A 72,089-nucleotide genomic window follows, 5' to 3' on the forward strand; every position below is an offset into this window, starting at 1 on the left:
GTTTCTTTATGTTTGTGATTAATTGATTTATACATTTGGGTGCTGTCACATTTGGCGCATAAATGTTTACAATTGTTAGGTCTTCTTGGTCTATAGACCCCTTGATTATGATATTATGCCCTTCTGCATCTCTTGATACAGTCTTTATTTTAAAGTCTAGTTTGTCTGATATAAGTATGGTTACTCTGGCTTTCTTTTGTTGACCATTAGCATGATAGACGCTTCGCCATCCCTTTATTTTCAATCTGTAGGTGTCTTTAGGTCTAAAGTGGGTTTCTTGTAAACAGCATATAGATGGGTCTTGTTTTCTTATCCATTCTGTTAGCCTATGTCTTTTGATTGGAGCATTGAATCCATAGACGTTTAGAGTACTGAAAGATATGAATTTATTGCCATTATGATGCTTGTAGAGTTGGAGTTTCAAGTGGGTTCTCTGGTCCTTTCTAATCTTTTGTTGCATTTGGTATTTATTTATTTATATATATATGTATATATATTTTCATCTTTTCTCCCCTCAGAGAGTCCCCCTTAAAATTTCTTGCAGGGCTGGTTTAGTGGTCACAGACTCCTTTGATTTTTTTTGGGAAACTTTTTATCTTTCCTTCTATTTTGAATGACAGCCTTGCTGGATAAAGAATTCTTAGCTGCATATTTTTCTGATTCAGCACACTGATATCCTGCCACTCCTTTCTGGCCTGCCAAGTTTCTGTGAATAGGTCTGCTGTAAACCTGATCTGTCTTCCCTGTCGGTTAGGGACTTTTTTTCCCTTGCTGCTTTCATGATTCTCTCCTTGCCTGACTATTTTGTGAATTTGACTATGATATGCCTTGTTGATGGTCGGTTTTTGTTGAATCTAATGGGAGTCCTTTGTGCTTCCTGGATTTTGATATCTGTGTCTTTCCCTAGGTTAGGAAAGTTTTCTGCTATGATTTGCTTGTATAACCCTTCTACCCCTATTTCTCTCTCTTTCTCCTCTGGGACCCCTATGATTCTGATGTTGTTCCTTCTCAATGAGTCACTGATTTCTCTAATTTTTAAATCCTGCTCTGTTGCCTTAATCTCCCTCTTTTTTTCTGCTTCGTTATTCTCTATAAATTTGTCCTCTCTATCGCTGATTCTCTGTTCTGCCTCATCCATCCTTGCCGCTGCTGCATCCACCTGTGATTGCAGCTCAGTTATAGCATTTTTAATTTCATTCTGGCTATTTTGTACTTCTTTTATCTCTGCAGAAAGGGATTCTAATCTATTTTCTACTCCAGCTAGTATTCTTATTATGGTGATTCTAAATTCTGGTTCAGACATCTTGCTTCTGTCTGTGTTGGTTAAATCCCTGGCTGTCATTTCTTCATGCTCTTCCTTTTGGGGTGAATTCCTTCATTTTGTCATTTTGAAGGGAGAAAAGGAATTAATGAGGTAGAAAAATTGAAATTACAAAAATTAAAATTAAAAAAATATTAAAATTAAAAATTAAAAACACACCCACACAAAAATCGAATAGATGTTGCTAGATCCTAGGTGTCTTTTGGTCTGGGTGTAGAAAGTGGTTTGACAGATTAGAGAAACAAATAAACAAACCAAAAAAAAAAAAAGGGGGGGGGAGGGAGAAAAAAAAGGAAATCGTTTGAGAATTTGAAAAAATGTATACACTAAAGTAGACTATAATACACAAAAGTAGAGAATATAGTAGAAAAAAATTATAGAAAAATATTTTTACTAAAATTAAAAAGAAATATGAGTTTTTTTGTGTTCTGTATTTAAGGAAAAAGAAAAGAAATGAAAAAGAGAAAAAAAGAAAAAAGAAAAGACAAAAAAATAAATCGTTTGAAAATTTGAAAGAGTGAATATCCTGTAGTAGACTGAAATAAAATGATGGGAGTATGATAGAATTTGAAAAAATTTACATAAAAGCAAAAAATATAGTAATAAAAATTAAAAATATTTTTAAAACCAATTGAAAGTAAAAATGAAGTTTTTCTCTTTCTGCATTCAAGAAAAAGAAATCTAAAAGAGAAAAAAATAAAAAGAAAGAAAAAAAGGAAATTGTTTTAAAATTTGAAAAGGTGAGTACACTGAAGTAGACTAAAATAAAAATGATGGAAGTAAAGTAGAATTTGAAAAAACACCAAAGTAAAAAATATAGTAATAAAAATTAAAGACAGATATTTTAAGTAAAAATTGAAAATAAAAATGAGTTTTTTCTCTTTCTGTATTCAAGAAAAAGGAAAGAATTATTAAAGAGAAAAAGGAAAAAGAGAGAGAGAAAAAAAATGAATAGATTAACCTGCTAACAGATTGAAAGAGGACTGAAATTGCTTCTTTTTCCCCTAGAGGTCAGTCCATGTAGCTCTTTATAGTCCATAAATTAAGCCGGCCGTGAGGTTCGTGTTCTTGGAAGAGCGAAGTTGGCCCAGTTGGGCAGGGCTCGGTGTCACAGCTCCACTCTCCACTAGGTGGCGGTGCTAGCCTACTGGGGTGGATTGTTGCAGTGCTGGTCAGTGCGCATACACATGCGCCGGGAGCGGTGAAAAATGTAGCCACCCAGCCACCCAGTCTGTTCTCCTGGATCAGCAATCGCACGCTGGTCCTCTGTCTTCAGCTCTCCTCTACTCCCTGCTTTTCCACTCTCCGTAACCAGGCCCCAGGCAGTACCTCTCTCCCAAGTTTTCTCAGATGTGGCTGTTTTACGCGGCTCCTTACTCCCGAAGGACTGCGGCTTTGCCGCGCTCTGCCCCTCTGCTGGAAGGTCTCACTGAGCAATGGCCGAATGTCAGCTGCACCCAGAAATGCCCCCTGGACCCTGCTGTTGCCGGTGCCCTGAGACTACGGCCAGGTGCCAGCCTGCCCCCAAAAAAGATCGCAAGACAGTATAGCCTCAGCGTTTCAGGGACCATGGAAAATCACAACACATCTGGCACCAGGCTTCACCCTCAACAACCTTGCCCCAGCACCAGCGAATGTGGCCGCCTTCCGGGGTCTGCTGGGACCAGGTGGCTTCAACAGTCTTTACCAAATGTCCTTCCGGCAGTGGAAATGCTTTTCCCCGTGTGGCCTGAGAACGTCCCGGACCCCACTCTGCTCCTGGGGATTCACCCTTCCCAGCAGAGCACCGCCAGGTATGGAGCTGGGGAGTTGCAGTCTTTGCACTCCCCTTGTTTACAGTCTTAATGGAATTTAAACCCTCTCCTTTCTCCTTTCTCCCTTTTTAGTTTAGTCCCTGCAGCTATTTCCAATTTTCCACTTTCTCTCCAGCTGCTTTTGGGGAGGGGTGCTTTTCCCATATGCTACCACCCTCCCCAGTCTCTGTTGTCTCTCTGCCCTCAAAAGTAGTTCCCTCCCTTTCGTGGCTTCTTGCTCCCCAAGTTCAGCTCTCTGTGCCATGTACCTGCTGATTCTGTGGTTCAGGTTGTGCAGATTTTCTAGGTGTGTAGGATGGTTTTCAGGATGGTTTTCAGTTTTCTAAGTGTGTAGGATGGTTTAGTGTTGGTCTGGCTGTATTTCATGGACGTGAGACACACAAAAAGCTTCCATGCTGTTCCGCCATCTTGGCTCCTCCCCCCAAGAAGTACAATTCTTAATGTGGAAGTAGCATGATTTCTACATAAAAAATCCCCCAAATTTATAAAAAGCTACTATGACTAAACACTAAATTAAGTGGTATCAGATATGCAAAGCAATATACAAAAGTAAACTAATTTTATTTTAATAAAACAATAAGAATTGAAAATTTAAAATATAATATCATTTAAAAATTAAAAAAAATAAAAATAAAATAAGGATTTGCCTAACAAAATCATTGAAAAGTTTATATGCCATAAATTACAAAACATTGCTGAATAAAAATAAAGATAATTTAAATAGAAACACTGTTGATTGACTAGAAGTCTCAGTAATGTTAGGATGCATATATGTATATTGTCTCCAAATTGTTTTGTAGATTCAACAAAATCTATTAAATTTCCAAGCTTTTTATCTTTCTTTCTTTTTCTTTTTCTTTTTGTTTTCTTTTGGATGATTCTAGTAGATGCTGATTCTAAAGTATATATTCAAGGAGTGCTTCTAACTACTTCTGGCATGGTGCTGACTGATTCAAATTAATTTTTGTTTAAATAAACTCTTAAGGGTGCCTGGGTTTCTCAGACGGTTAAGCTTCCAACTTTTGATTTCAGCTCAGGTCATGATCTCAGGGTTTGTGGGATCAAGCCCCCTGCCAAGCTCCATGCTGAGAGCAGGGAACTTGCTGGAGATTCTCTCTCTCCCTCCCTTTCTTCCTCTCCTCCCTTTTCTCTCTCTCTGAAAATAAATAAAATATTAAACTTAAAAAAATAAACTCTGAAAATGTTTAATATGCCTCTATCATTTAGCATTTGGTGTCAGAGAAGGAGCCAAAGGATACCCCCAAAGCCCTCAGAAGCAGCCAGATGTAGGTATCCATTGAAACCCTTGAGATCACTGCTTTCTCACTACCTTATCTCATGGATAAGTTCCTCTCGACCCTGGATCTTAGCTCTGCAGCTTTTGAATATTGAGGCTTATGTGAGCACTTCTTTTTCAGTATTGGGTTGGGAAACTGGAGTCGAACTGGATCCAACTTTAAAACCAGGCCAGGTCTGGGGTTAGACTTGGTCTGACTTAGAAACCAGACTATGTCTGGGTCAGAATGTATCTCACTTAATCTGGATTGGGTCAAATGTGATACCTCAGGTGAATAAAATTTTGTTTTAAGGTTGAACAAATAAGATAACCTTGTCAAAGATAATCTTGAATTACAGTGGCCACAGTGGAGAAATTTTAACCTAGATAAACTTATCCATTTATGAGGTGTTCTGAACAAAAAGGGGCCTCAGCCAGGCATTCACTATAAAAGGAAGAAGAAAAATTTTTTTTTCCTCTTGTATAGTTTCTGGTGACCAGTATGTGACCCACTGGTGTACTTCACTGACTCTAGAGTCTGCAGACTGCATCTGAGGAAAATTGGCAGTAGAGAGCAAAGGGTTAGAATTCCTACCAAAGTCGACTCTCCCAGATCTCTATCTGTGGTGTTTGGTCAAGAGAGAAAGAAAGGTAGTTTCATTCTATTCCTTCTTTACCAAATTTAGATTGGCAGGAAAATCTCTCAGTATTTATCCCTACTCTCCAGTAAGCCTTGGAATCATATCCTGCCATTAAAAAGAACTCATTCAAGATCTTGGAACTACACACCAGCTAGCTATCTAAAATTAAAATCACTATGGAGGTTAATCTCCAGAAGCAGACAGCATCTGGTAGTGGACAGTTCTCACAGGATCACAGATCAAGATCTTCATTTCTAATATGAAACTTTTATTCCTTTTGCCTGTTCCCTACTTGCTTTTCTCTCTATTTCTCTCTCTGTCTCTGTCTCTCTCTGTCTCTCTTTCTGTTAATGCACAGGAAGACAGTGCTTCTTAACTCTGGCAATTATTGCTGAATCTACTAGTGAGACCATAACTGCGCAACAAAAGTCCCTAGATTTCTTTGCTAAGGTGGTCTTACATAATAGAATTGCTTTAGATTACTTATTGGCTGAAGAAAGACTCTGTGCCATAACAAATTCTTCATGCTATACCTGGATCAACACCTCTAAAATTTAAGCAAATATAAGAAATTGACCAAAAAAGTCACTTGACTAAAACAGATTGCTGTCCCTTCGGATACATTCTTTGATTTATTTGCTACCAACTGGTTTGGTTCATAAAGGCTTTGGCTAAGGAATATACTTCAGTCCCTTAATGTTATCCTCCTAGTAGTTATCATTGTACTCTCCTTGGGTGCTATGTTCTCTTAGAGGTCTTAAATTCATGTTCATAGCCACTAGCAGTGCATCTAATGGTCTTACTCTGCTAAGAAAAACAGAAACAAATGGAAAAGAAGAGGAACGACAAAAACAATTCTTCCAGGGATCTAACAACATAAAGGATGAATTTCACAACATGCTAAGAACAACTTATATCTGATGGTGACTAAAGAGTAGTGTTAATACAAAATTTTTTATCAGTCTCTCATATATGAGAGGATAATCAAAATTAAAGAATCCTTAACTTAAACTAGGAGGCCATTAGATGTGTTGTGACTCTAATGCTGAAGCAGCCTAGGTAAACAAACCAAACACTTGGAAACAGCCAATCACAAGCAGCCAACTAGGCTTTATGCTTTAGTCAATCAATAATTGCCTTACCTCACATTTTTGATATAAAAGTCTCTCCCTGAGGGCACCATCTGACTTTGGCTTAGCTCATGATCTCACAGTTCATGATTTCGAGCCCCCCTTTTCAGGCCCTGTGCTGACAGCTCAGAGCCTGGAGCCTACTTTGGATTCTGTGTCTCCTTCTCTCTCTGTTCCTCCCCTGCTAGCACTCTGTCAATCTCTCTCTCTCTAAAATAAATAAAGATTAGGAAAAAAAATTTTTTTTAAGTCTCTCCCTGAGCTTTTGTTGGTGGAGTGTACCTAAGCACCTCTGATTTGAAACACAGCTCAATTTGAATAGCTTTTTGTTCAAATAAACTCTTAAAATTAAAAATAAATAAAATAAAAATTATATTCAAACACAAAGATGTAGACATCAAAATCATTTTTAAATTTTTAAAATAATAGCAAATGTGGTGTACTCAGGCACCCTGTTTTAGTTAACTATGTAGTTACACTATCAAATAGTGTTATACTGGTTAATGCTTAGACATAGATCAGTGGAACAGAAGGATCAGAAATAGAGTTATACATAGCGAATCACTTGATTTTTATACAAAAGTTATAATATAATTCAGTTAAGATAGGATAATCTTTCAACAAATTATGATATACAAATTATACATTCAAGTGTAAAAAAAGTAAGTCTTAACACATGCCTTGCATTAAATACAAAAAATTAACTTGAACTGGATAATGCATTATAAATATAAAACCTAATACTATAAAACTTCTGGAAAAAATTAGGAGAACAATCTGATTCCTTGGTTAAGTAAGGTTGTCTTATGAGGCATACATCAAAGAAAAAACATATATATGTGTTTGTATTTATAATGATAAATATGTATATACACACAGACATATAATGATGAAGGTATATCAAAGGGACAGAGGAGGCAACTGAAAAAGTCCAATTTTTGAGCAAAATATAATTAAGAAATATTGGGTTATAAGCAGTAGTATAAAGTAAATATTTATGAGTTCATGCTGATATAATTAGGGAGAAGAGACAGATGTTACTGTGCGGAAGAATTCCAAATAATTTGTGTAGATACTCTGTCCCTCAGGGAGCATTCTTATTGTGCACCTAAGGGCTTCCTTCCAAAGAGTATAATATGGAAACAGAAAACGAGTAAGTTTATAGTACAGAAACCTGACAAACACTACCTTAACCAGGTGATCATCCTTCATATTAACAGTTAGAGGTCATGTTGATAGTATATATTCTTGATATGATATGATTAAAATGACATTTCATCTCTGTGGTCTTTCTTCCCCAAACCCATAAAACTAGTCTAAACAGAAGAAAAATATCAAAGAAATCGTTTTAGAGGGACGATCCACAAAATAGTTGAGTGAATAGGACTTCTCAAACTTTCAAGGCCATTAAAAGCAAGGAAAATCTCAGAATATGTCACAGCCACGCGGGGGCTAAGGAAACATGATAGTTACATCAGAAATGTCAGAATATAAGCATTAGTTTTTGAAATTCCACCTGTTGACCAACTTTCAGCCTGTCCTCACACAGCAGTCTTCTCATTTTCTATTTTGGTGATTAGCTGTTTTAAACATAAAAATGAAGGCATATGTCACTGCAAAAATTGCAATGGACAAATTAAACAGGCAAGGAAAGCTTTATTCAACATTATTGCAATAATACAATAGAGGAAAAGGAGCAGAACTCAGTCTGAACTTAACTTCACTTATGGGGATAAAAGTTTTTTTTTTTTTCTTTTTCTATTTTAAGTCCCTGGGTAAATGGGATATCATAGGCCATCTCAGTTTACTCAGTTGACGTTATTCCAAAGAAAAAATAAACTCTCATTTTTCCTGACAGAAGGTAATTTTGTAGTCTGAACTTGGCTCCACTTGGGGGGATAAAAGTTTTGTTTTTTGTTCCTTTTTTTTTTTTTTTTTTTTTTTTTTTTTTAAGTGCCAGGGTAAGGGGGATACCATAGGCCGTCTCAGTTTACTTAGTTGACTTTATCCAAAGAAAAAGTAAACTCTCTCATTTCTTCCTGACAGGAGGTAATTTTACATCTTGAGCAAGGTTAGACTCTTAACCTCCCAGGGAAGCTAAGAAAGTGGTGCTATCTTCCTTGATGATAGCATTTTAAAGAGCTGGTTCACATGACTTCGCAGAAGATAGTCATGGGTTGTAAGACTGGCAGGAGGTCTTAAAAATATTTACATCTTGGGGCACCTAGGTGGCTCAGTCAGTTAAATGTCCAACTTCGGCTCAGGCCATGATCTCACAGTTCATGAGTTCGAGCCCCTCATCAGGCTCTCTGCCTACAGCAGGGAGCCTGCTTGGGATTCTCTCTCTCCCTCTCTCTCTCTGCCCCTGACCCATTCATGCTCTTTCTCTCTCCCTTTCTCTCTCTCTCTCTCTCTCTCTCTCTCTCCCTCTCCAAAATAAATAAACATTTGAAAAAATAATAAAAATATTTACATCTCAAAGGGGCAGTTTACAATTATAACTTTTCTAAAGTAAATTCTCCAATAAAAGAGGTCAGGGGCTAAAGTCAGAGGAAGGCTGTCTAAAGTTTGTCAAACTGAAAAGAACACTAAAGATGTAATAGTCATATATATTTTCTCACTTTAAAAATAAAATGAGTACATTGTCAGAGCACTTCATATTTATCTAGATGTTTATGAATAACATGATTGAATCAAAATTTATCTCTTGATCCCACTGTTTAATAAAATTTATTTTTATACTAACATGAATATACAAAAAATATGACTATTTCTATATGTATCCATAAATGTATATCTATATGTGTGATTATACACATTAAATATAAATATAAAAATAAATAAGTAAATAAATATGTATACATATATAGCTTATATGTATAATATTTGTAAGTATATTAAAATAAAATGACCTTCTACTGCTATCTCCAACTCTAATCCATTAGCATTTGGACATTACAGCCTTCTCTCCTTACTTACCTGTCGCCTCCCATTTAGACAGTGAAAAACATGGCTCCCACTCTCTCCCTCCAGTTTACTTAATTGTTCAATTGCAGTGTGTATGTATAGTGTTACTATAATTGTTCACCCATACCCTTGTGGGGAAAAATCTTTATTAACTAGAGTAGAGGGTTAATTTATAGTGCAATATTATGTAGAATACTTTTACCACTGTAAAATATCTCCTGTGCCTCAATCATTCAGTGTCCCCCTACTTCTCTTGTCTTACTTTGCTAGAACTGCCACGACAAAATACTACAGACTGGGTGGCTTTAAAAATGGCGATTTATTTTCTCATGGTTCCGGAGGTTTGAGGTCCAGGATGAAAGCACCAACACAGTTAGTTTTCTTTGAGGCCATTCTCCTTGGCTTTCAGATAGCTGTTCTCTTGCTACCTCTTTACATGGCCTGCTCTCCAAGTGTTCACACTCCAGGTGTCTCTTTGTGTGTCCTAATCTCCTCTTATTTTATAAGGGTACCAATCAAATTGGATTAGAGTCCACTCCAAAAGCTTCTTTTAACTTACCTTTGTAAGAAGGCCTTAAAATATGGTTTCATCCTGAGATACTATGAGTTTAGAACTTCAACATGAATTTTGAGAAACAGAGTTTCAGCCTAAACATCTTCTAAACCCATGGTAATCCATAACATTTTTATCTTTGCTCTAGTTTTGCCTTTTCTAGTATGTCCTGTAACTGGTATCATATATACATAGTGTAGCCTTTGCAAACTGTTTTCTTTCGCTTAGCACTGTGAATTTAAGATTCATGCTTGTCTTCTAATGGTTTAAAACTAATTTATTTGTATTGTTGAAGACTATTTAATTGTAAGAATGTACCTCAGTTTGTTAATGTATTCACCTATTCAAGGACATCTTGGTGCCTTCTGGTTTTTGATGAGTAGGAATGAAAATTCTATAGGTTTTTTTGTTTGTTTGTTTCATTTTGTTTGGTTTTGTTTTGTATGCACATATTGTAAATCAGTTGGGTAAATACCTAGAAGTGTGATTGCTTGGTGTGATCTTCCTTTCCAATCTGTATACCTTAATGAAATTTGTCATGCTCCATGCACAAGAACAACTGCTTAATTTTATAGTCAGGGTATCTGTATAGAGTACATCTTGTTACAAACTTTGTAGGTGATGTGTTACTTTGTAACTAGTAAACAACACATGATTTTTCTCTTAACAGTGAGGAGAACCATCTGTACACCCTGATGCATTTTGTTAAACATTATCTTATGATTCAGAAATTATTTTAAAGTGAATTTGTAACATCTTTCTGTATTTTTTATGTTCAGAACACAATTTTTATTTATGTTTTATTTGATCAGAAAAGCAGTGCCCTTTAAAAACTAAAATTTAAATAAAGAAAAAAGTTTAATATAGTTTCTGGAAGGACATTACCATGCTCCTGCATTCTAGATCCATTGTTTTCATTCCAGGACACTGCTCTTCTAGTACGGCTACCCTTTCCTACTCCACCTGGTTTGATACTCTAATTTCCACATTTCATGAATTAACCTTTCATAATCAACTTCCACATTTTATTTGTAAAAATGTTTCTAATGTTTATTCATTTTTGAGAGAGAAAGAGCACAAGCAAGGGAGGGGCAGAGCGATAGGGAAATGGAGAATTCCAAAGCTGGCTCCATGCTGTCAGCACAAAGCCCCACTTGGGGCTGGACTCACAAACCATGAGATGTTGCCCTAAGGCAATGTTGGATGTTCATCCCACTGAGCCACCCAGACACCTCATAACTTCCACATTTTAATTAAGCGTCTCCTCAAGTGACATTCCTAAGGGGGCCCAACGATTGTCTAAAAATGTCTTTACTTAGATTTTACATGTTACTAATAGTGTGGTAGAACAGAAGATTTTAAATTCAAAACAATATCTGAATTTTAAGGTATTACTTATTGCTGTTTTATGAGTAGCATTATGAGAAAAGAAACATTATGAGAAGCTCAAGGCTAGTATCATGTTTGTTATTTTTTAGGTTACCTCTTTTTCTCCATTGAACATCTCTTTATGCTTGTTGATACAAAATTTCACCAAGATATGTAGTACTGTGAGTGTTTCTCTACATGTGCTTTTAAAAAATTCATTCTGTTGGGAATTTGAACTGTTCAATCTGAGAAAGAAATCACATCAAAACAATAAAGCAGTGTTTATTGTTTTTTATTTTAAGATTTCCAGGTAGATTTGGCTAACTTACCCAACCATATCTGTTGTATAAGTGGACCTTTGTTCCTTACAGCAAAAGATGTATATTCTATTTCTGTTAGCTCTTTTATAAATTCCCAAAGTCTGTGAGTAAAACTTTCCTACCTGTCAAATATTCACATCTAACACTAGCCTTAGAAACAAAAAAGTTAAACCCCAAGAATACCCCATCTTTAACTATCCACTGCTCCCATTAAATATAATTATCATTTAAAAACTGTATTCAAGAAAAAAATACTGTTCAATATTTTTCATTATTTTCTCATCTTTAGGACTTTTAGGACAAAGATACATTACTCCTGAATGATTAATGTGTTAAAGATTTTAAAGTATGTGTTATATTTTTTAATGTTCATTTATTTTTGAGAGAGAGAGTGAGCAAACTGGGGAGGGACAGAGAGATGGGGGGGGCGGGGACAGAGGATCTGAAGCAGGCTCTGTGCTGACAGCAGAGAGCCCAATGTAGGGCTCAAAATCACAAACCCTGAGATCATGACTTGAGCGAAGTTGGATGCTTAACTGCTTAACTGAGCCACCCAGGCACCCCAAAGTGTGTGTTACTTTATACATATATGCATAAAGTAAATATATATATGTATACATATGTATATATATATGTATACATATATGTATATATGCGTATATATGTATATATATACATATACGCATATATATGTATACATATATATATATATGTATACATATATACACAATTTCTTTCTTTATTTTGAGAGAGCACAAGCAAGGGAGGGGCAGAGAGAGAGAGAAAGAATCCTAAGCAGGCTTCATGCTGTCAGCTTGGAGCCCAATGTGGGGTTCGAACTCACAAACCATGAGATCATAACCTGAGCCAAAACCAACAGTCAGACGCTCAACTGACTGAGCCACCCAGGCACCCCTGTGTATTATGGTATTATTTTTAATAGCAGTGTCAGTCTGTATTATTCACATTATACCTAGAACCCTAACTTATGACTAGTATTGGCTTTGTGTTTTTGTGAAATTACTCTCATTATTTAATAAATTATTTGAAGGATGCAACCATTAGTTTTAATGTTTTTAGAGATTTTTATTTGTGAATAGATTTTTAATAAAGTTGATGATGAGAATGAGAGTTGTTAGTGAAATTGCACTTATTTATTATTATATTGCCAGAATCACATCTTTCATGACCTAACATATAGCCATTAATAATGTGAACAGCATGGCATATAACACATATGTTTATGTGTTTATAAGGAGTTTAAACCTAAATATGGAGTTTAAAAACCTAAATATGTTTTCAACACATTTTGTAATAATAATGATTAAATACTGGTAAGTGCATTAGTAGAAATCTCATTATATTTATTAAAGCACATTGGTTCTATCATTTAAATTATAGCTGGAAATCACTTTGAGGTAGTGTGTTTATTTTATCTCTTTATTTGACCATTTCCCTATCCAATCCCCATCATCGCTCTCCATTTATCTAGCACTATTAATCTGTTTTTCATTGGTACAAGGAGGTTATGTGGGAGGGCAAGAAACAGAAATTGCCTCTATGACATCTTAATTAACATTTTCAGATTCTACTTGTGATAGAAGAGACAAGTAAGAAAGCAGAAATGATAAATTGGCTTTCAAAAATCTGGAAAGAAAAGACTAACTTAAAAGAGGTTTCTACTGAGGGGCCCCTGGTGGCTCAGTTGGTTAAACGTCCAACTTTAGCTCAGGTCACGATCTCAAGGTTCATAGTTTAAGCCCCACATTGGGCTCTCTGCTGTCAGCATGGAACCTGCCTTGGATCCTCTGTTCCCATCTCTCTCTGCTCCTCCCTTGCTTGCTTTCTCTCTCAAAAATAAATACACGTTAAAAATTTTTTTTAAAAGAGGTTTCTACTAGACGGTACCTTCATGTACTATTGGTGGGAATGGAAATTAGTGAAGACGCTGTGGAAAACAGTATGGAGGTCCCTCGAAAAATTAAAAATATAAATGCCATATGATCCAGGTATTCACTACTGGGTATTTCCTCAAATAAAACAAAAACATGAATTCAAAAAGATACATGCAGAGGAGCCTGGGTGGCTCAGTGGTTAAGCATCTGACTTCAGCTCAGGTCATGATCTCATGGTTTGTGAGTTCTAGCTCTGTGTGGGGTTCTGTGCTGGCAGTGCAGAGCCTGCTTTGGATTCTCTCTCTCCCTCTCTCTCTCTGCCCCTCCCCTGCTCACACTTGCTGTCTCTCTCAAAAATAAATAAGTAAACTAAAAAAAAAAAAAAAAAAAGACATATGCACCCCTATGTTTACTGAAGCATTATTTATAATAACCAAGATATGGAAGCAACCCAAGTGTCCACTGATAGATGAATGAATAAAGAAGATGTGATATATGCATATAATGAAATGTGTACACCATAGCAAAGATATATAGAGCTACAGAAAAGGACAAGATCTTGCCATTTGCAATAATGTTGATGAACCTAGGGGATATTATGCTAAGTGAAATAAGCCAGACTGAGAAAGACAATTACCATATGTTTTTACTTATATGTGCAATCTAAAAAAATGAATAAATCAATGTACAAATTTAAAGCAGAAACAGACTTATAAATGCAGAAAACAAACTGATGGCTGCCAGAAGACAGGGTTGGGGGAGACTGGGCAAAATGGGTTAAGGGGAGTAGGAGGCTTCCAGTTATAAACTGAATATGTCACAGACATAAAAGGTACAGTGCAGAGAATATAGGCAATGGTATTGTAACAGAGTTGTATGGTGACAGATGGTAGCTATACTTGTGGTGAGCATAGCATAATGTATAATATCTAATGGCAATTTGAAATATGATGTAACATTGTGTGTCAGTTACACATCAATCAAAAAAATTAAAGAAGAGGTTTCTACTGGCTAGGGAAAAAGAGTCATCTGGGACACAGAGCAGTGGGGACTATGTGTATTTTACAAGGCAGCACCCATCTGAGATGACAAGGCCCTAAGAGGAGAATGGTAAAATTATTCAACAGGGTAGGCTTTAGCCTTTCTAAGCTTGAGGAAAAAATCCAGTGTTTCAAGAATGTTCTTAAACCAGTGGAGATTTGCCAATCCTGAAGAGGACAGAAATAATTGAAGATACAGATGACTAAAGATAAAGGAACACTTTCCATCCTACCAACCCGTACCTACTTTTTAACTATACACTGTTTTCACAGAAAAACTTTGCCTGGGAGACAGATTAATAGGAGAAAATTAAGTTTAATCGGCCCACATATGGGGAAATCAGATAGACATTCCAATGACAATGAGGCGATAGGAAGTTTATTTGTCTTTGAATACTAATTGCAAAGCATGAGAGAACTGCATGTTTCAAGTTACTCATACCATTATTTGTATAATTTATTTTATAAAAGCTAACACTAGCAGCATCCTATGGCAAAAATGCAAAATTCAAGTACTTCTGTTCACTTAAATTTAGTAAAAAGATCATATACAGTGTTTGGGCTCAGAAGACCACATCTCAAATCTTACCTCTGTTGCTATTAACATCAGTGCCTTATATAAATCCTTTATAATCTCAGAACCAGTTTCTCTACTCTTAAAAATTATAATAATTCCAAAGTCTCTCACTTGTGTTGAGAATAAAGTGACTTAGTGCATAATTTATCAACTTCATTAGGTTATCATAAGTAGTCATGAAGCTATATAATTGTAGAGAATTTCAATAATGAAAGACCTATTGGTATGAGAGAAAGTTTCCTTTAAAATCATTAGGGGAGGGGCGCCTGGGTGGCGCAGTCGGTTAAGCGTCCGACTTCAGCCAGGTCACGATCTCGCGGTCCGTGAGTTCGAGCCCCGCGTCAGGCTCTGGGCTGATGGCTCGGAGCCTGGAGCCTGTTTCCGATTCTGTGTCTCCCTCTCTCTCTGCCCCTCCCCCGTTCATGCTCTGTCTCTCTCTGTCCCAAAATAAATAAAAAACGTTGAAAAAAAAAAATTTAAAATCATTAGGGGAAAAAAACCCACTATATTCATAGACATAAATGATTTATGAAGAAATACTTAATTACTAATAGAGTACATGCTTTTTAAATGAAAATATTTTCAGTATTTACTTAAATATGATTCCAAAATTATCAGAATTTTATGTTTTATTGATATAATGAGTCATATAATATGTAAAGTGTGAAAGTTCAATAAAGTTTCAAAAAATCTCTCTACTTTCATGAAAAATATAAGAAGCTCAGCTAGTTGCATTATCAGAATCAGTGTAGTACTGGACACATTTTACACCCATTGTTAAATTCATTAAATCATAATGTTGTATATATTATAATCGAAAACCTCAAAATTTTAAAAAATCATAAAATCACAAGTGATGTTGTTAAGAAACTACATTTGGATCAAAATTTTTGGTGGATGACTATAACTTTAGGTTATTTCATAAAACAACATGTAAATATATTTGACATAATAACTTGATCAAACAAAATTTTATAACTAGTTGAGCTGTGATTTTAAAATAGTTATTGTGAGCTACATACCACACTGTATTATATTGTATAAGAAGTATATATGAAGAAAACAGTTTTCTTGAGTCATCAGTGCTATTTGTCTCTGAAACAGGAACTTTTTCCTCTTAATTCAGCACTCAGCAGTACTGTGAACATATTGATCTGTAATCAACTGCTGACACAGTTATTTGGCTTAAGCCATATATTTACTGAACTGCAAACACAGCATTATGACAGGCATATATAAAACAGTTTTCTAGTACACACAAAAACTCATTGCAAACACTTTATCTAAGTGACAATTTTATCTGCAGTTTTCTTTCTTCAATTTGTTCAGTAAAGGGTGTATATGTTAGTCACCATAAAAATAACATGTTGTTATAAATCATTTCCCAGAACAAAATTAATTTTATATTTCCTCATTTGTAATAAGGATCTTAATAAATTTTAAAAGCCCATGAATAGCACATATTCAATATAGCTTGACTGTAGAGGATTAGCATTTTGAGTATTAATTTATCAGCAATATATAAAAATAGTGGGGCAATTTTTCATATATCAGGGATTTAAAAAATTTAATTAATATTGTAAAAATTATTATAGATAAAATACTTTATAGTGCATTTGATATATGAAGTCACCATTCTTCAATATTTTAGCATACCACTAGGCTAATATAATGAAAAATTATTAAATGTAAAATGTTAACAGTTTTAAGGAATTATACGCTCTGTACACAGTGTTTTACTTTGTATCATTGCTATTTTCTAAAGTTTATACCTAGAGCTGCAAAGCATATTTCTGTCTTGTGCCAAAACCATGCTTGGTGCTTAAGAGTTTAAAAAAGTAAAGAGAATATTTATATATATAGTACATGATGACTTTTATGATATATATAAATATATACTATATATATATTGGTGTAAAGAAGACAAATTTTCAAAGGTTCTTTGGCCTTTGGCTGGTGTGCACAGTAAGCCAAACAACGACACTGGTTTTTGTGGCAGAGAAAAGGGTTTTATTTCAAGGCACCAAGCAAGGAAAAGGGAGAAGTTTTCTCAAATTCCTATCTCTGTTGGGTTGGGTTTATTTAAGGGTAGAGGGACAGGATGTGAAATATGCTGATAGGCTATCGAGATAAGGGGAGATGGCACTCTTTCTGGGCATGCACATTCAGGAATCATGCCACTTCATGGGAGGCATGTCCAAAAAATGTCAGAAGTAGCATGACAAAAGAGGAAAATCTCTGAGTGTATCCTCACCGAGGTTACTTTCCTTCACTCCTGGTCCCTTCTGCTCAACTGCAAGAATTCTTTCTTCCTGGTTTATTCATTTTTAATTGGTCTTATTGGTTCTGGGCCAACTTTGTGCAAAACAGGCCAATCTTTGTGCAAAAGGCCTATAAATCAATCAGGTGAACAGAGTTTTCTTAGGGCAGGATGATCAAGCATTTGTTGACTTAAATGCATTGGTTTCAGACATACTTGTATTTTCTTTTTCTTGATGCTCATGGAAGGCCTCCCAAAGGAAGAGCTGTAGGCTTTGGGTTTTACTTTGAATTCCATGTGTACAATGCAGAGAAGTACACGCCATTGTTGGGGAGGAAGATCTTCCTCTGCCTTATGGTCCTTTTAGAATCAAATTGCTGGGAGACAGATTAATAGGAGAAAATTAAGTTTAATCGGCCCACATATGGGGAATTCAGATAGACATTCCAATGACAATGAGGCAATAGGAAGTTTATTAGAGCTAAGGAGATAGGTAGGGGCCTGAGGATACAAAGGAAAGAAAGCCCATTAAGAAAGAAGGTGAAAGGAGATGTTTGGAAAAACAAGGTTGTCCCATGATGCAGGTAAGTTCCTGGATAAAAGGGAGGATGGGTTAATAACTCTCTTCCTGTCATAGGCTCTCCTTTTCAATGTAAATTTAGGCAGATGATGGGTAGGCCTAAATCTTTTTCTGCATGTGTTGAGGTTTAATTACTTTTAACTCTAAATAATCTTTATATCAAAGTGGCCCATCTTGGGGCAGCCTGCCCTGGGCCCCTGCACCATAAAGCAGGAAATGAATATTTGAGATTACTGAAATAAATGACATAATATTTTTAGCATTTCCTGGTCCTGACCATATTTTCTGCTATCTATGTTTGCAACTCAAACAAATGCATTATTATGAAATGGCCCATAGCTCAAAATTTTAAATGACATATCCAAGATAGTATTTTAAAGAGTGCTTCTTTCAGGAATGACAGTAAGTGCTGCTTAATTTTTGGAATGTGATACATGAGAAATATCAAAAGAAAATTATTCCAGAAGAAAACACTCCCAATGCTAGATAATTACGTATTTTAAAAAAAAAAAAAAATTCTGACAGAAAAGAAAGTATTCCTGACCAGTTTGCAGAAAAATATGGGAACTTCTTGGAAACCAAAACCAAAATGAATTACAGGTTTAGAGATGTGAGTATGATGAAGGAGCATAAGGCAAGCTGAGGGAAAAGTACAGGCTAACAGCACCCCACCCCTGGGTGGGATATGCTTTCCTTGGACACTCCTGGCTGCCCAAGAACAAAGGAAAAAAAAAAAAAATGGTTGACCGATAGAGATCACAGTCATGCAGGACAGGAGTCTCTTTCAGTTTATGGATAACTTAGTAAACTTCAAGAAAAAGGCAATCTTATCCATAGCCTAATCTCCAGAAACCTATAGACTCCATTTCCTGGAGTCCTAATATTGTTGCAGGATTTTTTACCACAATACCTGGGATTCATTGTCTTGCTGGTTTGAAGAATGAAGAGGTGGGCACAAAATGAGCAGCAGGCAAAAGTTTATTACAGCATGAGTTTAGAAAATAAAAATAGTAGGAAAGCTCTCTTTACAGAGAAGGGACATTCGAAAGTGAATGCCCAAGGACTATAGACAAGGGTGCTTGTTTTATAAGGTTCTGATTGCCCCCCCCATCCTTTCCCCCTTGTTCCTTCTCAGGTTCTACCCTTATTGGATGGACAACTTTAGGTGCTGGGTTGTCCATTCCTGATTGGCTCGTTTCCATCGTATGAGGGTGATCTATGACCAAATCATTCCTTGTAGATCATAGGTTTTATGGCCTACTTATTTTTAATCAGGTCTTTGGTCAAATTCCCGAGGGAAACCTGAAGGGGAGTAGGTGGTGTCTGTTACATTCTTAAGAGGGACCTTACGCTTGAGGAGGTTTGCTGTAGTCAGACATTCCCAGCATTGTTCCAAAATATGTGTCCTTCCCCATCCAGGAGCCTCAGGTCCTATCCTTTCCCTCTCTGCCTATTTTATCCTATCTTTCCCTATTATAATATCACCCTCATCAAGATGTAAGTAGGGGTATAAGTGCTTGCTATGGTAGTGTGGGAAACAGAGGCAAATGAAAAATTAAATTCTGTTACTGCCTACAGCCCACTGACAAGTCTTTGAAACAGGTAAAGTGACCTTCTTCTAGGAGCTCAGCTGCCTCAATGATGACACTTTGCTAGGGGCGAAAGAGAATCTTGGCTTAACAACCTGACCCTCACGCTGCCCTCCCCCACCCCTGGATCCTGTGAGTCTCCTTAAACATGTAAAAATTCTTTTGCAAACCTCCTTTGTCTTTAACCCCCAAGTATATGTTGGCGATCATACTCCAAGCTTATGGCCCCTGATATATATCTGAAGGGTCTCATGACTGAGGTTTTACTAAACAGTAATAAATGACATTTTCCTAACAACAGCTAGACCCTCAAGGTCCTGGAAACCTTGCTTCCAAAATTCCTTAGAGACTTACACTTGTCCCTAGCCCCCTCCCAACCTGAAGGTATATAACCAGCCACTCTTTACAACCTCAGTGCAGCTCTTTCTGCTTACAGGTCCTGTCCCCATGCTTTAATAAAATCGTTTTTTATCAAAAAGACATCTTCAAGAATTCTTTCCTGGTCATTGTTTCCAAACCACCATCTCCCCAAAACCCCATCAAGTGGACACTGAAACTGGAGTATTTACATATCTCTGCTGCCCTTGAAACTGCATTTTATGCCCAGCACAGGTGGTGTATGAGGTGTTGCAGGGGGATCACGTGAAGCCTAGCACTCAAGTAAATGACACATAATCCAACAATTCTAGGGGTGAACACATCCCATGGATAAATTAGGAAAACAAAACACTCCACAAAAGGACCATAATTACCTTGTTTCTAAGTGGAAGTAGTGAGGAGAGAAAATAAAAATTTCCCTACAAATTCATAATTACAAACTTATATTCACCTGAGTGAACCTAAAATTACTTTAGTGACCTACGTTTCAAAATGAAGGTTCTAGTTTAAATGGATTCAATTTATAAATACTTAATGTCATTTGTGACAGTAAACACAAATAATTTTTTGAGATGCAATATATTTCCAGATATCTTTAAGCAGTACCAAGTGATGCATTACATAATGAAAAATAAATTTAAAAGTTAATTTAAAAGTCACCATGTCCAAAAATCAGAAGTAATATAGGTCATAGATATATAAGCATAGGGCAAGATCAGACTGCTAAGGAATAAAGATAATGGAACAATTTTGATACTGCATATAAAATTCAAATGTGCAATATGTTCAAAAAGTAAAAGTGCACATCAAAAATATGATGATGATGTAGCCTACAATTAAACAAAAAGATAAGGCAGAACTTTAAGGGTCAAATAAATTTCTAAAAAGTAAAAATATGAGAAAGAATTTCAAATAAATTTTTAGAAATTAAAAATATAAGATTACACAATAAATACATGGTTTTAGCTGGAGATTGACCAGAATTGGAAATTAAATTAATAAAACTGACATTACAACTGAAAGAATTAAACATGATGTTTATATAAAAAATTAATATAAAGAAGCTAAATATAATGATGCAAATTGTAAAAAAATAAAATAAAAAATGAAACCATTAAACAGAGAGAGAGAAGCCCAGAGGATTTTAAACATCTAATTGGATTCTGAGGAATTACATAGATACTTGGGAAGAGATGGTATTCAAAAATACGAGGGTGTGTATATTCCAGAATGGATAAAAATCACGTATCAAGAAGTCTAAATAATTTTAAGCAAGTTTAAACTAAAGAAAACCTATTTCTAAACCTGCTAATAGATATTTGAAAAATGATATAGTTAAATCAGCTTTAATTTAATTTAGGGATGCAGTACTGCAAGTGTAGACAATTTAATGAAAATATATCTGAAAGGGGGATATTTAAAGGAAAGCTTCACACAATTATTGCCTGACCCTTATCAAAATGTATTATTGAAATGTATGGCATGTCTGAATGGAGAAGTCTTTCTTGAACCAGACAGCTGAGAAAGGGGAAATAATGCAAATCTATTCTTCATCCTTTTTAATATGGCATGCAGAATGGGAACCTTTAGAATTGCCTAAACCCATTCAAGTAGTTAATTTAAAACAACATAGGACACTACTTGGGGTAGGGAGGGAATGGCAATCAGGAAATTTCAGCTAATTAATTAGCCAGAACTAATTACAGGAAATGTCTGTTAAGTACACCACACTAAATGGAGCCTCTGGGAAAAGTCTGTTACTGACATTTACCATTTATTGTTGGAATTTGATGCAGTTTCAAGACATGTGCCATTTGAAAGGGATTTGTTGGCTTGTTATTGGCTTTTCATTGAAATATCTTCTATTACAGAAGAATACACATATTGTAAGCTGAAATAACCCTCATGTCTTAGGTTATAACAAATTCTATTCCCACACGAATGGAAATGCAAATTTCCCTCACTAGGTGGAAACAATGTATTCAAGAATACACAGCATTGGTGACCACTGGAGTATCAGGCAGTACATGAATTGGTGGTTGCTCTGCCTTTTGGCTGGGTCAACATAAGATCCCCTTCAGGAGTAACCTAATCTCATAGCCAAAGGGACCACTTACCATGAACAGTTACTAGAAGATGCCAAGCACCTTGGTTTACAGAAGGTAGATCAAATGTGGTTAATTGGTACTTGGTCGTAAAACCAATGCCTTGCAAATAGTTGACAGTTGCTTTTTGAATGGAAAGGGAAAAAAAAAAAACATAGATTCACACAACGGGTATAACAAAGATTGGTGTTTCTTGACGCATTAAGAATTGGATAACAACAATGTAATGTAGGTTTTTAGTGATTCTTGGGCAGTAGCTAGTAGGTTGATAAAATGTCAAGTGTTTTGTAATGATAAACTTTATGGAACTGGAAAGAGAAAATCAAATGTAAGTAAAAAATATCAAATAATCATGTTGATGGCCATTAAAATTTAGAAGGAGATAGAAACCAAGCAGATGCTTTATTTTCACTGTTTGGAAATTGTCCCATGGGGACATAAGATAAGTGATCCTACAAACATTCGATAAATGCATGTATCTTGTAATTTTTGTCAGAAGTTCACAATATAACTAACAATTGCTTTATTTACTAACAAGATCATTAGGGATTAAACGCATCTACAGATTGCCTAGTAAAAGATCTTGGTCAGACCACAGCTGTCAGGAAATTCATGTAGAAATCCATTTCAGTATAACAAGGCAGTATAAACAGTACATATGGCAATGCCCACAAGAGACTTAAGGTCCATTTTTAACTGAGTTTATTTATTTATTTTTAATGTTTATTTATTTTTGAGAGAGAGAGCATGAGCAGGGAAGGGAGACACAGAATCTGAAGATTCTGAGAAAGAGGGAGACACAGAATCCAAAGCAGGCTCCAGGCTCTGAGCTGTCAGCACAGAGTCCGACACAGGGCTCGAAATCACAAACTGCGAGATCATGACTTGAGCCAACGTTGGACACTTACCCAACTGAGCCACCCAGGCACCCCTTAACTGAATTTAATTTATTCCCCAATCCAAGACAATGTGGGTTATGAGCAAAGTTTCCTCTTGTCTGGAAAGCCAGAAGATACTAACGCAACTCAAACTAATGTATTTGCAATGATTTTAGTCCAGTTCATGATTGGTAACTGCTATTTGGTGTGTATTTCTGTTGTGATTTAAGAGATTAATTTGATTGATTTAATAAAACATAATATTCATTGGTGATCAGATGAACTGGGAGATTGAATTTAAATCCCCACAGCCTATTCTTCTAACGGAAGCTATCAGCCAAACAAGCAAGTAAAGTCAGTTAACAATCATTTAATTGTATATTGAATCAGCTTTTCATAAAGTTCAAATTTTTATGGTGGAAGGAAGTTTAAAAAAGCAGTCATCTTGGGGCAGAGTTGTGAAACCACTTGTGCTTATACATTTATTTGATAAACTTAAATGTATCTTGAAAGCAATATCTGCACCCCGTTGGAAGATAGTAATCGGTATGCATCCTATTACCTATTTTGTTTTATAAGTAGTGTGCAGGGGCCACGACAAGCTGCCTCAAGATGGGCCACTTTGCTATAAAGATTACTTTGAGTTAAAAGTAATTAAAGCCCAGCAGATACAGACAGGGCTCTCTGCCTACCTATCTACCTAAATTTACATTGGAAAGGAGAGCCTATAATAGAAAGAGAGCTATGATCAGAGAATCTTTTACTTAAGGAACATACCTGCATAATAGGGCAATCTTGTTTTTCCAAACATCTCCTTTCACTTTCTTGCTAATAAGCTTTCTCCCCTTTGTGTCCTCAGGCATCTACTCCTCTCCTTAGGTCATATAAACTTGCCGTTGCCTCATTGTCTTTGAAATCTTCTGTCTATGTGGATTCCCCATGGTACACTTACTAAATTTGATTTTCTCATATTAATCTGTCGCATGGAAATTTGATTCTAAGTCCAGCTATAAGGACCGTAAATCAGAGGAAGGTCTTCCTCCCCAACAAGTGTAAAGGATGCAGAAAAAACAGTAATAAACAATTTAGAAACAGAATCAGCAAGATGGACTCTGAAGGGCAGACTTAATTTACAAGTTGACTGGACAGTGTTTCTGCTCATCAAAGACTGCTACTGAGTCTTGGTCAAGATAAGGACCAATTGGTTTACTAATGGTACATTATGAGGTATACAAAATTCAAAACTCCCCTGGCAGTACCCAGGGCAAAGTTTGCTTACTGATAGAGTATAGATTATATTTAGTATAACTGATGAGTATGAACTATATTGTGAAATAAGACAGGCAAATAAAAGAGAAATAATTGATTAATAGGTACATAAAAATGCATAGCTGTGATTATTTCAGCTTTCTATATTGTCAAAAGTCCACAATGATACTTTGTATATTTTCCAATAATGATTTCACATCCAACCTGTCCACCTCATTTCACCAGTATACTGACATTCTTCACTGGTTTAGTATTCACTAGGACATGAGTAAATGTTTATGGTATATTTTCATTAATTTGTCTTGAAAATAATGTGTGAACCAGCTCCCTTGATCACAAACCTCTTTTGTTTTACTACGTCTTTACTTAACTGCTTCTGCTCAATTTGTTAATTTGTATTATTCACATACATCAATTATTGGTATGTAGGCCCATAATTCTCTTGTGTGGGGATATATTCTTTTATTTAATCAATTTGATCTCTTTTCCCTTTACACTACATTCCTTACAATTATTTTCTTATAGATTTCCTATCTGACTTGTATTTTATGCATGCTCAAATGTCTATAGGTAGGAAGGCTTTGATTTATTTACATTTCTCATTCAGTTCTTGTTTCAGGGTGACTTCTATTCTTTTACATCATTCCAGGTTATGTTATTATATGATTTTAGATATTTAGTAATGTCATTCGTTTCATCAATATTTTACCAAATATTAAAATTTCTATTTTTCACATTTCCTATAAAAATTATTTTCTAAAAATACAGGTATATCTTAGACCGAGTAACTTGTAGAGTGAGTTCATGATAGGCATCATAATATGAAAAAAGCAGACTATAATAATTAAATATTTTATTTATATCATATAGAATGAATGTTTTCTCTTTGATGTATTGTTCTTTCGTTTATAGAGTTGATCTAAACTTTATTTTTGAAGGATCTCTAATTGATAACAGATATAAGCCTGATATTAATCTAAATAGATCAAAGAAATAAAAATCTATCATTGGGGGATGGATTTGGGAAATTCAACATAGGCCATTTACTACCAACGGTTAAAGAGATGAATTTGGAAAAATATTCAGTCTTCTTTCCCTCCCTTCTTCCCTTCTTCCTTCTGTACTTCCATCCCTTCCTACTGTAAGGCTTAAATTGTAGTGTAGGGCTAACCTGTAGCCTTGAGAAATAACAGCTTTGTTTCGACACTGTAGGTTAAGAGATAACAGTCTTGTCCTATCAATCAAGGGAACAAAAGTTCAAGGAAAATCAACTGGATTAGTGTTTGATTGGATTGGGGCAAGGGCATGTCTGAACTGTTTCCACCCCCATCTGGGAACTATTTCTTTGTTCTATTCCCAGGTGATGATAAGACCATGTGGTCGGCTCTAAAAACTCTGTACCCGGCTGTTCTGTTCGAGGCTGCACTCTGATCGGTTGGCCTTGCCTCTCATTGCAATAAACTTTGTTGTGACTGTCACTGATGCCCATAGCATTCTGTTTCAGGAGTTGTGTGGATGCAACACTACTTCTTTCCTTTCTTCTTCCTATTTTAAAATTCAAGCTACATAAATTATTCGGGAATATAATCCTTATGTAAATACTGGAAATCTTTTCTTTCCTGTGCATCCTGTGTGCACAAGATCTCTGTATGAAAAAGTGTATATAGGCATATGGCCACCTACCTTGTTCCAAGTAGCCTGCATTTCCGGGACTATCTCCTAAATGTATGCAGTAAAAAGAGATATGGCCAAAAATTATATATCACTGAAAAAAATATTGAGGTGTAACTTCATATATCACTGAAAAAAATATAGGAGGTAGAAGTACAGTATGTGCGTGTGTCCTAGTGGTTATCATTACCTACCGGTGCATATCTCACTTGGGCATAGGTTTTTTCCTCAGAGATTCAATGAAAATTTTGGCTCTCATTTTTGTTTTGTTTTAAAAATAGATTTCAGGGGCGCCTGGGTGGCTCAGTCGGTTAAGCGTCCGACTTCAGCTCAGGTCATGATCTCACGGTCTGTGAGTTCGAGCCCCGTGTCAGGCTCTGTGCTGACAGCTCAGAGCCTGGAGCCTGCTTCCAATTCTGTGTCTCCCTCTCTCTCTGACCCTCCCCCATTCACACGCTCTCTGTCTCAAAAATAAACTTTAAAAAATAAATAAATAAATAAATAAATAAATAAATAATAAAAATAGATTTCAATAAAAAAAAAAAAAAAAAAAAAAAAACCCAAACCTAAAACAGCACCACTTATTCAATTCATAGTTTTAAGAGTGGATGATGGACTGGGATGAACTGAGTAATTCTGCATTATCTTGGCCAGGAGAAGCTGAACTTGGCTGAGCTCACTCCTGGGTCATCATGGGGTGAAGGGTTGGCTTGTCTATGATGGTTCTGCTAAGATAGTTCATCTCTACTTATTGTGGTACCTCATCCTTTCAGAAGGTTATCTTTTTTTGTTGTTGTTTAGATGGTAGACTAGCCAGATTCTAAGAGGAGAGCAAAGGCACGGAAGGCCTCTTATAGCCCAAGCTCGGCTAAGTAAAATGTTGCTTCTACTGTGCTTTACTAGCCAAATAAACTCACAATGCCATCCCAGATTTCAGATATGAGGAATTAAACTTATCCTGTTAAGGCAAAAATTACATGAGAATGGTTGCATGTAAAAGAGGAATTTAGGGTTATTTTAAAAATAGGTCAGGGGCGCCTGGGTGGCGCAGTCGGTTAAGCGTCCGACTTCAGCCAGGTCACGATCTTGCGGTCCGGTCCGTGAGTTCGAGCCCCGCGTCAGGCTCTGGGCTGATGGCTCGGAGCCTGGAGCCTGTTTCCAATTCTGTGTCTCCCTCTCTCTCTGCCCCTCCCCCGTTCATGCTCTGTCTCTCTCTGTCCCAAAAATAAATAAAAAACGTTGAAAAAAAAATTTTTTTAAAAATAAAAAAAAAAAAATAGGTCATATCATATCTTATTCTGTTTTAACTAACCAATTATTTTCTCAGGCATGTCAAGTATACCAGACTGAATTTAAAAAGAATTAGTATTTAAATCAATGTTTAAATTTTGAAAAAAAAAATTGTTTCTTATGAAATTGAGTCTTTATACCAAAAAGTTATGTTAAAATTATTCATGTGTTCCTGATAACAATGTATCCTAATTATAAGGAAAGTAAATCAGTAATATTTTAATCTAAATCTGTTATAGTGGTCGACATAATTATGCAATTGTTTTTAATTTAATGTTTGTAGATGGTTTCTGAGTCTTAGTAAAACTCTTGAGAGAGATAAAAATTTTCGTGTGTGCGTATGCATTTTTAGAGAAGATGGGTCTATGGCCAAATTCTCTCTTGTTTTTAAAATTTTTTAATGTTTATTTATTTTTGAGAGAGAGAGAGAGAGAGCACAAACAAGGGAAGGGCAGAGAGAGAGAAGGAGACCCAGAATCTGAAGCAGGCTCCAGGCTCTGAGCTATCAGCACAGAGCCCGATGTGGGGCTTGAACTCATGAACTATGAGATCATGACCTGAGGTGAAGACAGATGCTTAACCACCTGGGCCACCCAGGAGCCCCAATAGTCAATCAAATTTTTAAGCATTTCCTACACAGAGTACACAAGTATTGTAGGAAATATTTTTACTCCTTGAGAAAATATATTTTTATCTCAATATCAGTTGATTCATAATTTATATGTAGTTTTTAGCTTTTACCACAATTTTGGTTCCCTTACCTTTAATTGATCATTCCTTGTTTGTAGTTACTAATACCTTACTTACTGAATAATAAAAATTATGTATGTCTAAGAAAGGTATTATGATAGTAGCAGACTATATTATGACTAGTAGAATGTCTACTTTAAAAGGCATCATATTCTTGGCTTTCTGTCTGATGACAGATACAGGGTTTCTCCTAAACTAAAAGATTGATCAAGATTTGCATCGCATTAGAGCCTTTAAAATTGTAAAGAATCAAAGCCTGATGACAGATGGCATACCTGCTGAGGAGTTCAAGGGCGCTGATGAGATGATACTGAGGTGACAGTAGAGTCTTTTTGCTCTACATATGTAATAGCTGATATGAAGAGATTTCAGAACTGCTTTTGGCATCATTATCTTTGTGATAAAAAGGTGAATATTCTGACTGCATCTGTGGTTATCTGCCACTTATCTTAGAAACCAAGAAAGGGAAAACAACGGAATGAATTTCATGTATAATCCCTAAATTTAGATTCTAACCGTATTTAAAATGATAATTTAGCGTAGTTTCAGACTCAATCAAACCCATGTGAAAACTTTAATGAATAAAATCATGTGAATATAGAAAACAAGACATATATTATGAATAGTCTCATAGTGAATCATTTTTAAAGCAATAATGAAGAAGTTACACTCTATGTACTACCTGCCTTTTTAAATATTTTCAAAAAATGTACAGAATATTGGGAATATATGGAAACATATGAAGGAATCTTGGACAAAGTTGAATGCATTAAGTTTATTGCACTTAAATGTGTACCGAAATACACATATCCAGTATAATTTTATTTTTAAAAATACATGTAAGTTCCAGAGATATGTTAAAGCTGTCTCATACTACTGAGTGTGAAAGACCATTGTTAAATATTTGGAAATTCTGTGAGCTATTTGATTTTGTGTTGGTTGTTTACAATTGGCTTTGGTAGGGGTATTTTATTTTTAGCATAAAAAATAGCAATGACACAAATCAAGATTTTGTTTTGTTTTGTTTTGTTTCCTCCAGAGAAGATTATTAAACATTTACCAACTTATTGCTGCTTCTAAATAAATCTTAGTAATATACCAAATGCCTTTGAAAATTTTCTTTCTCTATTATTCCTCTATTTCTTCTAATTTTTGAAGTGTTTTTAATTAAAAAATTTATAATCATACTAAAAAGCATACTTTTAACGAATATGAAACCAATATAACAAATACACAAATTAAACTATATTTTTAATACCAGGTAAAAATATGTGGAAATATACTATAATAACTTTAAATCTTTTTAAATCATTTTTTTCCTAATGCTTCTATAACAGAAATGCTAGAGATCCAAATGACTAGTGACCAGCTTTAAGTAGAAAAGCAAATATTAGAAAAATTGATCATGTGCTTAAAATAAGAAAGGCACTGTTTATCATATTTAAAGTGGAGAAAAATAACATCACATATCTGAAACATATCACTGGTGAGAAGTATCTAATTTCTATAAATATTCATGTGCTCTGTGGTCTATAACAGATAACTTCATTATTGCTAGTCACACTGATGTAAAAAATGCTTTCAGGTATACTTTTACCATTTACTCTGCAAGCTCAAGACAGTGTCATGACACAGAAGTAAAGGGAGTAGGAGTAGATTTTTACAATAAAACTAAGGTTCTCAGTAGTACTTAATAGATAGCAAGGAAAACAAGATTTTTCATCACAACGAATGGATTCTCATATGATATTTTTTAATACATTTTTTAATTTACTTTTCTAATATTTTGTCTAAGATATTTGTCCATAGGTTTATGGTGTTGCTGACAGTGTGTGCCCTTTCCATGAAAAAAAAATCTTTTATTCATATGTAGAAAAGTTTATGAATATTTGAGATAATCAGGTTATAGGTTGTATGAAGTTTTTGCTTATAAGACATTTTGTCCTTTCTTAATTGAAATTGTTGGATTCTCAATTATATTTCCTTATGGTTATGGAAGTTTTTGTTTGATTTATTTCTGAGACAGGCTTAATGAGTTTCTTGAATTTTTCTATTTTCATCTAAATTCTAATAGTGGTTGTTTCTTAATCACTATCTTTCAAATTGCATGCATATTTAGAAATATCTTTCCTTGAGGGGTGCCTGGGTGGCTTAGTCGGTTGAGCGACCAACTTCGGCTCAGATCATGATCTTGCAGTCTGTGAGTTCAAGCTCCGTGTCGGGCTCTGTGCTGATGGCTCAGAGCCTGGAGCCTGCCTCGGATTCTGTGTCTCCCTCTCTCTGCCCCTTCCCAGCTCATGCTCTATCTCTCTCTGTCTCTCAAAAATGAATAAACGTTAAAAAACATTTTTTTTAAAAGAAATATCTTTCCTTGATACCTCAGGTGCCTTACCATGTTGCTAAATGCAATTTAATAGAACATAAGGAATGTCAGTAATACATAAAAGGCAAAATAATAATTATAATTTAGAAAATATTTTAATAAGAATATGTGCTCTAAATATAGGACAGGAATTCAGAGATGAAAACATTTTACTATCTTGTTCAAGGAGAAATAGAGAAACCCTGCACCCTATCCCCCTAAATCAGTAGTAATGTTCTGAACACCCGATGAATTTATTTGATAGATATTTGAGGAAGTACAATTTAATTTTCTAATGTGATATATATTTTTTTCCAGTATACTTTCATTTTGCGTGTCATCCAAACAATACCATCCCTAGTTCGTTTGCCTTTTGCTTTCATATAATTTATTTCCTGATGCTGTTTCTTTTGATTGAATATTTTTGTCTTCATATCTATATGATATATGGTCACTCTTTTAATATCATCTCAGTTTACAAATCCTCCAGCCACCTATAGTCCTCTTAGTTCCCATCACACTCTGCTATACAAAACAGATTATTTATTTTACTCTTATATTCTCCTTACATGAGTGATTCAGATTAAGTCATCACCAAAATGTAAATTTCAGTAGTAGGGATACAGTTTGTTGTTCTCTATAATGCTGCTTCATGGCCAACACACTTAAGGACCCTGAAAATTATAGTTAACAAATACGTATTTTTATAACTAGATAAAATTTAACCCTTCAGTACTTTCTCATCTGTATTTATTTTATTATGTTTTTAATTTTTTAATGTTTATTTATTTTTGAAGGAGAGAGAGCGCATGAGCCTGGGAGGGGCAGAAAAAGACGGAGACACAGAATCAAAGCAGGCTCCAGGCTGTGAGCTGTCAGCACAGAGCCCAAAGCAGGGCTCGAACCCACCAACTGTGAGATTAAGACCTGAGCCAACCAGGTTAACCAGCTGGTTAACCAGCTGAGTCACTCAGGTGCCCCTCTGATCTCTATTTATTTTTAAACTCTTTTACATTCCTTGCCTCTGATCTTAAGGAATTTTTTAATAGAATTTTGAAAATCCATTTATATTTTTTCAAACTATTTCTGTTTCTCAAAATATTTTTCCATACTATTATAACATAATAACAATTTTGTTCTGTGCCAGTAACTTACTTACAACTATATTATCAAAGGTACATTAAAAAATAAAGCTAGTCATCAAAGAAAGATACTTTAAAATTTCAAGATATAGTATGTCTTTGACAATAATTATTTAAACAAAAATAAAAAAGATTTATAAGCAATATAAACCTCTGAGATATTGTAAAATTATTCTTATTTTTGTCATTTTTTTTCTTGAATGTGAAATATTTTTACTGCTGCTGGGCTTATCTGACCTTTAATGAACCCACAGTGCCTTAGGCAACCATTCATTCATTGTTCCATAAAGTAAGAGATGTTATAATAGTAAAAGACATTGATTCATACATCTTTATTGTGGAACTCCAAGATGTTTGTCTTTCTCAAAATAAGCCTTTTTCCTCTGCAATAAAATAATATTAGTCCTTGTCAGAAAAGAAAAATGTAGTCTTCAGAATTACTAAAAAAACATAACCCTATGGGAAAAACACAGGCTATGTGCTGATTTATTTTCTGTGTCTGATCTTATGATGTAATATTTTAAAAAGCACTTTCAGTTAATCAATAAATCACTTTAAAATACTCTAATAAATATATGATCCAATTAAAATCAGTGCACAATATGATGTGATCACTGAAACAACATAGAAAGAAAGTCAATGCAATTGAAATATTGGAAGCATTAACACGTTTATTGCTTGAGATAAATTATGGTCTCTAGGTGATTATTTTATGCTTTGTACTTTTTTTGACATAGAAATAATTATCAGAAAAACTTGCATCTACTGCTTACGGACAGGATAATATCACTTTTTTTTTTTTAATCCACAGAATCTCCACATTTGTTCAGTGTGTTCTATTTGTTGGTTGACAGTAATAAATCCTGATATGTATGTCAAATTAACAGTCCTAGGTCATTACTGTATAACCACACTAGTTATCAATGAATAGATTATTTTGGTGGGGGGTGCTTATGAAGGTTGTCTCTATAATTACCCTTTGCAAGGACTATTGTCAATTAAAAAATTAGATAAGAATGTTTTCAAGTTTCCTATAAAATATTAACAAAATATTTGAATATATAGCTATATTTATAAACAAAATAGTATTTCATGGCCTCACAAATACACTAATGGGTATATACAATTCCATCCACCCCTAGCTACTGTCTGCAAGTTTGGAGTCATCTGTATTCTCAATGTTACAGCTCCTTCTGTTCTTCTCCCCTGAGTCCATTATAGCCAGTCTTTAGACTCTAAAGCACAAATGAATCATGACATCAACAACTTCCATCTTTCTAAATGCAAGGGCTATCGCTAACCATCTTTATTTTTCTTTTCATTTGGAAAAAAATATTCTTCATTTGACTTTAGAGCAACTCTTGCTCTCCATGCTAACTCCATCCACGGAGTGGCCATTCCATCTCAGTTCTTTGCTGGGTCTTCTTCCTCTTTAAAGTCTTTAAGTACTAGAGGAAGTCAATGCTTAATTCATTTACCTCTTCTCTGTCTACACTAGCTTCCTAAGTAAGATTATTTATATGCTTTAATATGGCTCTGATGTGTGCTCTTGAATCCAAAATTAGACTAAGAATTGCATTCTGGATGTTTAATAGATCTTAAACATAATATGTTTAAATTCATGCTCTCCCTACCAATCTGTTTCTTCCTGATTATTCTCTTTTCAGTATCTGCAAATGAACACGTTACAGAAATTGAACATGTTACATGAATTTAATGATTGGCATTTAATAAAAATATTCTGGGTCTCTCTCTCCCTCTCTTTCTCTCTCTCTCTCTCTCTCACACACAGACACACCCACCCACACACATACAGTTGAAAATGAAAAAGACAAGGGGCGCCTGGGTGGCGCAGTCGGTTAAGCGTCCGACTTCAGCCAGGTCACGATCTCGCGGTCCGTGAGTTCGAGCCCCGTGTCAGGCTCTGGGCTGATGGCTCGGAGCCTGGAGCCTGTTTCTGATTCTGTGTCTCCCTCTCTCTCTGCCCCTCCCCCGTTCATGCTCTGTCTCTCTCTGTCCCAAAAATAAAAAAAAAAAAAAAAAAAAAAAAAAACGTTGAAAAAAAAATTAAAGAAAATGAAAAAGACAAAAAGAAAAGTGAATTGATAGGAAAATAGTAATGGTAATTCTATTACAAATCATCATCTTGATGCAATAAAGTCAGGGAATTTATATCAGGAAAATCCTTACTTCAACTTTAAGTCTTTTAATAAAAATGATGATATGATGATAACTGGAAGTAAACAAAAATAACAGGTGTTGAATACCTAATATATGCCAGATATTCTTTTAAGCATACAACATGGATAAGTTTATATAATTCTGAAAGCAGCCAAATGAGGAAGGCAGACACAATGATACAGGAGAGTTAGACTAGGAGAGTCTACAGATACGCAGAGTATCTACAATTGCTCTACAAAATATAACATATAGTAAATCAAATATTTTGCCTCTGTGACATTATATTTGGGCCAAAGGAGAAGTGCAGAGTTCTTTCAGCGGAAGACCATCCCTTACCACAGTTTTAGTTAAGTTTTGGTCTGAGAAACTTATAGAAGCAGCAAATAGAATGGTGGGTGTCTGAGAATGAGTGGGGAATGGAGGAGATGAGGAATTGTTCAATGGATATAAAGTTACAGTTATACAAAATAAATAAATCCTAAAGATCTGCTGTAAAACATATTGCCTATAGTTAATAATGCAGTACTGTGCAGTTAAAAATCCAAGAGAGTTTGTGAGGAGATAAGTTAATGAACTTGATTGGGGTAATCATTTCACTATGTACATGAATATCAAATCATCAAGTTGTATACCTTAAATATGAATCATTTTTACTTTTAAAACTTTTTAAAATGTTTATTTTTGAGAGAGAGAAACAGAGAGCAAGCAGGGAAGGGGAAGAGAGAGGGAGACACAGAATCCAAAGCAGATTTCAGGCTCTGAGCGGTCAGCACAGAGCCCAACGTGGGACTTGAACTCACAGACCGCGAGATCATGACCTGAGCCGAAGTCAGATGCTAAACCAACTGAGTCACCCAGAAGCCCTATGAATGATTTTTATTTTTAAAATGTATATCTTTAAAAAATCTAAAGGGGCAGATCTCATGGTACGTGTTCTTACCAGAAAACAAAACCAAAACAAGGTAAAACCCCCAAAAGGGCACAAGAAAACTTTTGGAGGTGATGTATATGTTTATTACCTTGAATGCAGTGATGGCATCATGTGTTTATACATCTGTCCAAACTCACCAAACTGCATACTTTAAATATTTGAAATTTGAGATATCAATTATAGTCTCAAAAAAGACTGAAAAAAAAAATACCAGATAACATGATATGTTCTTTTAGAAGAAAATAACAACAGATTTTCAAGGATACTCTTCACTTACCATTATTGTTCCAAGTAAACTAATCATATTAATCATTCAATTAACTTCCCATATAAAAAATTGAAGAAATATAATTAATACAAGGTCTGAAAATCATGAAAATATTATAGTCTTTTGAAATCTTAGTAGTGAAGAGGTCACAATAAGTTATCAATCAGTCCAAAAGCACATATACAACATATCTGTGGATTTGTATTTTACACAATGGCTTCTTCAAAAACTATGCCCAGGCCCTGCTATTACTCAGTTATCGAAATGGCAGCAGTTAGATAACATATCCTTAGAAATAAAGATTAGTATTTCAGGTCTATAGTACACTTAACTACTCTATACATGTTAATATATTAAACAGTTAGTACATGTTCAATTCTTTACGTAGATAGTCCTATATTATGTTTAAAATACACGAGTCATGTAAGAACTCTGAGTCACTGATTCTGAGAGTGCATAAAATGGTATTTCTTACACAGCAATTTTCATGAGACTCTACAATAGACCCGCTATTATTCACTTAGGAATGTAGTCTTTTTACTCAGGAAAAAGACTACATATAATCCATAATCAATGGGAATGGGCAGGTCACAGACATTAGGGAGAATACCAGAAAGAAAAATGGATCAAATCAGGGAAAGCTCCAGAGAAAAGCAAACAAATATATCAAGTCCCAACAACTTAGTAAGAACATATCCTGCACTTTTTAGAATATGTGTGTGGTTACTATCCCTGTAGAAAGGAATAGGTAATCATTATAAAGAACCTCCTCAAGGAAAATTGCCCATAGTCATTAAGAGATAGAAAAGGTCTGAAACAGGGGTTTCTGGGTGGCTCAGTCAGTTAAGTGTCTGACTCCTGATTTTGGCTCAGGTCATGACCTCATGATTTGTGAGTTCAAGCCCCACATCAGGCTTTGCACTGACAGTGTGAGGTCTGCTTAGGATTCTCTCTCTCTCTCTCTCTGTGTCTCTCTGCCCCTTCCCTGCTCATGCTCTCTCTCTCTCTCTCTCTCTCTCTCTCTCTGTCTCTCAAAATAAAAACAAAACAAAACAGAAAAGCTCTGACACAAATACAGGACAATATCTATGAAGACTTTGTAAAACTGGTGTGATATTTAGAAAAAAAGATGGCCAAACTTAGGGAAAGAGGAGCTAGGACAGACATATTTTCACTGCTGTTTAACTGAAAATGAATTATACAAATTAAATATAAACAAAGACTTGGAAATAGAAAACTAAATCCCAATCAATACAATTTCCAGAAATGTAAATGTAGATACTGACATGGTAAATTGTAAATTTTCTACTTGAGTAGCCATTTGGAAAAAAAAGAAACAAAAATTGGTTGTGATATTTTTATTAGGATCTAAATCAATCTCTGATATTGATATTTTATAGATAGATAAAAATAGATATGAATTGAGTTGATTGTTGATTCCCTTTGTATTTTCCAATATTAATATTTCACATAACTATGATACAACTATCAAAACTATGAAACAACCAATATTATATTGATTTAACCAGTGCTTAAACTAATACTTTGTTTCTGGATCCTATATTAGGTCATGCATTGCATTTATTAACAAAGATTTTGGGGGCACCAGGGTGGCTCAGTTGGTTAAGTGTCTGACTCTTGATTTCAGCTCAGGTCATGATCTCACAGTTCATAAGTTCAGGCCTCCCATTAGGCAGCCTGCTTGGGATTCTCTGTCTCTCTCTCTCTGCTCCTCCCCTACTTTCTCTCTCTCTCCCTCTGAAAAATAAATAAATATTTAAAACAAAAAAGATTTTTGTCCTCCAATGAGTGGTAGTTCTTTAATCTTTCTTATTTTTCATGACCTTGATACTTTTGAAGTGTATTCATCAGGTGCCTTGGCAAATGTTCCTCAATTTCAATTTAGTCTTATGTTTACTATGATAGAGGCCATGGAATTCTTTGGAGATAAATATTTCATAGTCAATGTGCCTTTCTTAGCACATTATATGAGGGGACACATGATACTGATATGTTTCATCACACTAGTACTGACCTTGATATCATGTTTAAGATTGGTGTCTATCAGGTTTCCCTCTCTGCTATTCAACAAATATTTTGAAGGAGAAACGTTAAAGTTTTGACAATATATCATTTATGAAAATAATTTTAAAATTCATGTTTACCTTACCTGTGGAAATTATATCTGTGCTGTTCTAATGGCTATTTGTATTTCCTTTATTCCTTCTACTTTTAATAATGGAAATTTTTCTGTAAGTGAACTTTGTCTTTTCTTCTCTATTTATTTATTTATTAAAGCATTTATTTACAGTAATATGAACTTCTATATATGTATATATATTTTATATATATATAAATATATATATATATTTTTTTTCCTTTGGTTATAATCCAAACTGCCATTACTATCATTATTTATTTGTTATTCACATCTTTTCAGTTTGGGACATTGAGAATGCTTTAATACTGAAAAAAATATATATATGCAAAATACTGAAATATGTATATATGATATTTTCTACATATTCATACTAATATCTGTAACTACAAACTAGAACCCCCAGCATTCATTACTATTCTACTCACATTAGTATGTGTGTAGTGGTATCTGATTTTGTTTCCAATTTGCATTTCCCTAATGACTATTAATGCTGCCCATTTTTATAAACTTGCGCACTATCCATATATATTTTTTGAATAAAGGGTCTGTATTTGTCCATTTAGAAAATTTTTTAATTACTTTATCGTTGTTCATCTGCAAGAAGCATTTATATGTTCTGGACACAAGTTCTTTATCAGATATGGTTTGGTAATTTGTTTCTTCTAATGTGTAGCTTGTCTTTGTATCTATTAAAAAATTTACAGAGCAAAATTTGTCATTATTGATACAGCTTTATATATTAATTACTTTCTTTTATGGCTCATGTTTTGGTGTTCTATCTAAAAACTCTTTGCCAAACCCAGAGCGAAATGAAATTCTGCTTATATATCCTTCTGAATATCTTATATCTATACTATTTACATTTATTTCTAAAATCCATTTGAATTAATTTTTATAAAACATGTAACCTATGAAGTTTATTTTTCTATATGGACATTGAATTTTTCCAGAAGAATGAAAATTATAAAAATACTGCCGCTTTTCAATTAATTTCAAATTAATTTTCAATTAATTTGCCTCCGAACATTAGTCAAAAATCAGTCGTTTATATTTGTGTTATATCTGTTTTGAAGTTCTATAATCTGTTTTATGGGTACTTTTGCCAATACCATGATGCCTTGATTACTGTGGCTTTATAGTGAGTCTTAAAATTGGGTAGTGGGAGTTCACCCATTTTGTTCTTCAATTTAAAATAGTTTCTTCCCTTTTCATATTAATTTTAGGATTAGATTGTCAATATCTACAAAAAAGCTTTCAGGGATTTTGTTTGGGATTGCAATGGATTCATGGATCAAAGTGGGGAACATTATCATCTTACCAATACTGATTTTTATAATTATTGCATGAAGGCTATTTTTCCCTTTATTTACATCTTTGATTTCTGTCACTCAGATTTTTTTATTATTCAGCATGCAGATCTTGCCAATAAGCTTGATTTATTATGGTTTGTGTGTGTGTGTGTGTGTGTGTGTGTGTGTGTGTGTGTAATTGATTTTTTGTTGTTGTTTTAGTTTGTTAGTATTTTCAATGAAGTTTGAATTCCCTAGGCACTTTTGGAGTGAGGTTTCCATCCAATAAGGATACCAACCAGACTGGTCTCAGGTTACTGTTAGGGGAAAGACATGCCATGACAAAAATTAGTCAAATGGATCTGGAAATTTCAAAATTGGGGTATAGAAGCTGCTGCTACTTTTGTTCTAATCTCACACAAGAGGCAGCTTAGAAAAGATAATCCTTTTCTGGGAATGGTTGCATTCAATCATCTAACTGCCTTACTAACTGTATAGATTAGATGGTAAGGAAGGTAAGATGAGAAAATGTATATATTTATTTTCTAAGCGGCTGTTCCAACACTCAACCATACCAGGTTTCTGTGGAGGGAAGGTAGGGGTCCATTAAATATCTTGACTATCATCCCATTGTTAAGTGGCTTTTGTGATAATGGAAACACTGTTATTACAGCAAGTATTCCAAAAACCGTAAATATGGCATGGAATGATTTCAAGAGCAACAATGGTGTGGTCAGAGCCAGATGAGGGTAACTTGAAAAAATGTCAACAATAGCAAGTCACAACAGATAGCTCAAGTCTATACAGTCAGTCTGTCAGTAGAAGATGGGGAGGATACCTTATCTAATGTGGTCTTTCCTACTACAAGTTAAACAGGTCAGCATTTGGTAGATGAACAAATGTTTTTTTCTTTGTTTTTAGTTTTATTTTGAGAGAGAAAGAGAGAGAGAGAGCGAGCTCAAGTCAGGGAGGGGCAGAGAGAGAGGGAGAAGGAGAGAATCCCTAGCAAGCTCTGCACTGTCAGCACAGAGCCTGATATGGGTCTTGAACCTGCCAACCATGAGATCATGAACTGAGCCTAAGTCAGATGCTTAACCAACTGAGCCACTCAGGTGCCCCTGGCAGGTGAACAAGTTTAACATGCAGTGACAACCTCCACATCACAAACAAATAGTGCTTTACTTCCTACTTAGTCTTTGATGGTGAATGTTCCATGATGATGGATCCAGACAGTGACAATCTAGTTGGTGCAGGCTAAATCAGCAGGTTTGATTTCATTATCATTTGGGAATGGGCCTTTGGGTGGATATCTGAAACAGTGACCTCGCAATTTGATCCCTGGGAGGATACCTAAGAGGGGTATCTTTAATCTCACAGTCCTGTAGTTTTCCAAGTGTCAGAACAAATAACTCAGTTGTTGGCAGCAGCTTAAAAGTCTATACAAGTGTAAAAGTTTCATCAAGAAAGTATTGACTAGAGCTTTATCAGCCTTGAGTCTGTCTACCAAAATGACCACTTACATTCTGTGTTATGCAGAGCTAACGGTGACATTGAATAGCTGTAGCCCAATGGATACTATCATATTTATGTTTATCTGGAACATTAGTGAATCAGACCCAGGCATTTCCAGGAATTTCTATAGCTTGAAAAACATATTAAGCCAGTAGCTTTGCATTTGGAGCTATGAGAGATAAAGTTTCCCTTAAAGACTTACTTGCCACTTTTTCATTTAAAATAAAAGAACAGAGCCATGTTGCTCTGTTCTTGGATCTACCATTTCCATTCACATGCTAAGGTTTTTAAGCCTCTCCTACCTTGTTCGTTATAGAGTTTACCAATCCTACAATGAAAATATTAAGCCTAAAATTCTTAATGCCTCAGTGGACCACCTGTTTAGTTTTGAAAAGAGCCTGGGAATAACTAATAGATGCTTTTGCAAAGGGGTTGAACTGACGGCCAAGTTAGGGAGACCAGGAATCGAAAATCCCCAAAAGTACTAGAAATAGGCTGCATCTCTTTCCTGGGAGCTCAAATTAGAAAAAAAAAAAAAAAGTTGCAAAAACGTGTACTCTCTCTAATACCCAATGTATTGAATAATATTGTTTACCTCCTTTATCTTTGGGAGTAAGGACTAAAGAAATGGTAGTTTTTTACTTAATTGCTCTTAAGAATTGAGAACTCAGAATTGTTGGAATGAGGATTCTGATTTGTCAAAGAACAGACCAACTAAATAGTGAAAACTCTGGGCCATGGGCATAGGCATTCATACTAAAACATGACCCCACACTGGTAGAAAATGGCAGGAAAGTTTGTGTCCCACTAGGACTTCTCTACCTACAGATCTTCCTCCCCTGGGATTTTTACCCCTGGTACTTTGGGAATAGAGATGGACAAGCACATTGCACACCATAATCTTACTATGTATTCAGATGTAGAAGCAGTAAAATCAGTTGCATTCAACTGGTTCATAGGGCTCTCCACCTATAAACGATGGTCTCTTATCTTCCCTATTGTGAACCTTGCACAAAACCCATCAGTCAAATCTGGATGCCCACAGATAAAGACTGGATGATGACTTTTATGCCAATGTCTAAGAGAGCCATAAAACTTTTGATGCCTCCCTGACCTTTGCACCACCCAGTGTCACCAACTTACTCAGACAAGTGCCATGATCTTCAGTCCTCATTAGGACAGAATGACCTCATCCCCACCCCTATGTTTTTCTGTAAAACAACTGTGGTTGAGGTAGATAGCTAGGGAGAAATCATAGGGCATAGAGAGATTCAGAAATTCTGCAACAGAGTAGAGCAAGGCACATATACTTTCTTCTTCTAGCAATGTGGCAGCTGTTCACAGTTCCCCCAAATAGTTTTTTCTTTAATTTGATGCAGTCAGTGTGATATATAAGCTTTGGGCATCCCCTCACTCAGCAGCTGTGGACGTACTGCTTTTTGGGTGGGCTTGCTGCCTCACTGACATATCACCTTGCTGCCCCATGGTAACATTTTTTTTTTCTTCCCACCCCCCAAGGGAGAATAAACAAAAATCAAAGCAATATTCAGGCAGCTTCTTTGCTTTGCTTTGCTTTGCCTTGCTTTGCCTTACTTTCTTCTGTTCTGCTCTGTTCTTTCCCTTTCTTTTCTTGTGGTAAGAACACTTAACATGAAACCTATTATATTAACAAATTTTAAGTGTATAAGACATTATTGACTATATAGGTACAATGCTGAACAGCAAATCTCTAGAACTTATTCATGTTGCTTAGCTGAAACTTTTCCTTGGTGACTGCTAATACCACATTGCCTCCTCCCTTCAGTCCTTGGTAATTACCATTCCACTTCTGGATTCTATGAATTTGATTACTTTGGATACCTCATGTAAGTGGAATCATGCAGTACTTTTCTATGACTGGCTTATTTCACCTAGTGATATGTAGCATCCACGTAGGCCTACGTGGAAGCAAGAGGAGTTTCATGCATGCTATCACATAATGGAGAATTTTCTTTCTTTTTTTTTTTTAAAGGCTGACTAGTTTCCGTTGTAGGTATAGGACACATTTCTTTATTAGGAAATAATGTCTGTGGATAGACATTTAGGTTGTTTCCACATCTTGGCTATTCTGAATAGTGCTGCAGGGATCATAGGAGTGCTAATATCTCTGAGATTCTAATTTCATTTCTTTTGGATGAACCACATAACGCTGTTGGTGAGAATACAAGATGCCTCAGCTGCTATGGAAATTCCTCAAAACACTAAAAACAGAACTGCCATGTGATCCAGCAATCCAACTTCTGAATATTCATCCAAAATAACTGGGCAGCTTGTTTCAATTGTCTCTATTTTCATTCAGCCCCTAAGCCTTCATTAACAGATAGGATGTAAACTCTTCAGTGGAAACCCTTTTTCCACTCACCACAGGAGTTAGCCATTTGATATAAAATCTCAGGTGATCTCCTTCTTTGCTCCAGCCTTGCTAATGGAGAGCCATTGAACTTTGTTTTTCAGAAGCCATGTCTCTGTAAGTGGTCCATCCTCATCACCAAAAACTGTCAGGAACTGTAATGGGTTCTAAATTTTACCCACTTTCAAGCTAACATTAGGCCATCCCAGCTTCATGGACACTAGAAGTCTGCTTAAGACTCACGTCAGAATCAAAGGACTTTATCCCTCATGGCACAGCAAGCAGTATGAGCTTCATGTTCATAGTATTTCCTCTTGCTATTGAATTCCTATGGGATTGATGCAGAAGTAGGCCTACGTGGATGCTACATAATAGCTGAGGATAAACTTCAGAAACTCCTATATTTTATAAGCAATTGCAAGCTAACTTGACCATTCTTTACCCCAAAAGGGTGACATTGTCTTTATTACACTAGACAACATCCAAATCAGATCTCTGCTTTAGCATCATTAGGAAGTTATCTCTAACCTCTGAGTCTATTTGCTATGCAGACTTGCTTGACAAGATAAGACTGTCAGTTCCTCTGCTTGCAAGATTTGAAGAAATATGAGAGACCAAAGGAGTATTGTCCTAAAACAAGAGATATCTCACACAAAGACACACTCTTTCCAAAGCAATCCATTAAGGGATTCCAGCAAACAAACAAAGAACCAGCTATTTTGGCCCACCACATGATATCTCTGACATGCCACATATGTTTTAGAACTCCTTGTGGGATTAGCCAAGGCTTTATTCAGCCTGCATCATGGTTCAATTTCTCCCTTTGCCAAACCATACTTTCTCCCTTATTCTTTTCAGATGGTGATCCCTAATATCTAATAAACAAATATGTCATAATCCATGCTCAATATCTCCTAGAAATCTCAACCTGTGATATACAAATATTTCTGTTATTAGTGTCCTTCATTGTTGCTATAGGCCTTTGAGTCTACATGCTCTACTTTGTTCAGTCTGTTACAACTCTATCATCCACTTTATATTTTTCAGAATTCAACTGTATTACTTATTTTTCATCGTTTCCTCTTTAGGTAAATTGCTCTTGGCTTGCAATATATTTTTTCAGTACTTAGTGGCTTTGTTTCTGTTGTTATTCTTTAGAAAAAAAGGCAATAGTATATGTAACTAACTGCCTGACATATTTAACTGGTTATTTCTGGCCTAATTTTAGTAATGCATTTTTTGTTTTCAAAGTCTTCTTAATTTTCTGTAGTATTTCACACCACACAGACTTTCTTAAAATAGGTCAGATGTAAAATGAGTATATATTGTTGCCAACAATAAATATCTTCCAAGGATATTTTCTTCTTATACTCTGTGGGGTCTCCTCCTTGTACATTATAAAATAATCAAATTCATTTTTTATTTGAGTTTCTTTTAATATTTTATTTTATTTTGTATTATTTATTTTGTTCTGTGTTCCCTGTCTGTGTTAACAGATTCCTTGGGTCATGTTGATCATTAGGTAGAGCAAGTCTGCATTCAGGAGAATCCGGCCTTTCTGAACCTTCCTACTGCCACTGTGGCCTGAGGCTTTGTGCTTTAAGAGTTGCCCGAGATGCAACTGTAGCAAACACTAACCTGAGACTATGCATCTGTGAAAATGCAACAAACTGAGCTTTAGAAATAAGGTTTTCATTCACATTCTCTCAATTTTTATGTTAAAAACTATTTATAAAATAACACTTAAGTAATCAAGCTGAAATGCATCACTTTAAATAAGAACTATAATGTGTTTACAGTTTTTAAAGAATTTACATATCCTTAATTCCAAACTGGAATAGATAGGTATTCTATATAGATATTTTATATCTATCTATCTATCTATCTATCTAACTATATGTCATTAAACATATATGAAAAATATACTGTAATATAATTACACAAAATATATTTACAAATATATGTTATGATGACATATAAAATTGACATGACACGAATAAAATGAAAACTATGAAAATTTATATAATTAAAATGCTTGCACAAATATTTTATTGATTCATTTGGTAGTTTCCTTGTGGTAATCCTTATGTGTTAATCTTTTTTTTTTTTTAAGTATGTCCCAAGAATTCACTTCCTTTTAATGTTTAAACGATGTTAAATTTTCTACTGTGACTTTATTACTGCCAATGAAAACAAAATGGTAAATTAGCATGAGGAGCATCACTTTTTTATTGAAATAGTTTACAATTAAAATTATATTTAGCTCTTGCTGGATAGAGTATTCCTGGATGCAGATGTTTCCCCTTCAGCACTTTGAGTATATCATAGCACTCCCTTCTGGCCTGCAAAGTTTCTGCTGAAAAATCAGCTGATAGTCTTATGGAGATTCCTATGTATGTAACTATCTTCTTTTCCTCATAACCTTTAAAATTTAGTCTTTCTTTATCACTATTTTTTTTGGCATTTTAATTACTATGTGTCTTGGTGTGGACCTCCTTGGGTTGAATTTGTTGGGGGACGCCTGTGCTTCCGGAATCTGCATCTCTGTTTCCCTCCCCCAATTTGGGAAGTTTTCAGCTATTATTTCTTCAAATACATTCTCTGCCCCACCCCCCACCTTTATTTCTCTTCTCCTTCTGGGATCCCTATAATGTGAATGTTATTATGCTTGATAGAGTCACTGAGTTCTCTAAGTCTATTCTCATTTTGTAGTATTTGTCAATCACCTGTTCAGCTAACTACTTTTTGCAACGGATAAAAAGTACGCTATCACGTTTCATCTCTCTATTCAGAGAGATCCATGCTATTTTTAGATAACAGTTAGAAAGCAAATAATCAGAAAGTTACCAAAGAAAACCACGAAGAGCAAAGACACTATAACTTATCTGACTTGTATTAATTTGCTTCTAAGATTTAACATAAAAATATACTGTCATAAATTATATATTAACTCAGAAACTTTATTATCTACAGTTGCAATTAATAATACATTAATTATATTCATTTCAAATACACACTGAGTCTGTAATCTTTCCAAAATATAATGTCACAAAAATTTTCACACCATTTAACTTACATGTACAATCATAGTAAATGCTTCAAAAGTCCATTTTACCTGTATCTTATAACTGAAGTCCTAAGTAAGTTACTCTGCCAGAGTATAGTGAAATTACCATGTTCTTCTTAGAACAATGATGGATTTTGAAAGTCAAGTAGTAAATTACAGTCTCAGAAAATTCCAAAGAGAGAATCTTGAACAAATATTCAATAACATTTAGGTTCAATAAAGAACAATGTGAGAGTCTAAAAAAAAGAATAAATGTCAAAATGATGGGTAAGCCCCCTAGACACCTACACAATTTCTATTTTTAACCATTTTAAAAGAGATAAAAGGTCACTAAGATTAGATTTCTTTTTCAGGAAGCTTTTTTCCCCCTGTATTAGCAGGATATTCCAGACTTCTTAAAAATACATTTCAGGATTTTGTTCTTTGTAATTCAAATTGTGATGTTCTCATAGAGAATAATTTTTTATTAATTAATTAGTGATCAAGAAGATTTTTTTTCCAGAAGGTATTTGATTATTGTATTTGTGTATGTCATTTGATTTTTATTTGGTCTTTATTATCTGCCTCTTAGGCCTTTTGTTGTGGTATATTTTAATATCCATTGCTATTAACATAATTGAAGGAGGATTTAAATAGAAACCAATAATAAACCATACCTTTTGGTAAATAACCTAGATTCTCATTTCAATCTCATACAATACCATTTATTTAGTAAGAGAAAATTCTGCCAATATTAGAATTTCTCATCTAACATCCAAAACCTTGCAGCAACTCAGAGAAATAAAGAGATAAAACCCTTAGAATTAAAAAAAAATCACTAATAGTAGCAGTCAATTCAACTGTCTCATCCCAGAGAGGTAGGAAACGTAAACCTGGAGATGAAGATGTATAGCAACTTCTAGCCCTTGTGAACAGAAGCTTTATTCAGGTTGGTCTCACACTGGACGAATATTTGCTCCCTTACATTTTCCTTAGTTCTGCTTCAAGAAGGAAAGAAAGAAAGAGAGAAAGAAAGAAAGAGAGAGAAAGAAAGAGAAAGAAAGAAAGAAAGAAAGAAAGAAAGAAAGAAAGAAAGAAAGAAAGAAAAGGAAAGAAAGAAAGAAGTAAATCTTATTCACAGATCAAGGATACACTTTTATTTATCTCTTTTACAGTGTGCATTAAAGAAATTTATACAACTTTTATAATGCTCCCAAGCCACAATTTTCTACACCCTTGTCTCTGGGCAGGGTCTTTCTTAATTGCTGGTATTTTCCACCTTCCCTTCTTTTCTGACCCCACTGCATTGCTTTTCTGGTCTCTTTCTTTGTGCTACCATTTTCCTTCCATGTACTTTCTTACTGTTAAAAAAAAACAAAAAAACAGTGGAAGTTGCCTGAGAGAAAAAAAGAAAAATAGCAAAGGTACAGTTTAACTTTAAGCATTATTTATATTGCTTAAGTAAATACACAAAGATAATAGGTATTGTTTTATCTGTTGTATGATAAGATTCTGCTTATTGGCCTGGGATTTCAAATCCCTGAAGGTAGGAATTATTTCATATATTAATCTCTGCATAATTTTTTCAGACACTATAGGTGGTATACACATAAACAGACTAATATAATAAACTAGTGAATATGGTAGCAGTTATTTTATCACCATTGTTATTATTAGAATTAATTTGATTGCATTTCCTATTCTGATATTAACATAATCATATTGAGACTGATGCAGTGAAAGCCAGGAAAATTAAACTTTCTCTGGCATTCTTGAGAAAGTCAATAAAACTGAGAGAAAAAAAGACAGCTTATGAGTAAAAGTGGTATATTACTTGAAATATGAACTTGAAGTCTTACAGTCAGCTAGATAAACAAAGAAAGAAAGGAGAATTTTTAATTTAAATTTTTTTTTTATTACTGGTCTGAGGCAAAAGATGGGAAAAAATATAGGTGAGTAGAGGATTTTAAAAATAAGTACTTCTGCAAATTCTTTTTAAAAATGGAAGTTTCTGTAAGACAAAAAAGATTCTCAAATATTGCTATTATGATCTTGGAATATCAGTTTAAAAGTACTTCATAGGTTCCACATGCTCATTAATACAAATCATAATTATGAATTGAAAAATAGAATGTTTTTCCATAAAAAAAGATTGTTTTGATATAAAATAGAATAAACTCAATAGGCTTTAAGGAAAACACAAGAAGGAATATTAGGAAATAAATACTCTTGATGTTAAAGATTTTCTAATAGTAATTTTAAGTTACCTTACCATCAGAAATGCAAAAAGGGTAAAACCTTGGTTTGTAAGCATAATTTACTCCAGAAACATGCTTGTAATCCAAAGCGCTTGTATATCAAAGTATATTTCCCCATAAGAAATAATGGAAACTCTGATGATCCATTCTATATATTCTAAATATTCATATAAAAAATGATTAACAATACTGTAATATAATATAAAATAATAAGAAAATACACAACATAGGGAAAAATAAACAAATTAACCTACACTTACCTTTGAAAACCTTCATGGCTGGTGTGAGGGAGACAAGAGGGAAGAAGGTTATTGAGAAGGACAACTTTCACTATCACTAACGGAATCACTGCTATCCATTGGCTCAATGGAATATTTTTCTTTTTGTGCAACTTTAACAAGAAACCTATCCAATAACACTTGCTTTTGCTTCCTTTGGAGGATTTTGCAGAAATGTGAAATGGCACTGACAATCACCCAGAATCCTGCAGGCAGAGAAAGAGAAAGAACCATTGGCTCATTTGTAATCATGTGTTGTTTGGCGTCACTTACTCCTCATATTGCAAGACATGGCTCGTTTATCAAGTTAAAATTTAATAGAAATATTTGTTCATTTTGCAGAACACTTGCAGAACAAATTACTCACAAACCAAGGTTTTATTTTACTAAAATATAAAATATTACAGTATATGTTACATCTGGTATGTTTAACTATATTGAAATGCCAAAAAAAAAAAAAAGAAAAAAAGTATAGGGCTTCTATAAATAGTTTAATTTTAAACATGCTCTCGTTAAGGAAATATATGAAATTTTGTTTGTAAGCTTTTAAAAATCAATAATACAAACTTCAGTAGTAGAAACATATTACAATACAAGATAAAATAAGAAAAGATATTACATTAACAAATAATTTAAAAATCCAAATATTCAATTTGGTATTTTAAAAAAAGATTAAGTCAATATGATTGGTTGCATATATCCACAGTATTGTGAACACATTTACATGATTTTGCATTCATTTATCCAATACATATGAATAATAGTTCACATCGGAAACAAATTTCATGATTCTTTGTGAATATTTTAAATACTAAAAAATTTTAACATGTTAGTTTTAAGGATTTATACCAATAACAAGAAATTCAGGAAGCAAAACTGGCATAGCAAATAATAATTATATTAATATTATAAAAATAACTCCCTATTATATGCTATTTCTATAATAGTTGTAAAATTGTACTCATGTGAATATATTGCATGATGTTTTATCATCTAATTATTATTTTCCATCAAAGTGAACACTAGTTATTCATATTTTGCATTAAACCATTGTCTTAATTTCTCATAATTTATATTTTTACCCAATGGATCACTAAATATATAAATATGTAACTAAATATATGCAGAAAATGGAAGCAAAGTATTATTCATGAATATTCTGTGACTATTCTGATTATAAATAAGATTTAACATTTCCATCTAGTTAAATTCTATATAGAGTAGAAAAGTGAATATAGTGTACCTAGCATATACAGAAAAATATGATGCATATTTGAATATTTAAAATAAACTACTGTTTTCAAACACATTAGAAACAACCTAGAAGAAAACATGGGACAATAAATTGGATAACGGACCATTTAGCATCTGAGGTAAGCAGCATATATTCATAAGCAAGAGAGTCTAAGGGAAGAAACTTTAGTGGGAAAACTCTTTTTTGGTTACTGCCATCTAGAGGGCTCTAGAGGACATTTGTTGGTAGCTTTTGAGATATTCCAAATTTCATTTTCCTGAGTAATTCTCAATGACTACCTCAGCTTTGTGATTTTGGTGTGATAATTTCTTGGTCAGTATCATCTTATTCTACACACTTACCTACCAGAGCACAGGATCAGATTTATTTATGGTTACATATCTCATTTCATATCAAGGAGGATAGATAGATAGCAGTCAATTTGGAATCCTTTGAGTTACTGAGAAAGTAAAAATTGCATTTTATTTTAAATAAGAGTAAGGATGCTCACAGCGCCAGTGGTTGCTGGCATAATCTAGCAAACTAGAAAGATCATGCTAGCACTAGAGTATAAACCATGAAAGACATAGAAATTGATCTGAAACTTGAAGAATTAGTTATACTTAAGTAGATAATAATTGCATAAAATAAATTAATAAGCCAAAATGACTTTCTCAGAGTAATAGTATAACCAAGAAGTTACATTGATTACTTATAAAACTCACTCTGTTCCTTAATTAGTCAATATATTAAGCGACTAAAAAATAATGGAATGAAGGATAAGATTATAAAAGTAACAGTTATCTGTAAACAAAATATTCTTGACCAGTTATCATCTTCATGAAAAAAAAAAAAGAATGGAGAGAGCCTATTATCTTGAGGTAAAAGCCACAAGAATTAGAAATAAGCAACAATTTGAAAATGTATTTGATTAATATACAATAAAATTAATGAGAGAAAAAATGATGAATAAAGAAAAGGAGAAACAAATTGGAAAATAAGCAATTAAAAGTTATATAAATTAAAACATAATGGATAACAAAGACTCAGTGGTTAGACAGAACACTGCTATAAAATAACGTAGATACACTTAGCACTACTGAAGTATATACTTAGAGATGGGAAATTTTGTTATGTATTTATCATAATTAAAAATAAAAAATTTAGGGGTGCCTGGGTGGTTCAGTCAATTAAGCGTCCAACCTTTGATTTCAGTTTAGGTCATGATCTCTCAGTTTTGAGATCGAGTCCCATGTTGGGCTCCATGCTGGGCTTGGAGTCTGCTTAAGAGTCTCTTTCCCTCCCTCTCCCTCTGCTCCTCCACACCTCAAAAAAAGAAAAAAGTAAAAAATGTAAAAATTTTAAAAAACAAAACAAAAATCCCACAATAGCTAAACTCGGTGAAGAAAACAACTAATTAAGTTAATGTTAGATCTTTTCATATGAGCCAAAAGAGGTTAAGATACATGTAGAACAGACTAAAAATATCTAACACACATTTAATAGTAGTTAAAAAAATAATGAATTGATAGCATGAGAGAGAAATAACTTAAATAATGGGTATGGAATATAGATGAATCATTAGATTTTAGAAGCATACCAAGTCCCAGAACTGTATCTAGATTTAGCTAGACCACAAAAATATCTCTAACCAAAATTGCACATAATATTTTTAAAGTTGTGTTCTGAAGTATTCTGAACTCTAAATAAAATCTAAAAAAAAATTTAGTATAGAGAATGGAGACATGCGAAATGCTCCTGATCCTTTTTCTCTAGGCACTAATCATTTTAGCAGATGAATCACCTGGTTTTATATATATATATATAATATTCCAGCACTTTATTTTATATTTAATTTTAAAGCTCCTTAAGAAAGGAGTGCATTGGTGGCTCAGTTGGTTAAGCATCCAAATCTTGATTTCAGCTCAGGTCATGATCTCATGGTTTTGTGAGTGCCAGCCCCGCATCAGGCTCTGTGCTGACAGTGCAAAGCCTATTGGGGTTTCTCTCTCTTTTCCCTCCCTCTCTGCCCCTTTCCTGCTCATGCTGTCTCTGTCTCTCTCTAAATAAATAAATAAACTTAAAAAAGTAATGAAAAAAGAAGATTCCTTAAGAAACATGTTACAACTATGTTCAAAAAGAGATATATCAAGAAATTGTAAGTACTGATTGATGATGAACTGGCAAACTGCAGGTCGGTAACCACCATGAAATCAGCACAGATTATATGTTTGCTAAATAATAAAATTTAGCACTAAGTACTCACTGGCCTTTTTGAAACATCTGCTAAAACTCTCAGGACCATAAAGTCTCATCCACACTACCCAATTTTTTTTTTATTTTTATTTTTTTAGCTACCAGATTCTTTTTAATGTTTCTTTATTTTTTGAAAGAGAGAAACAGACCACAAGAGTGTGGGGGAGGGATAGAAAGAGAGGGAGCTACAGAATCCGAACCAGGGTCTAGGCTCTGAGGTGTCAGCACAGAGCCCAACGCAGGGTTCTAACTCACCAACTGCGAGATCTTGACCTGAGCTGAAGTCAGAGGCTTACCTAACTGAGCCACCCAGTTGCCCCAGGTTTTTTTTTTTTTTTTTAAGTTTTCATTTATTTTGAGAGAGAAAGAGCATGAGCTCAAGCAGGGGAGGGGCAGAGGGAGAGGGAGAAAGAGAATCCCTAGCAGGCTCCACACTGTTAGTGCAGAGCCCAATGTGGGGGTTCGATATCATGAACTATGAAGTCATGGCCTGAACCAAGATCAAGAGTCAGAGGCTTAACCCACTCAGCCACCTAGGTGCCACCACATTATTTGATTTTTTGATGAAGGGAAACACAAGGAAATCATTGAAGATGAGGGAAAAAAAAAAAGAAAGGAAAATAATTACAGCTATAAACATCTTTTTTTTGGAGACTAATTTTGAATTGAGAATTGGCTTTATCAATGTTTTAAGGCTCTCTAATATTTCTGTATTATTTTTTAATTAAATTTTCATATGAGATGTTTGGTTATTGTATTATTGCTCTGTAACATATTACTTGGACACAGTGACTACAGACTTTTTTTTCTTCTTTTGGAAGGGATTGTGTGTGGGGAAATGGGAGCAAAGATATGTTTAGCACTAGACTACCAGCCTATGGTAGAGACACTAAGTGCTCACCAAATATTTTAGTGCCCCTTTACATTTCCCAGCATCCTTTTGCTGTTAGTTTGAAACCAACTGAATTCATGTGGCTAACGGATGGGTGTCACTTCCGGGATGAGACAGATAAACCAGTATGTTGGGCCTCGATCTTCTTTCTCCTTGCAGTGCCTATGGTGGCCATGAGATGGTGAAACCACAATTCTGAAACACTCTGAAAGAGCAGTTATTGCATAAAGATGGTTTGCAGAATCACCAAATCTAAACCTATTTTCTCCAATGAGAGCTCTACTTTGGTTTTGTTATGCCACTGAGATCTTAGCATTTCTCTCTTCATTTTTTAAATTAAGTTGTTTATTTTAATTCCAGTATAGTTAATATATAGTGTTATATTAGTTTCAGGTATAGAATATAGTGATTCAGCAATTCTATGTGTTACTCGGTGCTCATCATGGTAAGTGTACTTTTTAATCCCTATTGCATATTTCACCCAACTGCCCACCCACCTCCTCTTTAGTAACCATCAGTCTGTTCTCTATAGTTAAAAATCTATTTCCTATTTGTCTCTCTCTCTTTTTTTCCCTTTTGCTCATTTGTTTTGTTTGTTTAATTCTGCATATGAGTGAAATCATATGGTATTTGTTTTCCTCTGACTGACTTCACTTAGCATTATAATATCCAGATCCATCCATGTTGTTGCAAATTGCATTTGTTTTTATAGCTGACTAGTATTCTGTTGTGTGTGTGTGTGTATAACTTCTTTATCCATTCATCTATTGATGGACACTTGAGCTGCTTCCATAATTTGGCTACTGTAATTAATGTTGCAAGAAACACAGGGGTGCACATAACCCTTTGAAATAGTGCTTTTGTATTGTTTGGATAAATACCCAGTAGTGCGATTACTGGATTGCAGTACAGTTCAATTTTTAGCTTTTTGGAGAACGTCTATCCTGTATTCCATGGTGGCTGCACCAGTTTGCATTCCCAGCAACACTGCATGAATGTTCCTCTTTTTTTCACAACCTCTCGAATACTTGTAGTTTCTTGTGTTTTGGATTTTAGCCATTCTGACAAGTGTGAGAGAATATCTCATCGTGATTTTGATTTGCATTTCCCTAATGATGAATGATGTAGAACTTCTTTTCATGTGTCTGTTGACCATGTATATGTCTTCTTTGTAGAAATGTCTGTTCTTGTCTTCTGACCATTTTTAAATGGATTATTTGGGGTTTTTTTCTGGCTGAGCTTGATAAGTTCTTCATAGATTTTGGATACTAGTCCTTTATTGGATATTTCATTTGCAAGTATCTTCTCCCATTCAGTAGGTTGTCTTTTAGGTCTTTTTATTTTTTATTTTTTTTAATTTCCGTTGTTATGAAGAAGCTTTTTATTTTGATGTAGTCCCAATAGTTTATTTTTGCTTCTGTTTCTCTTGCCTCAGTAGACATATCTAGAAAGGTGTTGCTATGGCATGCTGGTTTCATGTCTTATATTTAGTTCCTTATTCCATTTTGAGCTTATTTTTGTAGTTGGTATAAGAAAGTGATCAAGTTTCATTCTAGTGCATTTTCCTGTCCAGTTTTCCCAACACCATTTGTTGAAGAGAGCATTTGTCTCTTTAAAAAGTTAACAAGAATAAATAAACATTAAAAAAATGTTTAATAGGGGTGCCTGGGTGGCTCGGTCGGTTAAGTGTCCGACTTCGGCTCACGTCATGATCTCACGGTCCATGGGTTCAAGCCCCACGTCGGGCTCTGTGCTGACAGCCCAGAGCCTGGAGCCTGTTTCAGATTCTGTGTCTCCCTCTCTCTCTGCCCCTCCCCTGTTCATGCTCTGTCTCTCTCTGTCTCAAAAATAAATAAACATTAAAAAAAATTAAAAAAAATGTTTAATAAAAGGTTAACATTAATTCTCCTGATTATTACAAACTTTTAAAGTATTGAATCTGAAAAATACCCCAAATTTGTTCACATGTATAAATAAATAAATAAATAAATAAATAAGCATTTCATTGCAATTAGGGTTGCGAAAACCATCACCTTTACATAACCTATATATTCTTTCTATAATTTGACATGTATCAAAAAATTTTAACCCATTTGCAATTATGAATATCCTTAAACTCTAAATGTAACTATACTTGGAAAGAATAACAATCAATGAAAAACATAAATACTTTTTCTTTTAAATATTTTATTAATTTCCTATTTTATATACAAAAGCAAATAATTCATAAAATGTTTAATAAATTTCTTCTACTGGGCACCATAATGTGACCAACACTCTGGTCATGGCCAGAGCATTAGTCAACATCTCAGAGCTCCCCCATGCTCCATTCCTGTCACTGGTAACCCACCAAGGTAATGACCATCCTGATGTCTTCACAATGAAGATGGGTTTTACTTGTTTTTATGCTTTATATACATATAATCATACAGTATGTACTCTTTGTGCTTGGCTTCTTTATCTCACAGTTATATTTGAGAAATGCATTCAGATTTTCCCTGATAACTGTACTTTGTTCAATTTCTAGATTTTACTTGCTTTGTAATAATTTTTTTAGATTTAGTCATATTCACTGGGCTGAAACTAAAGAATATATGCAATAGAGTGGAAATGGACAATCATTCGCTTTCATGACTATTCAAAATAATACTTTAGAATATTTTAACAGCAGCTAAAATAAAACTACAATCCCCCATTTGTAAGAATTTTCTCTTAAGATGCTCCTCTAACAATGTAGAAATAAACCCTATAAGGCAATTCACTACAGCACTTCTTTAATCACAAAAGATTGGAAACAACTAAATTATAATACCTAGTAGAATATTGATAAAAATAGGTTATATCCATGCAATGTTCATCTACACAACAGTAAAAAAAAAAAAAGAGGAGGTTAGGAGGAGGAAAAAAGAATGGTGTATGTGTATATATGTATATATGTATGTATGTATGTATGGATGGATGGATAGATAGATGTAGATACAGCAAAAAACCCCAAGAAGTTATTAATTGAAAAAAAAGCTTGTGCCTTCAGTCTAAGGATATAAAGAACTATAGCAAATATCTTAAACTTTGCTTAGTAGGATTATTTTTCACACTGATATTAGTTTAGTATTTCAAAAAATCTTTCTAGAATGATGGGGTAGTTTTCTCATTGTAGGAGAAGAATAATACGAATATGGAATATGAATAGCCTTGAAAGAGCTGTCATGCTATATTGAGGATGGGAATTCATTATAAATTTATTATTTTAATGCCACACATATGTAAACATATATGTATGTATAGAATATATGCATGTATGTGTATATATATATGTGTGTGTGTGTGTATATATATATATATATATATATATATATATATATATATTTCATAACTGTTAGCTGAAAGGGCTGAGAAGCAATGACTTCCAGTAGTGTTAATAGTGATAAGAATACCTAGATCCTGATTTTGTTTCCAAATACCATTCCTTAACACAAATAACCAAGATAACTTGGGGAGATAGCTAACAATTTTAGATCTAAGGCAGAGAGAGTCCCAACTGTAAATGCAACATCCTGTATTGCCAGAAAGTAAGGGAGCTCACAAAAAATTGTGGGGCATTAGTAAAATAATACATGAGTTAGATTGAAGGGAATCCACCTAACCAAATCTAGGACAAACTGAACATCAAAACAAATAGTGGCAGTTTCAGATTACGACCCACTGATTGAAAAAGATAATTAAATTATTATACATACAGATAATAAATAAATAAGAACAAATAAATAATAAATAATAAATGGATGATACAGACATACATGCCTAAAAGAGAAATAACATCTTCCATTACAACAGAATATCAACTAACTATTAAGGGATTAAAGGGGCGCCTGGGTGGCTCAGTCAGTTGAGCGTCTGACTTCTGCTCAGGTCATGATCTCCCGGTCTGTGAGTTCGAGCCCCACATTGGGCTCTGTGCTGACAGCTCAGAGCCTGGAGCCTGCTTTGGATTCTGTGTCTCCCTCTCTCTCTGCCCCTCCCCCACTCATGCTCTGTCTCTCTCTCTCTGGCAAAAATAAACATTAAAAAAATTTTTTTTTAAAGGGATTAAGAAAAATTGATGTTAAGAACAACCGTCTTCAAAATCATGGTAATAAAATTTCATTTACACATGTTATCTCTGGGTGTTAATACTTGTGGGTTGAAGATTAATGAGGAGAAAAAAATATTTACATAGTTCTGAAGCACATGCCTATATTTAGAAAGGGAGTAAATGATTAAGAAAACATCAAAATTTAATGGTTGGGTAATCTGGTAAGGAGTATAAATTTGAGGCTAATTTTGCAAGTTTTCTTTAAGTTCGAAATGATCTCGGAATAAAAATTTTATACATCACTTTGTAAATTCCATTTCCTCCAATTTTACTTTGAATTTATTCTGCTTTAGAACCCGGTGTCTAAATACTGAAAAAAAGGTAAACACATTTCTATCAAAGACAAGTTAGTTGGACACAGTCCACATGAAAACACTAATTCATAGATTTGATTTGGAATATGCAAGGACATGAGGTGAATTTTTCATTTCTACTTTCAGGATGATGTGGTAGGATGGTTCTCTAACAGGTGTGAGCTATATTCATGACTTGCTCCCTGAGAACAGCAGTGGTTTTCACACATTTGAATGATTAATATTTGCATTAAAACTACAGGTTCAATAACACACTCAGTTAATTTTGTGCTCCACAGGATTTTAGATTTACTTTACATCATAGTTTCTTTGATTTATTTTCTATTAATGGCAATCTGTGTCTTCAAATTTAATAACATAGGTTAGGCTAGATAGGCTCCTCCTCTAGAATATGTACTTTATGAAGGATTTATTAAAAAGCATATCTAACTGTTTCAAATATATTTTCAAAATTCAGAATGTCATATAATTAATTATTTTACTCAAATTCTATAATTTTTTAGTGTGTTGCGTATTTAAAAAAATTATCTCATGCTCAGTAATGTTACTTTTTCATTTATCTTTACTCATCCACCACTTTTTCATATGCCAGCTGGATTCTATGCTACTTTCCCTTACCATTTTCAAAATCATTATCCTCCCCCATAACTAATTACTTAATAAAAATTTTAATATAGGATTTATGTACAATAAGATCAACAGAGTTATTTATATATAATAGACCAGACATTTGAGAGTATAATATTTTCCCCTTTCCTTTTCAACTCTTCTGAGTGATCTAGATATAGACGACACATCCTTATATGTAATTTGTAGTGATGTCTTGAATTGAATTTTGTAAAGCATAAAGTTAGTAAGTGTATGCTAGATATTTAAATGATAGTTATTTTGCATTTTGGCTTTCTATTATTTTACAGTTATAATTACTGATACTTACATGCTTTTTTATTTAGTCCCCCGAAATGGCCTATGAATTATCACTTTTTTTATATAATAATAAGGAAACTAAGAAAAATAAATGTCACTTGTTCAAGACAGTAAGTGGCAGAGAGGAGTTTGGACTCAAGTTTTGCAGGTGATGGAGTATATTGCATTAATACCAGGACTCTGGGTACAAATTTCTTTAGGGACTTAGTACTACATCACTATCAAATAGACAAAACCCCTGCTATTATCTATACTCTGCTATATATCTTCCCCATATTGCTCTGGGCTGCCTTTTCTCCAATAAAATATTTTTATTTCTACTTCCTGGATGTGTTTACTATATACTATCCCCAAAATATAGGTTAAAATTTCATATGCACTCTCACTGAAAATTTGTTTTATATCTTATTTTGAAATTTGAGTCTTTATTGAAAAAGACACTTCCAAACAATTCCTTTTATGACTTTGAGCAATACATTTTCCTCCGAAACCCTGCAAACTGTCACATGTTATCAATCAAGTCTATGCTACTTATTTCATCAAAGACTAGATCTCATATTCATCGTCTTCCTTAATATCCTAATTTGGAAATCACTCTGGAAGATTTGAGGATAAAGTAGATGATTCATCTGTTTTTGACTTAAGGATCATCTTTAGAGTAGCCAATGTAGCTGGAATGATTTCAAACAAGTTAACTTCCTGATTCTTGGCTGGGTATTATGCAGTCAGGAAATGAACATCTTGAATATAGTTAGTTGTATAATGGATAGAGTAAAACATAAACTGTTAAAGAAAAGTCCTTCTCTTATTGCTACATTTCTCAAACCTCACAGACTTAACTTTGGTTCATCTTCCCCTCAGTACTTTAACAACTTTCCATTTTGGAAAAGATTTATTAGCTAGAAGAATGATAAATCTTTAAGGATGTTCTAAAATATTATCCATTATAAACATCCTCTAATTGTTAGCTATTGCTGATTAACAGATAATTTTCTAACTTGTTAATTGGAAACAATAACCATTTATTATATCTCTGAAATCTATCATCAGCCAAGCAAGTCTCCTGATCTTGATTAGGCTCATTTGTGAAAATTGAGTCAGTTTTTGAGTAGACTGGGGAACCTGGACTAGGGTGGCCTTGACTGCAATGACTAGTCTTTATTCCACATGGTCTTTCATACACCAGCAGATTAGCCCTGGCTTTTTGTCATGCCATTCCAAGGAAGGGTTTCAAGGAAGGAAGCAAAAACACAAAACCAATTTTCATGTCTCTTCTTAACATCAAATTTGCTACTTGTACCAGACAAAGAACATCCCAAGACTGAGCTCATAATCAGTAAGGTAGGAGACCACAAAAACAATAGGGATACATGGATGTATGAACAATTGAGGACGTTCTGGGAATATCACTACATACCATCACTACACATCTGTCTTAAATTCTTACTGATAATAAATTAAGCTCTGATCACTGGACTTTGATGATGAGATCCTTTAGCTTGGCTACTATTATATATTTGAATCGACTTCATTGTATCTGTAGAAGTAGAATTCTGATACTCAAAATTATATGAGATCATGGAAATATTCTCTAAACATGTCATAAACTGCTCTGGTGTTTTCCACTAGATCACAAAGGTCAAATAAACCGGGTTTTGGTGTAGCAGTTAGGAAGCAGGAAGATTCTGTAGTTGACTCTGGTCTAAATAACATCAATTGGCATCCCGGGTAAACAGGGGAGACACTTGAGAGCTCAGATTACCAAAACTTTTAAAAATTTCAATATAAACAAAGAATCCAGAAACCTTCCACGTTCACTCTATGAGGCCAGCTTTACCTTGATTCCAAAACCAGGCAAAGACCCCACTAAAAAGGAGAACTACAGACCAATTTCCCTGATGAACATGGATACAAAAATTCTCAAAAAGACACTAGCAAACTGAATCCAACAATACATTAAAAGAATTATTCACCACAACCAAGTAAGATTTATTCCTGAGGGGTACAGGGGTGATTCAGTTCTGCAAATCAACCAACACGATACATCACATTAATTAAAAAAAAGAATAAGAATCACATGATCTTCTCAAAAGATGCAAGAGAAAGATGGACAAAATAGAGCAGTCTTTCTGGATAAAAACCCTCAACAAAGTAGGGATAGGAGTATATCTCAAGATCAGAAAGGCCATATATGAAAGACCCAAGTGAGTATCCTCAATGGGGAAAAACTGAGACCTTTCCCCCTAAGGTCAGGAATACCTCAGGGACATTCACTCTCGCCACTGTTGTTCAACATGGTGCTGGAAGTCCTAGTCTCAGCAATCAGACAATGAAAAGCAATAAAAAGTATGCAAATCAGCAAGGAAGAAGTCAAACTTTCACTCTTCACAGATGACATGATTCTCTATGTGGAAAACCCAAAAGACTCCAAAGAACTGCTAGAACTGATCCATGAATTCAGCAAAGTCACAGGATATGAAATCAATGTACAGAAATCAGTTGCATTTCTATTCACCAATAATGAAGCAGCAGAAAGGGAAATCAAGGAATTGACTCCATTTACAGTTGCACCAAAAACCATAAGATAACTAAGAATAAACCTAGCCAAAGAGGTAAAAATATCTGTACACTGAGAACTGTAGAAAGCTTATGAAAGAAATCGGAGAAGACACAGAGAAATGGAAAAACATTCCATGCTCATGGATTGGAGAAAGAAAAAATGTCTATACAACCCAGCAATCTACACATTTAATGCAATTCCTATCAAAATAACACCAGCATTCTTCATTCTGGACTTCAAGCTGCATTACAAATCTGTAATCATCAAGACAGTATGGTACTGGCACAAAAACAGACACATAGATCAATGGATCAGAATAGATTACCTAGAAATGGACTCACAAATGTCTGGCCAACTAATCTTTGACAAAGCAGGAAAGAATATCCACTGGAATAAAGGTAGTCTCTTCAGCAAGTGGTGTTGGGAAAACTGGACAGTGACATGCAGAAGAATGAACCTGAACCACTTTCTTACACCATACACAAGAATAAACTCAAAATGGATTAAAAATAAATGAGGGATACAAGAAAAAATTACTTTTCCTTCATAATACTTTGGAATGAAGAACAGGCTAAATTCTCTTGTGTAAATGATGAATTCATCCATGTAAAGAGTAAGATAACATTACATCCCAGCTTTCAGAAAAGCAAAGGGCAACCTTTCTCATTTGTGTATATATCAAGTGCTAAGTGGAAATGGTCTTTGAAAACAACTAATAATGGAAGTCATTAGTAGTTCTTGACTACTAGAGATATTCTTTTTTATTTCTTTTTTGGATCTCTAAGCATATTATGATGGTCAGCTACATATTTTGTTACTTGAGACTATTCCCAATAGGCATCATTACCCATGATTTCACCTAAAATATGGTGATCCGAAATAGCAGTTAAGGTAAAAATACAAATTATTGTCAGATAAATGAATAAAGGTGTACATAAGATACTTCTAACTATTAAGAGTACGGAGAATAAAATTAGTCAGCATTGCTTAATTCTAAAATATTTTTGACAGCATTGGGTAATGATCCCAGAGTAAATTAGCAACTCTGATTTTACCTACATTAAACATCATGTAAAATCTTGGCTCTTAGCCCCTTAATCTTCTCATCTTAGATCTTAAACTTCCAGAGTATGTTTGTGAACCCAAAGTATGATGATAGCCTAGACCTTATCACAAGAAGCAACCAATTTAATTATGAAATATTGAATTAAAACTCTCTGGTCCTTAAACAAAACTTTCTATTGTTCCAAATTGTAAACTAAGTTACTTATACTAAATCTATCACTTGACTTTATCAAGCCATTCCATGCAGTTCTACAACCTTCTGTGTTACATCCCAATATTCTTATCTCACCTTCCTTAACTTCCCCTCCCCTACTCTTTTGAGGTAGTGCAATATATCACCTACTCAACTCTTGGCAGGATTCTCAACAACTGACTGTACTACTGTGTCTGGTTTGCATACCTGACTAAACCCTTATGCTTGCTCATTTCAACCATTTCTTCTTACACCTAAACCCTGCTACTCTCCACAGTGCGGAAGATCTTAAGCCTAGGGAGAGAAGTTCCTCTAAAGAAAACAACCTCAATTGAACACACAATGTATCCTAGCTAATCTTATTCTGCTAGATTATCTATGAGACATATCCATTATTTCAAAAGTTTTCCTTTTTAAGTGTCATGTGTCTATGTATAAGTTTCCTGAATCTTATATTCCGTATCTGTAGAATAGAGAGTTCTGATAATAGTAGTGACTTTAGTGTTAATTCTAAAGAGGTATTTGCAAGATTTTATACATAGCTGCATTTTGGGGGGAGATATGAGGGGTGCTGAATTTATATCCAGGATAAAATTTTGATAAATACATTGGAGGTGAAGATGAGACTCTGTGGAGTTAGGATGCCCTTATGTTATAAAAACATGGAGATGCTTCTAATTAATAGGACAATAGAGAAGTATGAAGAGCAAAGATAAAAGAGAGAAGATGGATCTGGAAGCAGGGGGGCAGTTAAGCATTACAAGGACAGTTGGGAGGTGACTTTGTGACTGGTTTGGTTAAGAAAACATTATAACAATAATACCTAATTTTGAACTTCAAGCGTTTTGTGTGTCTGTGAGGTACCCTAGACAGATTAAAAAAGATATAAAGCAAAGATGTGAGAATTCAGCATCAGAAAGTCTGCATGTCTAGACTTACAACGTAACAACATCATGACCTTGGGAACAAATTACTTAAACTCTATGAGTAAAAGGAGAAAATGAAATTGAATATGTATTAAGTAATTTCAAAGGCCATACAAACCTCAGTTATTTAGATCTAATGATTGGACATAAACTAAAGTAGAGCTGGGGAGAGTAAAAAGAATCTATTCATTAAAGTTTAATTTATAGCTCTGTTAAGAACTACACACCTGCTGTTTGTTAGTTTACATAAAACTTATGCCTTTATGAAATAATCATAGGGAGAAAATAATAAATAGTTATTTACCCATTATCTTTAAATTAAAAAAAAATAATATTTATTTATTTTGTTTGTTTTTTTTTTTGAAAGAGAGAGAGAGAGCATGAGCAGAGAGGGGCAGAAAGAGAGGGAGACACAGAATCTGAAGTAGGCTCCAGGCTCTGAGCTGTCAGCACAGAGTCTGAAGCAGGGCTCAAACCCACCAACTGTGAGATCATGACCTGAGCTGAAGTCAGACACTTAACCGACTGAGCCACCCAGGCGCTCCCTGCCCATTATCTTTAAAGCCAAGAAAACTGAAATAAAGGAATAACTTGTAGCAAGTCAAAAATGTTGTTTGCTTACTATTGCTTTTAACACATAAAAATATTTTGAAAAAGAAAATAAAATCAGTAATAAGCATATAAAAAGGTTAGTAAGTAACAAATTCATGACCTTTCCTTTTATGCAAGTTTCTTATCTTATAGTTTTACTGCATGACAAACATAAATGCACACTAGTATTCTTATGAAATCAAAGTGACAGCTTAAATTATCTTTTACTTGATTTCTTGGCTCTTTTGCTTCAAGAGAAACTTATGCAATACAGCTTAAAAATCATTAAAAATTCATCTTTAATTCTTAATTTGCTTCGGTAGTGATCACTTCTAGAATTTTTAACAACAGAAAGAATGCCATACAAATATAATCCTGATAATTTTTTTTTTTTAATTTTTATTTTTTTAATATATGAAATTTACTGTCAAATTGGTTTCCATACAACACCCAGTGCTCATCCCAAAAGGTGCCCTCCTCAATACCCATCACCCACCCTGCCCTCCCTCCCACCCCCCATCAACCCTCAGTTTGTTCTCAGTTTTTAACAGTCTCTTATGCTTTGGCTCTCTCCCACTCTAACCTCTTTTTTTTTTTTTTCCCTTCCCCTCCCCCATGGGTTTCTGTTACGTTTCTCAGGATCCACATAAGAGTGAAACCATATGGTATCTGTCTTTCTCTGTATGGCTTATTTCACTTAGCATCAAACTCTCCAGTTCCATCCACGTTGCTACAAAAGGCCATATTTCATTCTTTCTCATTGCCACGTAGTATTCCATTGTGTATATAAACCACAATTTCTTTATCCATTCATCAGTTGATGGACATTTAGGCTCTTTCCATAATTTGGCGATTGTTGAGAGTGCTGCTATAAACATTGGGGTACAAGTGCCCCTATGCATCAGTACTCCTGTATCCCTTGGATAAATTCCTAGCAGTGCTATTGCTGGGTCATAGGGTAGGTCTATTTTTAATTTTCTGAGGAACCTCCACACTGCTTTCCAGAGCGGCTGCACCAATTTGCATTCCCACCAACAGTGCAAGAGGGTTCCCATCTCTCCACATCCTCTCCAGCATCTATAGTCTCCTGATTTCTTCATTTTGGCCACTCTGACTGGCGTGAGGTGGTATCTGAGTGTGGTTTTGATTTGTATTTCCCTGATGAGGAGTGACGTTGAACATCTTTTCATGTACCTGTTGGCCATCCGGATGTCTTCTTTAGAGAAGTGTCTATTCATGTTTTCTGCCCATTTCTTCACTGGGTTATTTGTTTTTCGGGTGTGGAGTTTGATGAGCTCTTTATAGATTTTGGATACTAGCCCTTTGTCCGATGTGTCATTTGCAAATATCTTTTCCCATTCCGTTGGTTGCCTTTTAGTTTTGTTGGTTGTTTCCTTTGCTGTGCAGAAGCTTTTTATCTTCATAAGGTCCCAGTAATTCACTTTTGCTTTTAATTCCCTTGCCTTTGGGGATGTGCCGAGTAAGAGATTGCTACGGCTGAGGTCAGAGAGGTCTTTTCCTGCTTTCTCCTCTAAGGTTTTGATGGTTTCCTGTCTCACATTCAGGTCCTTTATCCATTTTGAGTTTATTTTTGTGAATGGTGTGAGAAAGTGGTCTAGTTTCAACCTTCTGCATGTTGCTGTCCAGTTCTCCCAGCACCATTTGTTAAAGAGACTGTCTTTTTTCCATTGGATGTTCTTTCCTGCTTTGTCAAAAATGAGTTGGCCATACGTTTGTGGGTCTAGTTCTGGGGTTTCTATTCGATTCCATTGGTCTATGTGTCTGTTTTTATGCCAATACCATGCTGTCTTGATGATTACAGCTTTGTAGTAGAGGCTAAAGTCTGGGATTGTGATGCCTCCTGCTTTGGTCTTCTTCTTCAAAATTACTTTGGCTATTCGGGGCCTTTTGTGGTTCCATATGAATTTTAGGATTGCTTGTTCTAGTTTCGAGAAGAATGCTGGTGCAATTTTGATTGGGATTGCATTGAATGTGTAGATAGCTTTGGGTAGTATTGACATTTTGACAATATTTATTCTTCCAATCCATGAGCAGGGAATGTCTTTCCATTTCTTTATATCTTCTTCAATTACCTGCATAAGCTTTCTATAGTTTTCAGCATACAAATCTTTTACATCTTTGGTTAGATTTATTCCTAGGTATTTTATGCTTCTTGGTGCAATTGTGAATGGGATCAGTTTCTTTATTTGTCTTTCTGTTGCTTCATTGTTCGTGTATAAGAATGCAACTGATTTCTGTACATTGATTTTGTATCCGGCAACTTTGCTGAATTCATGTATCAGTTCTAGCAGACTTTTGGTGGAGTCTATCGGATTTTCCATGTATAATATCATGTCATCTGCAAAAAGCGAAAGCTTGACTTCATCTTTGCCAATTTGGATGCCTTTGATTTCCTTTTGTTGTCTGATTGCTGATGCTAGAACTTCCAGCACTATATTAAACAGCAGCGGTGAGAGTGGGCATCCCTGTCGTGTTCCTGATCTCAGGGAAAAAGCTCTCAGTTTTTCCCCATTGAGGATGATGTTAGCTGTGGGCTTTTCATAAATGGCTTTTATGATCTTTAAGTATGTTCCTTCTATCCCGACTTTCTCAAGGGTTTTTATTAAGAAAGGGTGCTGGATTTTGTCAAAGGCCTTTTCTGCATCGATTGACAGGATCATATGGTTCTTCTCTTTTTTTTTGTTAATGTGATGTATCACGTTGATCGATTTGCGAATGTTGAACCAGCCCTGCATCCCAGGAATGAATCCCACTTGATCATGGTGAATAATTCTTTTTATATGCTGTTGAATTCGATTTGCTAGTATCTTATTGAGAATTTTTGCATCCATATTCATCAGGGATATTGGCCTGTAGTTCTCTTTTTTTACTGGGTCTCTGTCTGGTTTAGGAATCAAAGTAATACTGGCTTCATAGAATGAGTCTGGAAGTTTTCCTTCCCTTTCTATTTCTTGGAATAGCTTGAGAAGGATAGGTATTATCTCTGCTTTAAACGTCTGGTAGAACTCCCCTGGGAAGCCATCTGGTCCTGGACTCTTATTTGTTGGGAGATTTTTGATAACCGATTCAATTTCTTCGCTGGTTATGGGTCTGTTCAAGCTTTCTATTTCCTCCTGATTGAGTTTTGGAAGAGTGTGGGTGTTTAGGAATTTGTCCATTTCTTCAAGGTTGTCCAATTTGTTGGCATATAATTTTTCATAGTATTCCCTGATAATTGTTTGTATCTCTGAGGGATTGGTTGTAATAATTCCATTTTCATTCATGATTTTATCTATTTGGGTCATCTCCCTTTTCTTTTTGAGAAGCCTGGCTAGAGGTTTGTCAATTTTGTTTATTTTTTCAAAAAACCAACTCTTGGTTTCGTTGATCTGCTCTACAGTTTTTTTAGATTCTATATTGTTTATTTCTGCTCTGATCTTTATGATTTCTCTTCTTCTGCTGGGTTTAGGCTGCCTTTGCTGTTCTGCTTCTATTTCCTTTAGGTGTGCTGTTAGATTTTGTATTTGGGATTTTTCTTGTTTCTTGAGATAGGCCTGGATTGCAATGTATTTTCCTCTCAGGACTGCCTTCGCTGCGTCCCAAAGCGTTTGGATTGTTGTATTTTCATTTTCGTTTGTTTCCATGTATTTTTTAATTTCTTCTCTAATTGCCTGGTTGACCCACTCATTCGTTAGTAGGGTGTTCTTTAACCTCCATGCTTTTGGAGGTTTTCCAGACTTTTTCCTGTGGTTGATTTCAAGCTTCATAGCATTGTGGTCTGAAAGTATGCATGGTATGATTTCAATTCTTGTAAACTTATGAAGGGCTGTTTTGTGACCCAGTATGTGATCTATCTTGGAGAATGTTCCATGTGCACTCGAGAAGAAAGTATATTCTGTTGCTTTGGGATGCAGAGTTCTAAATATATCTGTCAAGTCCATCTGATCCAATGTATCATTCAGGGCCCTTGTTTCTTTATTGACTGTGTGTCTAGATGATCTATCCATTTCTGTAAGTGGTGTGTTAAAGTCCCCTGCAATGACCACATTCTTATCAATAAGGTTGCTTATGTTTATGAGTAACTGTTTTATATATCTGGGGGCTCCGGTATTTGGCGTATAGACATTTATAATTGTTAGCTCTTCCTGATGGATAGACCCTGTAATTATTATATAATGCCCTTCTTCATCTCTTGTTACAGCCTTTAATTTAAAGTCTAGTTTGTCTGATATCAGTATGGCTACTCCAGCTTTCTTTTGGCTTCCAGTAGCATGATAAATAGTTCTCCATCCCCTCACTCTCAATCTAAAGGTGTCCTCAGATCTAAAATGAGTCTCTTGTAGACAGCAAATAGTTGGGTCTTGTTTTTTTATCCATTCTGATACCCTATGTCTTTTGGTTGGCGCATTTAATCCATTTACATTCAGTGTTATTATAGAAAGATACGGGTTTAGAGTCATTGTGATGTCTGTATGTTTTATGCTTGTAGTGATGTCTCTGGTACTTTGTCTCACAGGATCCCCCTTAGGATCTCTTGTAGGGCTGGTTTCGTGGTGACAAATTCCTTCAGTTTTTGTTTGTTTGGGAAGACCTTTATCTCTCCTTCTATTCTAAATGACAGACTTGCTGGATAAAGGATTCTCGGCTGCATATTTTTTCTGTTTAGCACACTGAAGATATCGTGCCAAGCCTTTCTGGCCTGCCAAGTTTCAAAGGAGAGATCAGTCACGAGTCTTATAGGTCTCCCTTTATATGTGAGGGCACGTTTATCCCTTGCTGCTTTCAGAATTTTCTCTTTATCCTTGTATTTTGCCAGTTTCACTATGATATGTCGTGCAGAAGATCGATTCAAGTTACGTCTGAAGGGAGTTCTCTGTGCCTCTTGGATTTCAATGCCTTTTTCCTTCCCCAGTTCAGGGAAGTTCTCAGCTATAATTTCTTCAAGTACCCCTTCAGCACCTTTCCCTCTCTCTTCCTCCTCTGGGATACCAATTATGCGTATATTATTTCTTTTTAGTGTATCACTTAGTTCTCTAATTTTCCCCTCATACTCCTGGATTTTTTTATCTCTCTTTCTTTCAGCTTCCTCTTTCTCCATAACTTTATCTTCTAGTTCACCTATTCTCTCCTCTGCCTCTTCAATCCGAGCTGTCGTGGTTTCCATTTTGTTTTGCATTTCGTTTAAAGCGTTTTTCAGCTCCTCGTGACTGTTCCTTAGTCCCTTGATCTCTGTAGCAAGAGATTCTCTGCTGTCCCGTATACTGTTTTCAAGCCCAGCGATTAATTTTATGACTATTATTCTAAATTCACTTTCTGTTATATTATTTAAATCCTTTTTGATCAGTTCATTAGCTGTTGTTATTTCCTGGAGATTCTTCTGAGGGGAATTCTTCCGTTTGGTCATTTTGGATAGTCCCTGGAGCGGTGAGGACCTGTAGGGCACTTCCCCCGTGCTGTGGTGTATAACTGGAGTTGGTGGGTGGGGCCGCAGTCCGACCTGATGTCTGCCCGCAGCCCACCGCTGGGGCCACAGTCAGACTGGTGTGTGCCTTCTCTTCCCCTCTCCTAGGGGCGGGATTCACTGTGGGGTGGTGTGGCCCGTCTGGTCTACTTGCACACTGCCAGGCTTGTGGTGCTGGGGAGCTGGCGTATTAGCTGGGGTGGGTAGGCAAGGTGCACGGGGGCGGGAGGGGCAGGCTTAGCTCACTTCTCCTTAGGTGATCCACTTCAGGAGGGGCCCTGTGGCAGCGGGAGGGAGTCAGATCCGCTGCCGGAGGTTTGGCTCCGCAGAAGCATAGAGTTGGGTGTTTGCGCGGAGCGAGCAAGTTCCCTGGCAGGAACTGGTTCTCTTTGGGATTTTGGCTGGGGGATGGGCGGGGGAGATGGCGCTGGCGAGCGCTTTTGTTCCCCGCCAAGCTGAGCTCTGCCGTCCGTCCGGGGGCTCAGCAGCTCTCCCTCCCTTTGTCCTCCAGCCTTCCCGCTTTCTGAGCAGAGCTGTTAACTTCTGACCTCCCAGACGCTAAGTCGCGCTTGCTGTCGGAACACAGTCCGTCCGGCCCCTCCGCTTTTGCCAGCCCGACTCGGGGGCTCTGCTTGGCCGGGGAGCCGCCCCTCCGCCCCAGCTCCCTCCCGCCAGTCCGTGGAGCGGGCACCGCCTCGCCGCCCTTCCTACCCTCTTCCGTGGGCCTCTCGTCTGCGCTTGGCTCCGGAGACTCCGTTCTGCTAATCCTCTGGCGGTTTTCTGGGTTCTTTAGGCAGGTGTAGGTGGAATCTAAGTGATCAGCAGGACGCGCGGTGAGCCCAGCGTCCTCCTACGCCGCCATCTTCCGGAACTCCTAATCCTGATAATTTTAATGAAGAATTTGAAAAAAACTGTTTTTAAGAGACTAATTCAGGGTCACAGACTTTTGAGAGGAAAATGGTTATATAGTAAGCAACTGGCATACACAGGTAGTGAGCCCAAATGGCTTGTTTCTAGAAGTCACAACATTAACTACAATGTTATAATACAAGGAAATTCCTCACATCAGTCCTTTGGAACCTTTACCAGGCCTGTTGTCCTGCCAAAAATAATTGCCTTATATTTGAAACAAATAGTATTTTTTTATTCAATTTGTTTCTTTCTCTTACCCTCTCTCTGTCTCTCCTGCCTCCAAATAACCATTACTTACTAACTTATGTTTTCTTAACATAAACATAATCAACATGGCTGTTGATTTATTTAGGTTGCTTGCTAAATACTGGCCAATGAAACACCTATTATCTTGGTGGAGGTAGAGAGGTAAAATAGCTGAGTAGGCCTGCATTTTCTCCTTAATGTGGTTATTTAAAATATATTAAATGACATTCTTATTTATGTTCAACAGACATTGTGTGTACTTATACTTAAAATTATTAATCATTCTGAAGTGAGTCTATATGGTATTATTTTAAGGGGTATGTGTATCATTATTTTTATTCTTCTTTTGTTATGTACTCATGTATACTTTTAATAGCTACTTATTGTCATGAGAAAAATATCTCAAGATATGTTTCACCTTTTTGGATTACTCTCCTTTATTTCAACATGGGTTATAATTGTCAAGATTTTTTTGAAGGTTCTTTACTGTTAGAAGTTAAAGCAATTAGTAATTAACTTTTTTTCTGTGGCATTTGTTATTTGATTTCCCAAGTTTTGATGGTCCTTCATCTTCACTTGCTTAATTCTTCAAAGCACTTGATGTCATGCCTTCTTTGGGTCATTTTTTCTGACAGTATCATTTCACCATTCTCAAAACTTGTCAAAAGCTGATCATCTTCTAGAAGACGTAAGCATTGCGTTTTTCTGTTTAAGTTACTGTAAGGTATTTATAAGCTTTAACTCAGCACTTTAAAAGTAATACATGGATTTGCTTTGGGAAGAGTAAAAATGATGCTCTACTGAGGTTAGCTTTAAAAAATATACTAAATGTATACTTGTTTCTTACATATATTTTTCATGTAATAACTCTTCTATTTCATGTCATCATTGTTGGACAATGCCAGTGAATTTTTTTTTTTGCTTGTTTGCTTCTTGGTCAGTAAATAACAGTGTATAAACCTCACTAAGGCTTTGCATTATACTTATGCATCAAGGGTATGTGGATTAATTCAAATAGGTTTGAGAAATAGAAACTTTAAATGTTCAGCAAGATGAGATAATAAACAATGCCTGTTCCTGGAATAATCCAGTGGACAATGAAATAAACAGAAGCTATTATTTAAACCTTTTAGCTTTCATACAATTAATTTAAGGAAATCTATTAAGTTTTTGTGCATTAATATTGCCATATATCCTGGTAGGTTATGCCATTCAACAGCTCAGTACTTTAAAATAAATGTATTACTTCCCACTGGGCGCCTGGGTTGCTCGGTCGGTTAAGTGTCTCACTTCGGCTCAGGTCATGATCTCACGGTCCATGAGTTTGAGCCCCGCGTTGGGCTCTGTGCTGACCACTCAGAGCCTGGAGCCTGTTTCAGATTCTGTGTCTCCCTCTCTCTCTGCCCCTCCCCTGTTCATGCTCTGTCTCTCTCTGTCTCAAAAATAAATAAACGTTTAAAAAAATTTTTTTAAATAAAATAAAATAAATGTACTACTTCCCATTAGTGAGAGGTTTCTAAATTTTTTTTTTAACGTTTTTATTTATTTTTGAGACAGAGAGAGACAGAGCATGAGCAGGGAGGGTCAGCAAGAGGGAGACACAGAATCTGAAACAGGCTCCAGGCTCTGAGCTGTCAGCACAGAGCCCGACGCGGGGCTCGAACTCACGGACCGCGAGATCATGACCTGAGCCGAAGTCGGCCGCCCAACCGACTGAGCCACCCAGGCGCCCCTAGTGAGAGGTTTCTAAGAGGAATTTTTTCAGGATTATATATGAATAAAGATAAAGAGATATAGAAATATCATTTAGTTCATTTCCAGTATTTGATTAGGATGATTAAACTCAAGGGCTTAGTTCTCTATAAGTCACCAAAAAGATCACATTGGGGCGCCTGGGTGGCGCAGTCGGTTAAGCGTCCGACTTCAGCCAGGTCACGATCTCGCAGTCCGTGAGTTTGAGCCCCGCGTCAGGCTCTGGGCTGATGGCTCAGAGCCTGGAGCCTGTTTCCGATTCTGTGTCTCCCTCTCTCTCTGCCCCTCCCCCGTTCATGCTCTGTCTCTCTCTGTCCCAAAAATAAATAAAAAACGTTGAAAAAAAAATTAAAAAAAAAAAAAAAAAGATCACATTGCCTTTTTATTTTCATGTGTACAGCCCATGAATGCATGCTTACTGTAAAAATATTGAATTGGAAGGCTCTCACTACCATGAAAGATATTTTATTAACATACGCTATTTATAAATATGCATATCAAATTGTTAATATACTCACATCATTTGCTACACTGGATATGTGAGTAATTTTAATTTAATAATATTAGTGAAAGTAAGATTAATCTTAGTGTGCATGTTCCTGAATATGAGGAATGTTGACCCTTTTTATACATAGTGATCATAGCTATGGCTTCCATGAATTGGCGCATTATGCATTTTGGTCATTTTACTTTCTATTCATTTTTCATTCTGACTCACTTGCAGTAGCTCTGAAAAATCAAAGTTTTATTATAAGCCATTTGGCAGCCAAAACATGACAAGTGTGAATTGTCATTTCTAAGGCTACCTGCTATCTTTAAAATATTTTTTGTAAATATTCATGAATTTCAGTGTAGAAATATAAATGTGTTTCATTAATATACAATATGGCAAATCTTGCTGGGGACTGTACATATAACTTTTAAATGTGTTCCTTTCCCAACAAAAAAATACTTGAATTCCAAAATATACATGGCTAACATGAGTTCAGATAAGAGAATTAAGCCCGCTAAAAAATAAGAAAAAATAGTAAGTTTATAAATTTTCCTGACATTTATAGTCTCATTTTTGTTTCATTTTTGACTTAATATGGATATCAGTAAATTTTAGTAAAATATCTTCTAATACAAACTTTTTTATT

Source organism: Neofelis nebulosa, chromosome 1 (assembly GCF_028018385.1).
Source record: "Neofelis nebulosa isolate mNeoNeb1 chromosome 1, mNeoNeb1.pri, whole genome shotgun sequence".
NCBI lineage: Eukaryota > Metazoa > Chordata > Mammalia > Carnivora > Felidae > Neofelis > Neofelis nebulosa.